The 66,232-nt window shown below is 35.1% G+C and overlaps 2 protein-coding genes across 2 annotated transcripts in view; both read right to left on the bottom strand.

Annotated features, from left to right (window-relative positions):
- The window catches only part of GLIPR1L2 (GLIPR1 like 2), a 39,507-nt gene extending 22,726 nt beyond the window's left edge, over window positions 1–16,781 (bottom strand). Inside the window, exons 1-3 of the mRNA XM_068561965.1 lie at window positions 16,548–16,781; window positions 8,536–8,781; window positions 6,616–6,719 (exon numbers count right to left, since the gene is read on the bottom strand). Of these exons, the coding sequence (XP_068418066.1) occupies window positions 6,616–6,719; window positions 8,536–8,781; window positions 16,548–16,781 (584 nt within the window). The remainder of the gene's footprint in view (window positions 1–6,615; window positions 6,720–8,535; window positions 8,782–16,547) is intronic.
- Window positions 16,782–29,320: 12,539 nt separating this feature from the next.
- GLIPR1L1 (GLIPR1 like 1) lies at window positions 29,321–63,037 on the bottom strand. The gene is made up of 6 exons (XM_068560919.1): window positions 62,861–63,037; window positions 44,164–44,409; window positions 41,194–41,294; window positions 34,682–34,770; window positions 29,507–29,533; window positions 29,321–29,418 (listed from the first exon to the last, which is right to left on the bottom strand). The coding sequence occupies exons 1-6, from the start codon at window positions 63,035–63,037 to the stop codon at window positions 29,327–29,329; spliced, it is 732 nt and encodes a 243-aa protein (XP_068417020.1). The 3' UTR covers window positions 29,321–29,326.
- Window positions 63,038–66,232: the final 3,195 nt, after the last annotated feature.

Raw genomic sequence — 66,232 nt, 5'->3', positions numbered from 1 at the left:
AAAGTTGTAATAGAAAAAATGGTGTGGCTATGATGAATAGATATTTAGTAATATCTATGCAAATTAAAAGTACACATTCTCTTTGGCCTAGGGTTTCCATGACTATATGTTTATATTATAGCTACTAACTCATGTGAGAATTACATGTCTAACTGGATAATTACTGCTTGAAATAAAATTAATAAAATAGCCTAAACGTCCATCAGAAGGAGAGCATTATTCAAATTAATTTTTGTACATCCACTAAAAAAAAAACAACTGTGAAATTCTTGAAAAGAATCTGGAAACTCTTCACGTACTCAAATGGAAAGACTTCCAGTTCATATCAAGTGAGAAAATTAAAGAACACCACAAGAAACGTAGTGCGCTCCTGTTTGAATTATGGAAATGCACACATTTGTGCACCCAGACACACATACACAAAGATACATATACTTTTCTATATGCACAGAATATACCTTTTAGGATAAAATTTTGGAGAGAGTAACTGAAAGACAAGGATGGGAACATTATTTTCTCCTTGGATAGATTTTTCCATCATGAACATGTATCAAGTACTAAACATGATTTATTAAATGACCTAAAATTAGAATACATAGAAAGCAATGAGAAAGACACTATGTCATACGAGATCCTAAGGTCTAGTAAAAATTGTAATCAAAGGAAAATATATAACTGTAAATATCTTCACTATTAAGTAGGATTAAAGATAAATGAATGTAGTATATTTTGATAAAAACAGCAACATATAACAGCCCCTCTCCCTAAAAAGTACTTGCAAGATTAAATATCTCAAAATAATGATATAGAAAACAAAGGAATGAGAAAGGATAAATAACCCCCTAAATCTTTTCTGTTGAAAGATCAATAAAATAGATTAAACCCTCATGAGCAAGAAAGGAAGAAAAATATTCACTATTTACTTCTTTTAAAAGTCCAGCTTTAGATTCAAGTCATTTTCTTCAATCTCAGATCTCTTACCTCCCCCACTGGCCTCTCTTCCCTTCTAATACACCTCTATGCAGCAAACTTAACTGCTTCTGAATCTGTATCCTGGCTAACTGCTTCTATGATTTCATACCTGCTTTTACGATAGCTCTTTTCTATTTAAAATACAGACGTTGTTTGTATTTGGTTAACGTTGTGTTTTTTTTTTAAATTTCTTTCCCAACAGTCTATAAGAGTTTTCAGGATGAATACCATGTAAAAAATGTGGAATTCTATTGCTTAGTTATTGTTTAAATGTACCTACTATAAACATATTTAAATAAATAAAAGATCCTGCAGGAACCTGCAGATGCAACATGTCTAAAAATAAACAAATCCTTTTTTTCTTCCACCCTACATCTTTTCCTAACTCAGTTAATAAAATTATTTATCACTTAAACTTAAATTCTAATGCTCATCTTTGATTGTACCCCCTTCAATATTGAAATTCAAGGCTAATTTAATTAATACTGTTTTATTTTACTTTGTTTTATTTTTCTTAGAAATGTATGTTTTTTATTTTATTTTATTATTATTATTTTTTGACTGTACCACGTGGCTTGTGGGATCTTAGTTCCTCGACCAGATTGAACCCATGCCCTCGGCAGTGAAGGCACGGGGTCCAACCACTGGACTGCGAGGGAATTCCCAGAAATGTATAAGTTTTTATCTTTGAAATTGAAAAATAATCACTAGAAAATGGCATATGTAAATATTGTTTCAGTTCACTTTTTCTGATACATTATAAGCTATCTTAATCTTTATATAGGTATCTATACAGATTCTTTTCTTTTGCTTATTATTTTCTTTTTTTTGATTATTATTTCTGTTCCATTTATTCTCTGTTTTTTAGGAACACTTATTTATAGATTTATCACCCTACATGGTTCCTTTCTTTTTCCATATATATTTTTACTTCTATTCTACATATTCATGTTCCGAAATTTTTCAAGATTGTGGTTGACTCATATTTTCCCTATTGCCAAATCTGTTTTATTCTTCCATTCTGTACTAGCTTGCTGTGGCTACCTTAACAATGCCACAAACTTGGTGGTTTAAAAAAATAGAAATTTATTTTCTCAGTTCTGGAGGCCTGAAGTCCAAAATCAAGGTGTTAGCAGGGCTATGCTCCCTCCAAAGGCTCAGAGAGGGAATTCCTTGACTCTTCCAGCTTCTGGTGGCTCCAGAAGTTCCTTGGTTTGTGAATATATCACTCCAACCTCTCCCTCCACAGTCACATTGCTTCCTTCTCTTCTGTGTGTCTAGTGCTGAAATCTCCTCCCTCTCTCTTATGAGGACACAAGTAATTACATTTAGGTCCCACCTGAATAATCTAAGATAAGCGCTTCCTCTGAAGATCCTTATCTTAAACATGTCTTTTGCCATATAAGGCAATATTTACTCTTGACATGTAACTTAATATTCACAGGTTCTGTGAATAGGAACTAGATACATCCTTTGGTGGGGGGGCCACCATTCAGTCCATTACACATTCTAATTTTCAATTTAGTTTTCTTTTTTTTTTTTGGCTGTGTTGGGTCTTTGTTGCTGTGCGCAGGCTTTCTCTAGTTGCTGCGGCGAGCGGGGGCTACTCTTTGTTGTGGTGCACGAGCTTCTCATTGCAGTGGCTTCTCTTGTTGCAGAGCATGGGCTCTAGGCACACAGGCTTCAGTAGTTGCAGCACGTGGGCCCTAGAGCACGCAGGCTTCAGTAATTGTGGCACATGGGCTTAGTTGCTCTGTGGCATGTGGGATCTTCCCAGACCAGGGCTCGAACCCATGTCCCCTGCATTGGCAGGTGGATTCTTAATCTCTGCACCACCAGGGAAGTCCACAATTTGGCTTTCTTATTTTCATTTCTACCAAGTATTTTATAAGACTGTGATGAATTGATTTTTCTACCAATGATTCTTAAGAAAGATACCTATGACTGCCTATTTTGAGTACATATCAAATAAAACTTGGATTGAGTTGACTAATATATGTGCCAACCTAGATCCTTCACAAGTGGACTTTCCAAAGTTTGTATCAAGGAAAAAATGGTTGATAGAAATTTCAAGACAAAGAAGCCTATGGGATAGGTGAGTGGAAAGAAGAGTAATCCTAACAACTAGTAGGTTCATCTTATCACTATAGTCACGGGAGACCCCTGCAGTCACTACTGCTATTAAGGTCACCAAATACCTTCATCTTATCAAACGGAAATGTCATCTTTCCTTCCTCATTTTTTTTTTTTTTTTTTTCATTCTTTCAGGAGCATCTCGTACAGTTAACCACTTTGGGCATCATGACTCACGTTCTTCACTTGATTTCAAAGTACCCTTACCAGCATTGTTTGGGTTTCCTTCTTATCTTGTTAGCCTCTTCACTCTCCTTTGTTATCTCTTTTGCCTGAAGTTGAAATACTGTAGTGCTCTAGGACTTAGTCCTTAAATTAAGTCTCCATACTCACTCTTTCATAAGGGGATCTTGTTCAGGACTGTGACTCATTTCTACGTCAGGGCCTTTATAGTAGCAGTTTCCTCTACTTCCAAACCTATCCCAGACCCTCATACAGCTAGTTCCTTCTCATGATTCATTTACATTTTCCACATTTATATTTCTACCTAATGTGTCCAAACATAAAACACATCTTCTGATGGTCTTCCTTATCTTAGTTAATGGTATCATCATTTATCCAGTTGTTCAGACTAAAAGCATGGGTATCACCATAGTTTATTCTATACCTCTTATCCCCAAAGTCAAATCCATCAACTGGTATTTTTAGCTCTACCTTCATAATATTTCCAGAAACTGACCTTTTTTCATAATTTCCATGGTATAGTAAGCAGAATTCTAAAATGGAGCACAAGCTCCCCTATCCCTGCTATACATGGCTTGCATAATTCTGAGGAAGGTGAATGTAATGGACTTTACTTCCATGATTAAATTATGTTATTTGGCACAGCTGACCTTCAAATAGGGAAATTATCCAGGAAAATATCCTGACCCAATCACTTGGGCACTCTAAAAGCGGAGAGTTTTCTCTGGCTGGTCACAGAAGAGAAGTCAGAGATTTGGATTGTGGGAAGGACCTGATGCGCCTTTGCGGGCGTGAAGATGGTGGGAGCCACACATCAAGGAATGTGGGCAGCCTCTAGAAGCCGAGAGCAACCACTGGCTTAGAACCAGCAAGAAAATGGGGACCCAAGTCCTATAACCACAGGGCATTGAATTCTGCTAACAACCTGAAGGAGCTTGAAAGCAGATTCTTCCCCAGAGCCTCCAGATAAGAACTCAGGCAACACCTTGATTTTGGCCTTTGAGACCCTGAGGAGAGAATCCAGCTATACTGTGCCTGGACTTAAAACCTACAGAACTGTTTAATAATAAGTGGTTGCTGTTTTAAGTCACTAAGTTTGTGGTTTATTATGCAGCAATAGAAAACCAATCCACATGCTAAAATCCTAATCCAAGATACCAGTCTACAGCCTGCACTACAGAAACAATCTCTTAATTGTGCTTGTTTCTCTTTGTACCTTTGTTTTCCTATACTCCATTATCAACACAACAGCAAGAGCAATCTTTTATTGCTAAGTTTTCTTTTCAAAACATAGATGAGGGACTTCCCTGGTGGCGCAGCGGTTAATAATCCTCCTACCAGTGCAGGGGACGTGGGTTCGATCCCTTGTCCGGGAAGATCCCTCATGCCGTGGAGCAACTAAGCCTGCGAGCCACAACTACTGAGCCCGCGCGCCACAACTACTGAAGCCCATGTGCCTAGAGCCCGTGTTCCGCAACAAGAGAAGCCACTGCAATGAGAAGCTTGTGTACCACAATGAAGAGTAGCCCCTGCTTGCCGCAACTAGAGAAAGCCTGCGTGCAGCAACAAAGACCCAATGCAGCCAAAAATAAATAAATAAATAAATTTATTTAAAAAACTTTTAAAAAAAAGAATAGGGAGAAAAAAAAACATAGATGAGATCATGCCACTTACTTGCTTAAAACTTTCCAATGACTTTGCCATTATGTAGAATAAACCCCCAAATCCTTAACCTGGCCTATGGTATTCTATTTGATTTAGTTGTCACCTAACTCTCTACCTCGTCTCCTACCTCTAACCACAGTTATTCATTTTTCAAACATGCTAAACTTATTCCAAGCTCAGAGATTTTTATATGTGCTCTCACTTCTACCTGAAATATTCTTTAGCCATCTCCTCATCTTTTGGCTTTCAGTTTAAATGCCACCTCCTTTTGCAGCTATCCTATCCATATTCTATACTAGTTATTCCCTATTTGCTTACTGTGCTTTGTTTCTATGGCATATTTTATTATTTAATTAAATATCATTTATTTCTATGTTCACTTATTTATTGTTTGTCTCTCTTCCAAGACTACAAACTAAGTATGGTCAGTCTTTATTGGTTTGTCAGTAGACAGATCAGAGCCTTGTATGTAATTGCTGAGCATGTAAACGAAGACTAGTACCCCAGAGGAACCTCTTCCTTCCCCACCACCCATGCCCAGTGGTCTGTTTGAATTTTCAATACCAATCAGTAGTTAACTTTCAAAAGTTTCTCCATGTAATAGATATCATCCCAGTACTTCCAGTCTGTAGGACTAAAAGAGGCCAAAAAGTTTTGCAATTACTCTACATTCCAAACTTGTTTTGCATGCCTATATTCAAAGTCAGCAAAGCTTCCATTTAAGAAGGGGTTTCTGAATCTAATTCGACTTAATCATAGTCTTGTTGTTTTCCCTATCTAGGGGAATACAATCATTAATTAGTAATCAATGTTTTTTTTTTCTTTCTCTTTTTGGTTTAGTCCCAGAAGCATTTTATTTTTTAAGAAATTCCTTCTCAATCCTAGCATGTAGTCAATTTTTCTTGGCATGTTGATTAGGATATTTTCTCACTTCAGTTAGACGTTTTAACAATATTACTTATAGTATCATATATCGACCTGTAAGAAAACTTGAGACTTTCCAACAAAGTTCTCCAGAGATGGAGGCTATTTTGGAAGGTAGTTTTTTCCCATCATTGGAAAGTTTTCAGGTACAGATAAGTAACCACATGGTAAGTAAGTGTTAAGAATTCAAGTTTCATATGCATAGCCTAACTAGAAGACTTGTGAAGTACTTTTCCACCTCTGAGTTATTACGATTCCTTATATGTATGAGACTAGCCCCAATTAATAATACACTCTCCAGAGGATAGTCAACTAAAAGTGTCCTTCATGTTATAAAACTGATGTACTCTTGAAACAATTCTTACAACATACATTTCAACACACTTAACCTTATTTTCTTTTGACTTTTTTAAAATAAATATGGAGATAAGCAATTTTGGAAAATAATTTAAATCCTATGTTAATTAGGCTAGGTACTGTGAAATAATACTAAAGTTAAAATTCTCTCAGGAAGTAATATTTGGCTAGTCTATACATAAAATCAGTATGCCTAAATATGACTTATTTTATTATGAAATTTAAAATATTTCAATATAAAGTCTTTAATTGCTATCTCATACTTAATTCTTTTATAGTTTGCAAAGACATTTAGAAGAATATGTTGAAAGTTAGGAAAACTTAACCTTGAAAAATCCCCAATTTATTTTTAAATTATTTAAAAAATTTAAAGGAACTTACCCTGGTGCATAGTTGCATATGAAAAGTGCTGCATGTTTAATACGTCCAATTCTTGAACATGGAGTAACAGCACAACCAACTTTGTAAGACTTGTCCCAAACAAGCTAAAATAAAAATTTCAAATAAAACATAAAATTTAATTCTGAACATTTATTCTGCCATAGTACAAACAATAGTATATTCAATACACATAGGACCTTTAACGAAGCAATTCAAGGAATATGAACAATTCTTCATTTGGATGCAGGTAGAGAATTATCATGGATTTAGGGAAGCATTTCCAAAACTGTATTTAGAGAAACACTTTAATAGGTTCTACCAATACTGTATTCTTAGGATAAGAGTCTAAGAAAAACTGATCCAGAATAATGTTTTAGAGCCAAAGGAAGATACCTGCTGAATCAATTTTCGACCTTTTGTTGAATCTGAGAGTTCTAGGTTATTGGCAAAGAGGAAGAGGGAAATGAGAAGACAAAAAGTTTTGGAAGAATGGAAGTTGTGAATAAAAAGGAAAAAAAGAGGGGACAGTAAGATTTTAGAAGGGAAGGAAAAGAAATACAGGAGTAGAAAGTAATTGAATGTTATTAGCATTTTTCTTTTCTCTTATTGAGGAAATTCCATTACAAAATAAAATGAAGTCTGGGCCTTTCATTACAAAAATGAGTAAAAGAGCTGGTTCCTATAAAATAATTTCTTGCAAAATAGGTCTTGGAGTGAAAATATGAGAATAATTAAAGATATTCCAGAAATTCCTGAATGGCTTTAATATTCCTAATACTTACAAGTGAACAACAACAAAAAATTGTTTTGTTAACCTCTGTGGGAGAGGGAGAAACCATTTGTTTTCCTTTTCTCTCTAGCTCAAGTCTTAGTGATTCCAAAAGAAATAGAGTGATGCCTTAAAAGAATAGAGAATAGAATGTCTGTAACAGTTGAAGTTAAACAGGTCAAATGCAGGAAATGAAAATGTCTAGGAAACTAGACTTAAAGTGGAAAAAATACAGAGGAGTAGGTCAGGGAGTAGACTTGGTTATTTTACTCAGAATATTGAAGTCATATTAAGGAGTCTAGCTTTGACATGAGTAAGACAGTAGAGAACCACTCTAACTTGTTAGAAGAAACAATTGATCAAAAAATTTTTGAAACACAAATCATTTGATGGAACAGGAAGACATGAGTTCAACATGAAAAAATTCCAAGATTTTAAGTTCTACATTAGAGTCTATTGACTGAAAAATAATCATCTTTTAAATGATCTTGGAAGTTAATTCAATAGTTTCTTGATTCCTGATACAAATATTTATTGAAGACCTAAATAATGTCATGTTGTTGTGTTGAGAATACATGGATAAGAAGACAAGGTCCCTGCCCTTAGTGTAGTATTAGATATATAGATGATTATAAAACAATGTAATATGTGAAATAATAAATGTTTGTACAGGAAATAAAAAGTGGTTCAGTATTCTTGGAGTACAAAGTGTAAGAGTGAATTGTTAGACATGAGGTAGGAAAATAATTATATGTATTTGCATTTAAAATATTTTAATCAGTTATATAGTAGTATGTGTACTGATCTGTGCAAAAAAAATAATCTTTTACTTATGTTTATAGTCAATAAACTAAAACTAATTTTTATTTGCTAGTTTCTTTCTTTTCCAGTGTGCATTATTTTAGAAAGGTACCTTTCATCTTTGGGTATGGAGATTAGACTTACTATATTTAAAAGAATGTTTTAATTGCATGGTTCAAATAATAGAAGAAATTATGAACATTCAGAAGATCTAGGACTGATCAGAATTTTGATTCTATTAGAGGTAATAATTTTACCATTTGAGTTTATTTATAAAATTGAAACACAATAAAAACTTAGTAGTAAAGCAATTAAGGAGTCTATTGAATTAATAATATAAAATTAGATACCTGTAGATAATTAGAACAGTTATCAGAGCAACTGTTCTTTTCAAAATTGTACTTTTTCCTCTGTGCGAACCAACTTCTGATAGCAATACTTGCAGTAAATTCATTTTCAGGGCCGACCCACATATTTTCACCAATACCATTAAACCTAGGATGGGCCATTTTTAGTTCTTCTAAATGAATATTACGTTCAAACACACATTTTTTGCCCCATGCTCTAGCAGTCCGTGACAAAGCTACATCCCAAGTCTGAAAAAAAAAATGCAAAAAGTAAAGAAGAAAAAACAACAACAATGAGTTTTTTGTGTGTGTGCTCTAAATTATTTTCCTTGAGTTCTCATAATTAGATGTAAGGAAAACAATTCTTATTTTGTGCTTATGAGTCTGGTTTGTGGAATTTATGTAGGAGAAAAAGTGTTTTGAGACAATTAAAAATGAAACAACTATTTCCTGAGACGAAGGCTTATGCATATATTTGTAATTAAAAAATCAGATTGTTAGATGATGCAAATGGTTATAATACTCTTACGTGTAGTCTATTCAGAAAATGTGTATTTTTAATTCATGCCTTTTATACGTAATAATACAATAATTTAAAATATTTAAGAACTATTCATTGAGCACTGATTATATGCAATTATTGTATTGTGAGGAATAAAATATGAAGTCAACATAAATTTTGTCCTCTAGTTGCTTACTGTTGTTAGGAGAATAACCTGGGATAATGTATACATACATATACATATATATACAAATACATATATATATATTTTTTTATATATATATAATTTTAACACATAGTGGTAGTTGGTAAATGTTATAAAAGAGGCACATGTAAAGTTTTATGGATGTTCCCAGAAATGTAAGAAAATATCACAAGATGCTGCTCCCCTCCGTGGAAATATCCAGAAATGTGTATTTCCGACATATTTAGAGCCTCATTAAATTCATTGTTTAGTTAAGGACAAAAACAAAGACAACACAAATAGAAAAATCAACAAAATATTTGTAAAACCAACCTGCTAAATATATATACGTTACAGTAAATCTGAAAATAAACATTTCTGAAAAACAATACTAAGATTTCCTTAGAGTTTTCTTGGTTAATTTCATAGATTATACAGAAGTACAATACAGAAAATATATTCTAGGAAACTTCAGCATATCCCCTCCCTCCCCACACTATTTCCCTCCCCAGAGGTAATCATTGTTAAAAAAATTATTTACGTATAAATTTCTCTAGCTCCATATACACACACATTCATATATAAGATACATTATGGTGTTTTAGATGAGTATTTTATGATTTTTGTCTTTGCACTGTTTTAATCATACCATACACAATATTATTGGCCCGCAACTTGCAGTTTTCACTTAGAGAGATTGTTCCATATCAGCACAACTAGATCTACCTAGTTTTTTGCAAACTTTTCATAGTATTCCATAGTATGGCTAGCAGCATGTAATAAAAGTTACCGTTCCACTATTAATGGCCCTTCAGATTCTTTGCCATTTGCAAACAATGCTCCATGGACCATCCTTCTACTGCCTAATTTTGCATATTGTTTACACACCACATGCTTACAATGCACCACGTCACTATTCTAAGTGGGGGTGTTTCCTTCCATTTTTATTGAGATATAATTGACACACAGCACTGTGTAAGTTTCAGGTGTACAGCATAATACATCATGAAATGATTAACACAATTAGTTTAGTGAACATCCATTATCTCATATAGCTATAAAAACAAATTTTTTTCCCTTGTGATGAGAACTCAAGATTTACTCTCTTAACAATTTCAGATACAACATACAGCAGTAGCGTTATATTAATCATTTGGACATCATCCCTAGTATTTATTTGTCTTATAACTGGAAGTTTGTACCTTTTTAACCACCTCCATCCAATCCCCCCTGCCCCCACCCCCATAACCACAAATCTGATCTCTTTTTCTATGAGTTTTTTTGTTTTTGTTGTTTTTTGAAGTATAATTGACCTACAACACTACTAAGTTAGTTCCTGATGAACAACATAGTGATTCAATATTTCCATATATTACAAAATGATCAGCACAACAAGTTTAGTTACCATTTGTCTCCATACAAAGATATTACATTATTATTGACTGTATTTCCCAAATTTCATTCCTCTGACTCACTTATTTTGTAACTGGAAGTTTGTACCTCTTAATTTCCCTCACCTATTTCACTCATCCCCCCCCACCCACTCCCCTCTGGCAATCACCTGTTTGTTCTCTTTATCTATGACTCTGTTTCTGTTTGATTATGTTTGTTGTTTTCTGGACTCCATATATAAGTGAAATCATATGGTATTTGTCTTTCTCTGTCTGACTTATTTCACTTAGCATAATACCTTCTAGGTCCATCCATGTTGCAAATAGCAAGATTGCATTCTTTTTTATGGCTGAGTAATATCCCATTGTATATATATATATACCACATCTTCTCTATCCATTCATTTATCGATGGGCACTTAGGTTGCTTCCATATCTTGGTTATTGTAAATAATGCCACAATGAACACAGGAGTGCAGATACCTTTTTGAATTAGTGGTTTTTTTCTTTCAGAAAAATACCCAGAAGTGGAATTGCTGTCACTGGAATGTCTACTCCCTTGTTTCTATGAGTTTGACTTTTTTTTTTCAGATTCCACATATAAGTGATACCATGCAATATTTATCTTTGTCTGGCTTGTTTCACTTAGCATAATGTCTTCAAGTTCCACCCAAGTTGTTGCAAATAGCAGGATTTCCTTCTTTTCTCATGGTTGAACAATATTCCATTGTATATATACACACCACTTCTTCTTTGTCCATTCATCCATCTATGGGCACTTAGGTTGCTTCCATATCTTGGCTATTGTGAATAATGCTGCAGTGAACACAGGAGTGCAGACATCTCTGTGATACCCTGTTGTCATTTCCTTTGTTTTTATACCTAAGAGTGGAATTGCTGGATCATATGGTAGTTCTTTTTTTAATTTTTTAAGGAATCCTCCACACTGATTTCCATAGTGGTTGTACAAATATACATTCCCACCAACAATGCACAAATCTTCCCTTTTCTCTACATCCTCACCAATGTCTGTTATCTCCTGTCTTTTTTGATGATAGACATTCTAATGGGTGTGAAGTGATATCTTATTGTGGTTTTAATTTGCATTTCCCAGATGATTAGTCATGTTGAGCACCTTTTTATGTACCTGTTGGCTAAAGCTATAAAATTCTTACGAGAAACAAAGGGGAAAAGCTTCATGACATTGGATTTGGCAATGATTTCTTAGATATGTCACCAAAAGCACAGGCAACAAGATTAAAAAAATAGATAATTAGACTTAATTACAATTAAAAACTTTTGTGTATCAAAGGACACTATTAACAGAATGAAAAGGCAACCTATGGAGGGGAGAAAACATCTTAAGATCATATATTTGACAAGGGATTTTATCCAGAATATATAAAGAATTCCTTCAACTCAGCCAACCAAAAGACCCTAACAACCTGACCAAAAAATGACCAAAGAACTTGTGCAAACATTTCTACAAAGAAGACATACAAATGGCCAATAAACACCTGAAAATATGCTCAACATAACTAATCATTAGGGAAATGAAAATCAAAACCATAATGACATACCACTTCACACCCATTAAAACAAGTGTTGGCAAGGATGTGGAGAAATTGAAACCCTGTGCATTGCTGGTAGGAATGCGAAATGTGCAGCCACTATGGGAAACAGAATGTCAGTTCTTCAAAAAATTAAACAGAATTTGTACACGTTTTTGCAATTCCATTTCTGGGTATATACCTAGTAAAGGTGAAAGCAGGGAATCGAACAGATATTTATTCACATACCTGTGTCCACAACAGCATTATTCACAATAGCCAAAATGTGGAAGAAACTCAACTGTCCATGGAGAGATAAATGGATAAACAAAATGTGGTATATACATAAAGTGGAAATATTATTCAGCCTTTAAAAGGATGGAAATTGTTTTTTTTTAATTTAAAAAAATTAATTTATTTTTTGGCTGCATTGGGTCTTTGTTGCTGTGCGGGCTTTCTCTAGTTGTGGAGAGCAGGGGCTACTCTTCGTGCAGTGCACGGGCTTCTCATCGCAGTGGCTTCTCTTGTTGAGGAGCACAGGCTCTAGGCGTACAGGCTCAGTAGTTGTGGCGCACGGGCTTAGTTGCTCTGCGGCATGTGGGATCTTCCCGGACCAGGGCTCGAACGCACATTCCCTGCGTTGGCAGGTGGATTCTTAACCACTGCGCCACCAAGGAAGTCCCAGAATGGAAATTCTGACACATGCTACAACATGGATGAACCTTGAAGACATCATGCTAAGTGAAACAATCCAGTCACAAAGAGAAACACTTATGATTCTTATATGATGTACCTGGAGTAGTCAAATTTATGAGACAGGAAGTAGAATGGTAGTAGCCAGCAGAAAGAAGGGAATGGGGAGTTAGTGTTTAATGGGTGCAGAGTTTCTATTGGGTAGGATGAAAATGTTCTGGAGATGAACGGTGGTGATGATTGCACAACAATGTGAATGTATTTAATGTCATAGAACTGTACACTTAAAGATGGTTAGAATGGTAAATTTTATGTTATGTATATTTTACAATAAAAAAAAAACCCAATAAATGTTTTGATTTTAAAAACAAGGTCGAACAAAAATACTAGGTGACGACAACAACAGCATGGACATGGGCAGAAGACAAACAATTTATGTGTTGTAATATCTTTTTAATATTTAGAAGGAGATTATAGATGTTGATTAACTTTGTACTTTGTAAAGTATATACATTAAAATGTTAAGCATAACCAATAAATAATAAAGATAAAATGTATGATTTCCAAACCTGTCAAGGAAAAGTTCTAAGTAGACCATACTATTATGATAGACTATACTATTTACAGTTATTATTTACATCCTAGTAAAATCCATGGGAAAAATATACACAAATTTTTAGAAAGAAGAGAAGGATAAAATTTAGAGTGGAGCTTTAAACTGTACCCAAAACATTATTCTTTCAAAAATTTTCGCATATTAAGATATATATTGAGGGGACACAATATTATGCTTTATATTATTCTCTATGCTTTATGTTTGAAATAAAAATTTTAGGGCTTCCCTGGTGGCGCAGTGGCTGCGAATCTGACTGCCAATGCAGGGGACACGGGTTCGAGCCCTGGTCTGGGAAGATCCCACATGCCGCAGAGCAACTAGACCCGTGAGCCACAACTACTGAGCCTGCGTGTCTGGAGCTTGTGCTCCGCAACAAGAGAGGCCGCGATAGTGAGAGGCCCGCGCACCGCGATGAAGAGTGGCCCCCGCTTGCCGCAACTAGAGAAAGCCCTTGCACAGAAACGAAGACCCAACACAGCCAAAAACAAATAAATAAAAAATAAAAATAAAGGAATTCCTTTAAAAAAAAATTTTAGACATTAGGAATACAAAATCTATAAAAAGTTGAATTAAAAATATTTTGTGTTTATTCATTATCAGGAGAAGCGCTAATCTTCAAACTTGGAAGAAATAGTATTAATCACAAAGGGTGGGAAATACATAGATATAACTCTCAAATATCCTCAAATTCTAATTAAATTCAAAAGATTAAGATTGGCTTGGATAAAACTATCTTCAGCATATACAATGCTAGTATTGATATATTTCTATAAGAAAATATATAAACAGAAGAGGAAACTTACTGAAAATTCAAAAGGTAAAGAAAATGAACAAGAAAGAACAAAATACGTCCAATCAAAATAACATTTTAAAATTAACATTAAAGCAAAGTTCCCTTTTATAATTTATTAGTTTAGCAAGTGATTGAAAATGCCCAACCCAGTCAGATGTGGTACGTCCAGTCACATGTATGTATGGTATGTCACATGTCCAGTCCAGTAAATTAGTTCACGTGTCTGGCGTACATTGTCATGTGCGTGCATCCTCTACAAGCGGTTGTGCTTTGTGTACTTACTTTGTGTAGCTTAATAATGAAGACCTGATGGGGGCTTCCCTGGTGGCGCAGTGGTTGAGAATCCGCCTGCCAATGCAGGGGACACGGGTTCGAGCCCTGGTCTGGGAAGATCCCACGTGCCACGGAGCGGCTGGGCCCGTGAGCCACAACTGCTGAGCCTGCGCGTCTGGAGCCTGTGCTCCACAACAAGAGAGGCCGCGATAGTGAGAGGCCCGCGCACCGCGATGAAGAGTGGCCCCCGCTCGCCACAACTAGAGAAAGCCCTTGCACAGAAACGGAAGACCCAACACAGCCATAATAAAATACATAAATAAATAAATAAATAAATAAATATTTAAAAAAAAAAAAAAGACCTGATGGAATTGGAGGCCCAGAGAACGGACAAAGAGAGACTAGAGGAAGAAGAAGTAACTAAAGAACAGAAGAGATTCACGACGCAGGAAATGGCAAGGGGATTTTCTTTATTTGAGGAGGCACTGTTAGTTTCTAAGGCACAGGACCTGAACGTAGTATGGTACACAAAGGTTGCAGCAGCCGTTCAGAATGCAATCCAGTGCTACCATGTCATCTATGACAAGAAAAAAAGAGCTACTACCCAGACATCACTGGATTGCTTTTTTAAGAGGGTAGATAGAATTGAATCCAGCAAGGAACCAGAACCTGTGCCATCAACTACAGGTGTTAGTGAAATTGCAGCTTGCCCTCCATCTCCTATTGCTGACAATCCTTCAGCTCTACCATCTCCCACCTCTTCTCCCTCCTCCAGTCAGTAACTCTTCTTGCCTGTTCACTAAATGCCAGCCCCTGTATGCCAGCTGTTGTACTGTACTACTGTGCTTTTTGAGGTACCATACAGTAAGATTTAAAATGTTTTATTTTTTGTTTTTTATGTATTATTTGTGTGAAAAGTATTATAAACCTATTACAGTACAGTACTATATAGCCGATTGTGTTAGTCGGGTACCTAGGCTAACTTTGTTGGACTTTGGAACAAATTGGACTTAAGAACGCACTCTGGGAACTGAACTCGTTCGTATGTAGGGGATTTACTGTACTTCTACACTGCTGATGTTTGCTTAATTTGGCACAGTCCTTCAGTATAGCCATTGCTATGTATCGTATAACTAAAAAAATCACACACTTTATTTATCACATTTCTGGAATTTTTCCTAAGGAACTAATCCAGAAGGAAGAAAAGACATATCTAGGGAGACAGTCCTTGCAATATTTACAACATAAACTGGAAGCTCCTAATTTCCCGATATTTACTCAATACATTTTGCATTCATTTTTAATGACAATCATGAAGACTCTATAGCACCAGGGGAACAGCGAATGAGACGGTACAAAGAAATACGGGGAAAAAAATGGGAAAGAAGCAAGAACTATATTGTAAGGGAATGCAAAATCAGGGCCGGGTCTAGGATGAGGTGAATGAAACACCCTCTAGGGAGCAAAATTTAGGCTGGATACCAAAAAACACAATAATCAAGATAAAAACTATTTTAAAAAGGCAAAATTAGTGTGAAAACATCCATGATAAAAATTCAAAATTTTAAATTAGAACAGAATCTGACCTTTCATTTGCATTATCCTGAGAGTTCCTCACTCGCCTCTCCCAAATTCAAGCTCAAAGTTCCTGTCTTTGTTTAAAGTGATTCTGTTTCATCAATTATACTTTTGCATTGGTTTTTAAATTTAAAAAATTGCATTAAACTATCATTTTCTCGAATTAAAGCTCCCTTAAATTTTGCACCTCTGGTGAGTACCTCTACTCACCCTAATCCAAGCCCCGTGCAAACCCTTGGTAATAACTATGCGTTAGAGTGACAGTGGTTTTTATTTCTTGAACATATAAACTTTACGTGTATTTTTAAACCCAAACTCTACGCGCGGTCGTCCGCGATCCTTAAGGCTCAGAGCAGTGACCCAGACTCTCCGCGGCCGAGGGGAAGGTACTGACAGGGGCTGTTGGAGGTTTGGGCAACCGCCTTAGGGCCTCACCATGAAGCGCAAGTTAGCCCCTCGGGGGCTGACGCTGCCCCGGAGCTCATTGTGGAGGTTCACGTACTCATTGATAAACGTTACGTCCTCTTCGTGTGGCAAAAAATGCGCGTTCAAACCGGAACCCAGCAGTAGTAGCCAGAACTCACAAAGCCACACCTTCCAAACAACCGTCTGCGCCCGAGGAAGCCTTTGGGCGCACAACTCCCGGGCGAAGCGCCTCGGGGTCTCCATGGTTCACTGGACCTGGCCAGGCCAGTGCGCACGCGCCGGCCCGCCCCAGCGACCTGCCAATCAACGGGGAGGGGCGGTGCAGGCACGTCTGGCCCCGCCTCCCCGCGAGTGGAGGGAAAAGCATGAAGGGACACCAGAACTGAGGGAAGGCTCGTGAAAGCTGTCTGCAGAACTAACCACAACAGAGGCTTGAGTTAAATGAGTGCAAGCTTTTCACTAAACTAATGTAGTTAAATATCCAGAGTCGATTTCTGACACCAGATGATGTGTCATCGTTTATTAATGTGTCAACTGCCCAGTAAATGCCAATTGCTGAATAAGTAACATGTCTGAGGAACCTTCTAATTCTTCTGTGACACTGATGAAAATTCAACCAAAAAAAAATCCTTACTTGTTAAGTTGGGAATTTAATGCAAGACCTTCCTTTTATTTTCCTCCTGGACAGAAAAATATCCTCTTTTAGGCCAACTTCCTCACTGAGATTTTCTCAATGTTTTAATGACCATTTGTGGGAAACCGCAGGATAAATGGGAAAAGTGGAAAGCTCAGCAGTAGGGGGTAGACTAGGGGTCATCAAATTCTCATAAAGTTAAAATATTTTCATTTTTTTCTTTCACCAGCATGTCTGGAATATCAATATTCATCTTCTCTGACAAATTGTCATGGTAACAGTAGGTAAGAACTCATTTTTTTGGGGTTTCATTTCTTTCAGACAAAAATGGCTAGTGTCCTAGCAGATTTTGGCCTGGTTTCTTTAGCTTCAAGTATTTGGCTCAAGAAAACTTGCTTTGAAGAATGTAAGTTGTAGGCACAAAATAAAAACACATATTCGTTTTGGGGTACATATTTTCATATCACATATTGTGCTGGATAGCATTAAGGAGATATTCAGAATCACTGACACAGGAACAGAATTTTGCCACAAAGAAAGCGCTGCAAGTGCTTGACCAAAAAATATCTAAAAATAAATGTGCTTTTAAAGATTATCTAAGGTGTACACAATTGAAAGCAGTAGACCTCACAAGATGGTTTCATTCATGCCTTAATTCTTTTAATAAATATGTATTACCAGGTAGTGTGTTAGGTGGATGAGAAAGGCCAGTGGACAAGACACAAACCCTGCTTCCAAGTAGCTTACAGTCTAGAGAACTAGCAAATCGGTGACTTTATACCATGGATAAATATAAAGCCAAAGTGCTATGGCATAATGTGTGGGGCAACTAACACCCTTTTTGAGGACCAGGTAAGCCTGTTTGGGGAGTGTGACATCAAGAAAGTGAAGCACACAAGTTAAAGAGTGCATTCTAAACAAAGGAAAAAGCATGTAGTATGCTAAGAGATCAAAAAAGGCTAAAAGTGTTTTAGTATGACCAGAGAGTATTGTGGGGGGTCAAGGTGGCAGTGCTGAAAGATGGAATTCCTTTATTATGTTGGTACTGTTGTTAGACTATGAAAACTGCTATATTAAAGCACAAGATAAATACAATAATGCAGACTTAGATTAGGAAGAAATTTTAGCCTTTTACTCGTCCCAGTGTATTAGACATATCTGACACATCACTGACAGGTGATCACCATATCCTCTGCTTAAGTAATTATGTTAACAGGGAAGTCACCATCTCTCAGGCAGCCCATTCCATTGCTGGACATCTTACTCATTAATAAGTATTTCTTTAGGACCTCTATGTGTCAGACCCATGCTAGGTGTTAGAGCTACAAATTCTCAGCAAATTAGATAGGTAGTCTATCCACATAAAGCTTTTAGTTAAAGGTGATACAAATCATCAGATAACTATAATACAGAGTAATAAGTGCTATTTTAAAATTTAAAAAATTCTTGCTGTGTGTCAGGAGCTATTTTGTTTGTTTTCTATTGTGGTAAAATATACATAACATAAAATTTACCATTTTAACCATTTTTAGTGGAAAATTCAGTGTCGGTTACATTCACTGTGTTGTTTCCAGAACTATCGGGTGAGATTTTAAATATTTGGAAAATATCAACTCATTTAAATCATAAAAACCTTAAGAAACAGATATTATGTTTAAAATTTTTATTGAAGTATAGTTGATTTACAATGTTGTGTTTAATTTCTGCTGTTCAGCAAAGTGACTCAGTTATATTTATATATAAATATTCTTCTTTTTCATGTTCTTTTCCATCATGGTTTATCACAGGATATTAAATATAGTTCTCTGTGCTATACAGTAGGACCTTGTTGTTTATCCATCCTATATATATTTGCCTCTGCTAATCCCAAACTCCCAATCCTTTTCTCCCACACTTCTCCATCCCCTTGGCAACCACAAGTCTGTTCTCTGTATCTGTGAGTCTGTTTTTGTTTCGTAGATATGTTCATTTGTGTCGTATTTTAGATTCCACGTATAAGTAATATCATATGGTATTTGTCTTTCTCTTTCTGACTTACTTTGCTTAGTATGATAATCTCTAGGTCCATCCATGTTGCTGCAAATGGCTTTATTTCATTCTTTCTAATGGCTGAGTAATATTCCATTGTATATATATACCACATCTTCTTTATCCATTCATCTGTTGATGGACAATTAGGTTGTTTCCATGTCCTGGCTCTTGTAAATAGTGCTGCTATAAACATAGGGTGCATGTATCTTTTCAAATTAGAGTTTTATCTGGATATATGCTCAGGAGTGGGACTGCTGGATCATATGGCAACTCTATTTTTAGTTTTTGGGGAATCTCCATACTGTTTTCCATAGTGGCTGCACCAATATACATTACCACCAACAGTGTAAGAAGGTTTCCTTTCTCCACACCCTCTCTAGCATTTATTATTTGTAGACAATTATTATTATAATGATGGCCATTCTGACCGGTGTGAGATGGTACCTCATTGTTAAGAAACAGATATTATTATTATCTCCATTTTACAGATGGAAAAGCTGAGAAAAAGCGAAGTAAAGTAATTTGTCTAAAGTCACCCAGCCAGGAAGTGTTAGAGCTGGTTTTCAAACTCAGGTGACTAATACAGGAGTACAGAGGAACAGGAAATGAAGACGTCGTTTGGTTTGTGTAGAAAGAGGCCAAGCTTGCTGAAGATGTTTTGCAAACATTCAACTTTTCAGATCTGTCAGTGAATTGGCTGACATCATGTACTTCATACAAAAAATATTTTAAATGTATTACATTTTAAAATATATTTTTTTCAAAAACTTTAAAGATGCATATAACATTTGAGGATTATTTAGTCACTGTTTGACATCTTATGTGTTAAATCACAGATTATACATCAGTACCAAAAGATGTGTTAGTTTCCTCATAAGTTTTTATAGCTTGTGACTTTTTAAACTTTGAAATTTGGGGCTATTCAGCTAAAAGAAGTTTTAACTTTCTTAATTTTTAAAGTGATGAAATAATTTACACATTAACTTTCTTGAAGGCATTGGAATTGTTGGAGGATATCAACAGAATCATCTATTGTTTTTTATAAGCATTGTGAAAATTAAATGTCACTATGTTCTTTCATTAAAGTTCTGCTGCCAATGTACTTTTTGAACACCAATTTACTTTTCTGTTGTGTCTAACAAAAATATTGCTTTCACTTAAAAAATAAGGGCAATTTTAGTAAATAGACTTTAAGCACCTTGCTTATCTCAGTTGATTTTAGACTTCCTTAAGTTTTCAGTTTCTGTACACTGTGCCTGAAATTTTAAGGAAATAATACTCTAATTCTATACCCTTTCTGATTTTGATAAAAGCTAGCAAGTTCAAAAATATGTTATTTTAATGTGTATGTGAGGAGAATGATCATGAAATAAGGCTAAAGATACTGATGGGTGTAATTTTGTTCTCTGTATAGATGTTATTGGGAAGATATATTGTTTTTTACTTTATTGACTCTTTTTCGTACTTTTTTTCACTTTTCTATCAGTCCTCATTTGATTGATCTTTCCTATAATTCAGAAATTCAAATTATGAAAATGGTGCATGAGAAGCATTACAAGAGAAAACCAAAATGATGCTGCAAATAAAATCCAGTATTCAAGAGTGGAAAGATGGACTTTATTAAAATGTAAATGAAGGAAAATTGAGAAAGATACTTGCTAGATAAATATCAAGGGATTAAAGTCACTGATGTGCTATTAAGGCACATTTAAGAATCATTTAAAATTTCTAAGAAAATGAACAAGCACCATTAGAAAAATGAATGAAGGAGATGAACAGGCAATTGACCACCAGAAAAACAAAACAACAACAAATAAAAAACCACCAAAAAACACAAAAGAGGCAAAACTGTGTAGTGGAAATATACCTACTGATTCTATTCTTGTCATATATTGATAAGATGGATTGTATGCATCCAGATTCCAGCATGAATTTGAGTCTCAGGAACTACTCTATCTGAAAGTCAAAGTCATAAAATTGAGTATAAATCTGGGAATATTTATATAAAATTTTGACTCCTCAATTTACATTACTCCTGTATTCTGGAGCTTAATATTTATTTAGCATGGTTGTATGTATACAACAACTCCTAGGAATTCTTCCACCAAAGGATAGCATTCCCCCAGACTATCTTAATAACTCTCAAAATACATACTTGTAAATCTGAATGTTGTTTATGAAAATGTTTAAATCTACTAGTAGCTCAAGAAATGAAAATTAATAGCATCTACCTCACAGAATTGTTGAGAGGATTATATAAGTTATTATATGTGAAGCACTAAGTGCTTGGCACATTGGAAATGTTACTTAGTGTTAGTTATTACTATTAGGAAATTAATACTGTTAATAAATACTCTCTCATTTTCACTTATTATATGGACAAGGACTAAATTACATTTTTAGCACTTAGCATTTTACCAGACACAGTATGCATTCTTAATACATACTTATAGAATTATTCTTACAATAATCAGTGTGGTCTCACTAGCTACAAGGAGCAAGCACAATGTATGCACCTCCAGGGGGGTTTCTGGTGGTTTTTGACTAGGGGGAATTGTCACGTGGTATGGAGCGTTCCTGAGGGAAAATGGGAGTTCCCCTGTTAGTGACGATTAGGGGATTTGCTTGTTTCTTTTGCCGCAGTATGTGAACTCAGGTGAATTGAATTACAGATTATATTACCTAGTTTTAACCAAGCCAACCATCCCAAAATGATATGTCTTGCAAAAATAGCTGAAAGGATATTGCAGATCAGTTATAGTTGTAAAGATGCAAGTGCAAGCACACACTATTGATTGTTTGACTCATCTTCCTGGCATAAACATCTCTTTAGCAGTTATTTTTAAATTCATTTTTATGTCATCCTTTTCAGGTTCAATTTTTGTGTATTTTAAAATATATATTACTACATATTTTTTAATTTAACATCTTTCTTGGAGTATAATTGCTTTACAATGTTGTGTTAGTTTCTGCTGTATAACAAAGTGAATCAGCAATATGCATACATATATCCCCATATACCCTCCCTCTTGCATCTCCCTCCCACCCTCCCTATCCCACCCCTCTAGGTGGTCACAAAGCACCGAGCTGATCTCCCTGTGCTATGCGGCTGCTTTCCACTAGCTATCTATTTTACATTTGGTAGTGTTTATATGTCAATGATACTCTCTCACTTTGTCCCAGCTTACCCTTCCCCCTCCCCCCGTGTCCTCAAGTCCATTCTCTACGTCTGCGTCTTTATTCCTGTCCTGCCCCTTGGTTCATCAGAACCATTTTTTTTTTAGAATCCATATATATATGTGTTAGCATATGGTATTTCTTTTTTTCTTTCTGACTTACTTCACTCTGTATGACAGACTCTGGGTCCATCCACCTCACTACAAATAACTCAATTTCATTCCTTTTTATGGCTGAGTAATATTCCATTGTATATATGTGCCACATCTTCTTTATCCGTTCATCTGTTGATGGACACGAAGGTTGCTTCCATAAGCTGGCTACTGTAAACAGGGCTGTAATGAACATTGTGGTACATGAACCTTTTTTTTTTTTTTTCATGACCCTTTTTGAATTATGGTTTTCTCAGTGTATATGCCCAGTAGTGGGATTGCTGAGTCATATGGTAGTTCTATTTTTCGTTTTTTAAAGAACCTCCATACTGTTCTCCATAGTGGCTGTATCAATTTACATTCCCACCAACAGTGCAAGAGGCTTCCCTTTTCTCCACACCCTCTCCAGCATTTATTGTTTGTAGATTTTTTTAATGAAAGCCATTCTGACCGGTGTGAGGTGATACCTCATTGTAGTTTTGATTTGCATTTCTCCAGTGATTACTGGTGTTGAGCATCCTTTCATGTGTTTGTTGGCAATCTGTATGTCTTCTTTGGAGAGATGTTTATTTAGGACTTATGCCCATTTTTGGATTGGGCTGTTTTTTTGACATTGACCTGCAGGAGCTCCTTGTATATTTTGGAGATTAATCCTTTGTCAGTTGCTTCATTTGCAAATATTTTCTCCCATTCTAAGAGTTGTCTTTTCATCTTGTTTATGGTTTCCTTTGCTGTGCAAAAGCTTTTAAATTTCATTAGGTCCCATTTGTTTATTTTTGTTTTTATTTCCATTTCTCTAGGAGGTGGGTCAAAAAGGATCTTGCTGTGATTTATGTCAGAGTGTTCCTCCTTGAGTTTGATAGTGTCTGGCCTTACATTTAGGTCTTTAATCCATTTTGAGTTTATTTTTGTGTATAGTGTTAGAGAGTGTTCCAATTTCATTCTTTTACATGTAGCTGTTCAGTTTTCCCAGCACCATTTATTGCAGAGGCTGTCTTTTCCCCACTGTATATTCTTACCTCCTTTATCAAAGATAAGGTGACCATATGTGTGTGGGCTTATCTCTGGGCTCTCTATCCTGTTCCATTGATCTACATTTCTGTTTTTGTGCCAGTACCATACTGTCTGGATTACTGTAGCTATGTAGTATAGTCTGAAGTCAGGGAGCCTGATTCCTCCAGCTGCGTTTTTCTTTCTCAAGATTGCTTTGGCTATTAGGGATCTTTTGTGTTTCCATACAAATTGTGAAATTTTTTGTTCTAGTTCTGTGAAAAATGCCACTGGTAGTTTGATAGGAATTGTATTGAATGTGTAGATTGCTTTGGGTAGTATAGTCATTTTCACAATGTTGATTCTTCCAAACCAAGAACATGGTATATCTCTCCATCTGTTTGTATCACCTTTAATTTCTTTCATCAGTGTCTTATAGTTTTCTGCATACAGGTGTTTTGTCTTCTTCGGTAGGTTTATTCCTAGGTATTTTATTCTTTTTGTTGCAATGATAAATGGGAGTGTTTCCTTAATTTCTCTTTCAGATTTTTCATCATTAGTTTATAGGAATGCAAGAGATTTCTGTGCATTAATTTTGTATCCTGCTACTTTACCAAATTCATTGATTAGCTCTAGTTCTTTTCTGGTAGCATCTTTAGGATTCTCTATGTATAGTACCATGTCATCTGCAAACACTGACAGTTTTACTTCTCCTTTTCCAATTTGGATTTCTTTTATTTCTTTTTCTTCTCTGATTGCTGTGGCTAAAACTTCCAAAACTATGTTGAATAATAGTGGCGAGTCTGGGCAACCTTGTCTTGTTCCTGATCTTAGAAGAAACAGTTTCAGTTTTTCACCATTGAGAATGATGTTGGCTGTGGGTTTGTCATATATGGCCTTTATTATGTTGATGTAAGTTCCCTCTATGCCTACTTTCTGGAGAGTTTTTATCATAAATGGGTGTTGAATTTTGTCAAAAGCTTTTTCTGCATCTATTGAGATGATCATATGGTTTTTCTACTTCAATTTGTTAATGTGGTGTATCACATTGATTGATTTGCATATATTGAAGAATCCTTGCATCCCTGGGATAAATCCCACTTGATCATGGTGTATGATCCTTTTAATATGCTGTTGGATTCTGTTTGCTAGTATTTTGTGGAGGATTTTTGCATCTATGTTCATCAGTGATATTGGCCTGTAGTTTTTTTTTTTTGTGACACCTTTGTCTGGTTTTGGTATCAGGGTGATGGTGGCCATGTAGAATGAGATTGGGAATGTTCCTCCCTTTGCTATATTTTGGAAGAGTTTGAGAAGGATGGGTGTTAGCTCTTCTTTAAATGTTGGATAGAATTCACCTGTGAAGCCATCTGGTCCTGGGCTTTTGTTTGTTGGAAGATTTTTAATCACAGTTTCAATTTCAGTGCTTGTGATTGGTCTGTTTATATTTTTTATTTCTTCCTGGTTCAGTCTTGGAAGGTTGTGCTTTTTTAAGAATTTGTCCATTTCTTCCAGGTTGTCCATTGTATTGGCATAAGGTTGCTTATAGTAATCTCTCATGATCTTTTGTATTTCTGCAGGGTCAGTTGTTGCTTCTCCTTTTTCATTTCTAATTCTGTTGATTTGAGTCTTCTCCCTCTTTTTCTTGATGAGTCTGGCTAATGGTTTATCAATTTTGTTTATCTTCTCAAAGAGCCAGCTTTTACTTTTATTGATCTTTGCTATTGTTTCCTTCATTTCTTTTTCATTTATTTCTGATCTGAACTTTATGATTTCTTTCCTTCTGCTAACTTTGAGGGATTTTTTGTTCTTCTTTCTCTAATTGCTTTAGGTGTAAGGTTAGGTTGTTTATTTGACACTTTTCTTGTTTCTTGTGGTAGGATTGCATTGCTATCAACTTCCCTCTTAGAACTGCTTTTGCTGCATCCCATAGGTTTTGGGTCACCATGTTTTCATTGTCATTTGTTTCTAGGTATTTTTTGATTTCCTCTTTGATTTCTTCAGTGATCTGTTGGTTATTTAATTTCCTTCAATGTAAATGGATTAAATGCTCCAACCAAAAGACATAGACTGGCTGAATGGATACAAAAACAAGACCCATATATATGCTGTCTACAAGACACCCACTTCAGACCTAGGGACACATACAGACCGAAAGTGAGGGGATGGAAAAAGCTATTCCATGAAAGTGGAAATCAAAAGAAAGCTGGAGTAGCAATTCTCATATCAGACAAAATAGACTTTAAAATAAAGACTGTAACAAGAGACAAAGAAGGACACTACATAATGATCAAGGGATCAATCCAAGAAGAAGATATAACAATTGTAATATTTATGCACCCAACATAGGAGCACCTCAATACATAAGGCAAATGCTAACAGCCATAAAAGGGGAAATCGACAGTAATACAATCATAATAGGGGACTTCAACACCCCACTTTCACCAGTGGACAGATAACCCAAAATGAAAATGAATAAGGAAACACAAGGTTTAAATGACACATTAAACAAGATGTACTTAATTGATATTTATAGGACATTCCATCCAAAAACAACAGAATATACTTTCTTCTCAAGTGCTCATGGAACATTCTCCAGGATAGATCATATCTTGGGTCACAAATCAAGCCTTGGAAAATTTAAGAAAATTGAAATCGTTGTCAAGTATCTTTTCCGACCACAATGCTATGAGACTAGATATCAATTACAGGAAAAAAACTGTAAAAAATACAAACACATGGAGGCTAAACAATATTACTCTATTATAAAACCACACATGATACATATAACTTAATGGTACATACATACTCCTGGTTCAAGCTTAGGGTCACCAACTTCTTGGTTTGTTAGGGAATGTCCTGGGTTTATCATGTTTTCCTATGTCCTAGTAACCTCCTCAGGCCCAGGCAAACCAGGAATGTTTGTCACTCTACAATATTTTTTTACTAATAGGGATGCATAATCAAAAAAACTTCAGAGACTACTGTTTAAATCATCTTTTCACCATCCTTCAAGGGGTAAGAATGGGATACACCAGGTCCAGTTAAGACTGATAAGTCTGATCACTTTACCTCCATATGATTAGGCAATTTCTAGAAACTTCAAACATAGCCTAGTAGGACAAAAGGATCCCCAGAAAAATGCACTTTTCAAATCCTGAGTTCACTGGCCTCAAGTAATTTGAAAAGGCCAAATCCAGACCTGTTTGTCTAGTAATTCCAAACTGAGTGAAATATGAGGGTTACTTATGGTCACTATCAAGAGCAAGATCTGCTCAGAGTAAAAGAATCAAAGTGATGCCAGGCCTCCTAAGATATCCTGTCAAGAGACTGTGGTTATGATCACAAGGAAAAGACATCTTCTTGGTCTAGAATTTTCTCTTCTTGCTAATGGGATGAAACCCCACTGATAAGGCAGAGGCACTCCACCTGCCCAGCCTCTGCTCACAGCTTCAGAGTAGATGGAAATCTCTGCATGTAGAGACCCCATTATCTGAGAACTGCCACTACTTGCGAGTTCCTGTAGCAGTGCTAATATAATACTCTCTGACAAATATTTCTTCAAAATCAGAGAATATAATTCTATAAAAATGCATTTTTTAATGAGGCCTGTAGAATTTCAATTCATCTCACCTAAGGAAACTTATATGGTCCTGGATGAATAAGGAATCTAAAGAAGTAACAGAGTAATTATGTTAAAAATCAGAAGATTTTAATTATTGAAAAAAGTTTAATTAAAAATCCATGAAGGGACTTCCCTAGTGGTGCAGTGGTTAAGAATCCACCTGTCATTGCAAGGGACACGGGTTCAATCCCTCGTCCGGGAAGATCCCACATGCCATGAAGCAACTAAGCCTGTGTGCCACAACTCCTGAGCTTGCGTTCTAGAGCCCATGAACCACAACTTCTGAGCCTGCGAGCCACAACTACTGAGCCCGTGTGCTGCAACTACTGAAGCCCGCGCCTAGAGCCCATGCTCTGCAACAAGAGAAGCCACCGCAATGAGAAGCCCGCGCACCACAACGAAGAGTAGCCCCTGCTTGCCGCAGCTAGAGAAAGCCCGCGTGCAGCAATGAAGACCCAATGCAGCAAAAAGAAAAAAAAAAAATCCATGAAGACAATACAACAATAAACAATAAACAATAAAACAGGTAGAAAAGTATACTATGTATATGTCAGTTTACCTTTAGCCTGTTTCAAACTGCAAGTTAAGGAGTAATTAATCATGAACTTAAGTTTTAACAATGCAATAGTTAAGCAAACAGCAATAGTTTATTTTACTAAAAAGATAGTGACTCCATGTACATGATGCTGAATAGCAGTGTGATGGTTAATTTTATGTGTCAGTGTGGCTAGACTATGATGGTTGATATTTGGTCAAACACTAGTGTAGATATTGCTGTAAAGGTATTTTTTAGATGTGATCAACACTTACAGTTAGTTGACTTTAAGTAAAGCAGATTACCCTCCACAGTGTGAGTGGGCTGCATCCAATCAGTTGAAGGCCTTATGAGCAGAGACAGATTTCCTGAAGAAGAATGAATTCTGCATTTATACTGCAACGTAGTTATTCTGCCTGATTTCCCAGATTTCAGATTCACGACTGCAGCAGCAACTCTTGAGTCTCCATCCTGCCACCTTGCTCTACAAATTTTGGACTTGCTAGCCACCACAATCGTGTGAGCCAATTCCTTAAAATTTCTCCTTTCTCTCTCTTCACCTGTGTCCCCCATCCCCTTCCCTGTTGGTTCTGTTTCTCTGGAAAACCTTGAGTAATACAAGCAGATTTGAAATATAAAATCACTTGGCTTCTCTTTTAAGAATAACATCAATCACTCCACTATGTGGAAATTCCTAGGTATTTGGCAGTATATACAAAGTAACTCTCAATCATGTTAAAAATACATTGAAAACACATTTACATTTTACCATCATAAAAATACATTTGCGTCATAGAAATATTATGATTTTAAATATTTATAGCTGAGGGAAGTTGGTGGTTGCTTTAGTTGAGAAGAAAAAGATTTAGATAATTTAGTCCATAGGAGTCAACCATTCAACATAAGCGATTTTAAAAACTTAATTTATTGAATAATCTTTTTTTTTTTGGTCTTCAGACAAAAGAAATGCCAGAATTCACCAGTTCTTTGGTTTGTAGAGATGTTGTTAACTATACTACAGATAATTCTGTACGGGGTTTTTAAATGTATACCTGCATCCTGTTATTTTATACAGGGTACATTCTAAAATAAAATCTCCTAAAAGAGATTAAAATCTCTTAATACTAAAGGAGTGTGATTTTAATTTTAGAACACACATTTACCTTTCAAAGGTTTAAAATTTAATTGATTTCCCTTTTGAGTTTAATCTGTTCTCATCCATTTCCCCAACTATTGACTATGACCATAATATAACATTACATGCTATTTGAAACTTAATAACATTTTGTTTCTGAATAATGTTGATGGAATTCTTAAAGGGAACTATTGGCATATAAGGAAAATATTTAATATCTGAAATGTTTAATTCTTTAAGTCTATAACTAAAATGACAATCTAGAATATTAGATAACAGGAATCTTTTGATACATGTAAAAATTTTTTAAATCTCCTTAAGTTTTTTGTTTTTAACTGCTACCCTTCTTCTATACTACAGTACATATTTTGAATTAAAAACAGACATTAAATTTAGATAACAGATAAGAGTTTAGAAGTTTTAATAACTAAACAGATAAGAGTTACATTTAACCATAAACTATTCCTTTGTTGTCATGTCTGAGAATTTCCCTTGTACATAAATGACAATTAAAATAGTCTCAGAAAAACAGAAATCAGGTACAATGGAGTACATGCTATCAGCTGAGGTGCTATCCCCGGTGGATTCCAATTTGGATATGCTGTCAATAAAAAACAATAGTTAAGAGCTCAATTTAGTTTCAAGAAGAGGAAGTAATTGAATTAATACTGAAATATTCTGATACGTACTTCGAGGTTTATCACGTTCTTTATTTTCTAAAATAGAAAAAAAATAATATTACAAATTAAAATCATTCATTTGCTTTTGTGGCTTTTTGAATAAGATAATCAACTTAGGAAACTTAGCTTGGCTTTTTAATTTAAGAAAACTAAAGCTTTCTCTGCAAATCCCACACTACTTAAAAATCTGTATGATGTCCCCTGACAATGATGCCATGTCAACAAATATTTCTAGAACATCTCTCATACTGAAGACACAAAGGCCTGAAATAGATAAAACTATATATAGTAGTTAACTTTATTTTTGGCACTCTGTCATACCCATTTAAAGTCCCTGAAAAAGATAATAATTCCTTCATATTGAGTTTGGGTACCAGGATTCTGCAGTTTATTGAGTTTATTTATTTCATTTATTTTTATTCATTTATTCATTTTTGTGTGTCTACTATGTATTGAGCATGATTCTAGTCTTTTGATATAATGGTGATTGGGAACAAAATAAAGTTCTTTTCCTTACAGAAGAGTAAGGGGAGAAAATCTATCATCAATTTTAAAATTGAATAAATGAATAAAAGTGATTAAAAAATATCATTTCAGAGAGTGATTAGTGTGATAAAAAGGTTCAAATGATAGAAAATAATGAGGAACTTAACTGTTAATAGCTAAAATTTATTGAGAACCTACTTTTCTGGGGCCCAAGTTACTCTGTATGGTTTATCATATTTAATCCTCTTAATCACCTCCTGAGTTAAGCCATCTGATTCCAAGGCCTATATATTTAACCATTGTGCTATATCTCCTGTCCTCAAAAAGGAAGTAAAAAAGATAAAAGTTGGCTTTCTATAGAAATTGATCAATAAAAGTCAAAAGTCATAGGACTTAAAGAAGTGGAACACAACAGATATAGCAGAGATAAAAATATAAGAGAATGTCATTAAAAATTGAATAAAACAAAAATTTGCTAATTCCCCCCCCAAAACCTGAGTATCACATGACATTTAAAGAAGTTAAATCAGTAATTAAACATTTACAAACACACACACACACCAGAACAAAATAGTTTTACAGAAAATTTCTCCCAAACATTCAAAAAATAAGTGAGAATCTTACACAAACTATAAGCAAAATATTAATAGAAGTAATGTTCCCAACTTTCAACTCCTTTTATGAGGCTAATACAACCTTGAAGTCAAAATCATATGAGGAGAAATGAAGAAGGAAAACTACAGGCCAATCATAATTCTGAAATTAAATGCAAAAATTACAAGTAAAATGTTAACAAGAATTTAGCCATCTATAAAAGAAACCTCATGACTAAGTTGGGTTTATCATGGGAATGAAAGAATAGTTTAAAATTAGATTACTGAGCTATCACTTAACTCCCAATATCTATATGAAAATATAAATCTCACTGGTTAAGTTGTATTCACTAAATATATATACAGCTTTTGTATGTCAATCATAGTTCAAAAAAAGTTTTAAAAAATAATAAGAGAAACAATAAACAAAATGGAAACAGGATATAAAATATAATAAAAGATAGATTATAAAAATTTTTAAAAAACATCATGTACCTACCTCTTTACAATAACTTGAAAATATTTGTGAAATGGGCCGATTTAAAAAACTGCATTAACTCAAAGAGGAATTTAAAGCACAAGTAATTTTTTAAAGGTTACAAAATATTATTTCCAAACAGTTTCCAAAAAAAAAAAAAGAAAAGAAAAACATCATTTGATGTAGTTTACAACATTAAGACATTAAAGGAAAAAAATTGGGGATCATTTCAAGAGATGCAGAAAAAAAATCTGGTAAAATTAAACATTTATTCAAGATAAAAGCTCACAGCAAAATGAGGAAAAGAGAAAACTTCCATAACCTGGCAATGAGGACTAATTAAAAACAATCTAAACCAAATATGCATAATGGCCAAACATTGTCTTTAAAGTCAGGAATAAGAGAATGGTGCTACTGTTACAGCTTATGTTCAACACTGCACTGGAGAGTTCACTATTAATATTAATAAAATAAATAGCTGATATAAAGATTAGAAGAAAGAACAAAACTTGCATTTATATTTCTATGATCAGCAAAAAAATCAATTAGGAAATATAATTTAAAAATACCATTTATAATATCAACTATAGATTACCAAGCAATCTAATTTAAGATGCAAGACCTTACTGAGAAAATTTCAAAATGTAAAAGATGTATAAAAAGACCCAAATAAACAATCTTTATTAATGGAAATAGTCAATGCTGTAAAAATGTTATTTCTTCCCAAATTTATCTATAAATTCAATGTAATTCCAATCAAAATTTCATGGTTTTCTGTGGCATTGATAAGCTTATCCTAACACTAATTTGCAAGAGCAAAGGGCCAAGAATGGCCAAATAGTTTCTGAACAATTTGGAAAAGGAACAAGTTATCTCCTACCAAGTATCAAAGCTTATTGTAGCGTTGGTAGCTTGTATGGTGCTATCTTGGAGACCCACTGTCAACAGCTGTCTAAGTCTCCAGGATGGAAATGTTTGTAATGGACAAAATCTCTCATCAAGCACAACTAGAAAATCCAAATAAAATACAACAAAAACAATGTTTAAGAGCATCAGAGATCTGCAAAAGCAGCAAAGACTGGAGGGTCCAGATTTCAGAGCAGGAGATCCATGAAGAGGTGGGCTGATGTTATGAACGTTGCTCTTTCCTTGGGGCCATTTGTTGATTTGGGGCCCAGGTCTAGGGCTGAAAAACTGGGCTTTGCCCAGGAAGAGGCCATTTTTTGGGAAACAGAGAAACCGGCAGAGCTTTGGTTGGCCTTACAGAACTAGGGAGATAAAACTCGAGTATTGAGTAGTTCAAGATCCAGGTAGAAGGTAAAGGTAGAGGAAATAAGCCCAAGAAATGCCCATTTTGTCCTCAAGCTATTTGTTTAATTCTGAAACTATGAGGGGTAGGAGGCTAAAAACCTAGGCTGAAAGCCTTTGGAAATCAAAGTAGATGTTTCAGTAATTTCTGTGTGTTAAAGCAATAAGGATTGGAGTTCAGAACCCACTAGGGAAGGGCAACAATAAACACACCAGTCTCCCAGTGGAAAGCCCCCGAAGTCTATACTCTTGGAACAGAGCAAACAGAGGTAGAACACGCCTTAGGTAAATTCTAACCCAGCCTTGACTAAGTTGTGTTTAGATTAAGGTGAACCACCCTGACTCTATCTGTTCAGCAGAGGAAAAGGTAGAACTCTATGTTTTTGTTTCACACCATGTTGTTAGGTGTTTAACTTATTAGGCACACCAAGTGTTTCTACAATCTACTACTGTGGAACAAACTTTAAAACAGTAACAACTTATTATTATTTCTCACAATTACCCAGGTTGGCTGGTTCTACTAGGCAAATTTCTCTGCTGTATCTAGTGTCATCAGGCTTCAAGGATGTGGGTGCATTTAGCTGGAGCTCAGTTGGGGTTTAAACAGAAAGATGACCTCTCCTCTTCCAGGGCCTTTTCAGTGTGACCACTCCAGCAGGAAAGCATGGATTTCTTGATATGCTGGACAGCTTTCAACAGAGCAAAAGCCGAATCTGCCAAGTCTCTTAAAGGCTAGGTCCAGAACTGGCACAACATCAAGTCTGTATTCAAGGGGAGGAGAAATAGTCTGGACTTCTTGATGGGAAGAGTGGCGTGCATGGAGAGGAAGGAGGAATCATTGATGGTCATCTTTAAGGACAATTCCCCATACCAAGATACAGAGCATGTTACCAAAACCAAGAGAAAAAACAATCTTGAAATTAAAAACAGGCTCACAGGTGATCTGGATGCTGGAGTTTTTAAAAAGAGGTTGGAGTATTTGAGCATGGTGATGATGGAGCTGACTGTGTCAAAGGGAGACTAACCAAAAATGTGGTAGGAGAGAGAGGCAAGAGGCAGATCACACCTGGGCTTGTTGGCCTCATTGAATAGAGTCAGATTTTCCTTTAGTTGCAATAAGAAGCAGTTGAGGAATTTTAAGAAAAGAAGTGATTTGATCTAATTTGTGTGTGTGTGTGTGTGTGTGTGTGTGTAGAACAGCTTTGATTAGAGTGGGAAGAGAAGTGGGGAGTCTGCACTAGTTCAGGCAAGAAATGGCAGTGATCTGGATACTGGGTAGGAAGGGGAAGTGAAAAAAAAAAAAGAGTGTATCACTGTTATCTTTATATCCCTTTGTCTAGAAAGAAAACAGTAGTTTGCAATAGAAGTTATACAGTAAATTTATTTTTTAAAACACTTTGAATGAAATCTCATATTAGAGAGACCAGGCTTGCAATTTATATTTTAATTGAAGTATGACATGAATATGGAAACATGCATACCTCACAACTGAAAAGACTGATGAGCTATTACAAAGTGAACACACCTAGATAACCATAGCATAGGTCCAGAAAGTCTTTCTGGTACCCTTTTCTAAACACTAACCCCTCTTTCCTCTCCAAAGGTAACCACTATCCTGACTCTAAACCTAGATTAGTTTTATCTGGTTTTGAACTTTATATAAATGGAATCATTTAATATACATTTTTGGAGTGTGTCTGTCTTCTTTCATGGCATCACACATCTTTCACAATTTTCAAATTATCTCCTCTCTTCATCTCCTTCACTCTGTCCTCAATTAAGAATTTATGCTTATCCTTAAAAAGTAACTTTGTACTGAGAACCCTTCTGCTATGAGAATCAAAAATTTATATTTATACTTAAAAAGTCTTTGTCCTGAGAACCAAAAGGCTGATGATGAAGAAACACATATTAGTTTTAAACCACAATTAATCTGGACATTGATTAATGTATTACTTCTGAGCAAGTCACTATTTTAATAATAACTAGTAAAAAGAGATGAAAGGGAAGCAAATACAAATAAGAAAAACATGTCAGCCAGTAGTTATTTTGAGTGTTGCAGCAAACTGCATCAGTTATGCTTTACTCCTTCCTGTCCTTTAGCCTGAGAGAGAAAATAATCAGTGAAGAAGGGAGGGATCCTCTGGATTTAAATATGATCATTTATGACAAATGATTTATTGTATATCATTATATAGCAGCAATCAAATCTTGTCTTCTCTATAAAATCGAGGAGCCAAATTTTAAAATGTAGTGAATTTTTGGAAACTTTGCTTTCCAAATAGAATGCCATGATTCTTTGGTTTCCTTTTTGCTTACGGCAGAGTTTCTTTATGCAAGTATCTCCTTCTTCACACAGAGAGCAGGGTGTTCCATTAGTGTAAGGGGGCATATTTGGATAATTTCCTCTGTGAAAAAGAGAAACAGTGATTAGCTAAATAACTATCAATTTCTCTATTTTGTGCATGCATTTATGCAAGTTGTTTTGGTCCCTAACCATGAATGTTGAAAAGGAAAAAAATAACAACTTAGGTCCCAATTTTATGCTTATTTCTTTTGTTTTTTTGGTTTGTTTTTCATTTTTTTTTTTTACAAAAGAAATTATTAAACTATTAAAGTAACTAGTAAAATTATTCTTTACAGGATGTCCCCAATCGCTGTGGCAGTTGTATTCTTGAATGTTCTCTAGAACACAAATTAGATGCGAACCCAATATAATTATGCATGTGACAGCCAAAGTTTTTGTTGTAAACACTATGATTATCTCTTGATTTTTTAAACGGAAATTTAAATCGCAAATGGAAACATATGTTTTATAGTTTAATTTAAAATACAGTACCATAGTCATTATCTAGTTCTATTTGATGATGTAGCAGAAAGATTTGGCAGCTATTATGCCTGACTTTCAATAATATAAGCTGATACATGTTAACAAACCTCTTTTTTTCTTTTCCCATCTCTGTGTCTGTGGAAGACTTTAAAAAGTGTTACTTACCTAGAGTACACAAAGAAAAACATTAATAATATGAGTTGTATTCCATTAAAGAATATGCCACAATTTATTCATTCATCTGTTGATGGACATTTGGGTTGTTCCAGTTTTGGGGTATTATTAGTAAAGTTACTATGCACATTTTGAACATTCATATATAAGTCTTTATATGGACATACATTTTCTTGTATACATACCTAGGAGTGGAATGAATAGATCATACGGTAGGTGCATATTTAACTTTTTAAGAAACAGCCACAATATTTTTTACAAAGTAGTTGTAGCATTTTATATTCCCACCAGCAGTGTGTGAGAATGGCCAGTCTTTAGCCATTATAATGGTTGTGTGGTGGTATTCATTGTGGTATTAACTGTATTTCCCTAATGATTAATGATTTTGAACATTTTTTCGTGGGCTTAATTGTCATTTGCATATCTTGTTAATCTTTTGTCCATTTTTCTAACTGAGTTTTAAGTTTTTGTAAGTATTGATATTTAAGGGTTCTTCCTATATTCTTGGTGTAAGGTCTTTGTTTTGCAAAAGAATTTCTTCCATTCTGTGGCTTGTCTTTTCATTCTCTTACCAGTTTCTTTGAATAGCAGTCGTTTTTAATTTTAATGAAATCCAACTTATCAACTTGTTCTTTTATGGATCATGCTTTTGGTTTGGTAGCTAAAAAATCTTTGGCTATCTGAAGGTCACAAAGGTTTCATCTATGTTTTCTTCAAAAAGTTTTAAAGTTTTAGGCTTACATGTAGATCTATGATTGTATGTTTTGCACATTTAGATCATAGATTGTATGTTTTGTAGATCCAAGTTTACTTTTGTTTTTTATATGTGGGTGACAGATTGTTCCAGCACCATTTGTTGAAAAATCTTTTTTCCACTGTGTTGCCTTTGTGCATTTGTGAAAAATCAGTTGAACATAAGTGGTCAACTGTGTGGGGTAATTTCTGGACTCTGTATTCTATTCTACTGATCTATTTGTCTAACTTTACATCAATATCACAATGTCATGATTATTTTATTTTAATAATTTTTGAAAACAATAGTGTTAGCTACTTCAAATTTGTTCTAGTTGTTTTGACTATTCTAAGTCATTTGCATTTCCTTATGAATTTTATGATCTGTTTGTCAATTTCTACTACAAAAGCTTGCTGGGAATTTTTATTGGGATTGTATTGAATCCATGGATCAGTTCAGTGAAAAATTATATCTTAACAATGTTGAGTCTTTTAATCCATTAATAAGGTATATTGCTCTAATTATTTGTGTCTTTGTTAATTTCTCTTGTGACTATTATGTAGTTTTCAGTGTATTGGTCTTCCATGTTTTCTGCCAGATTTATCCCTAGATAATTTATATTTTTTGATGCCATTATAAATGGTATTTTTTTTAAAAAATTATTTATTTATTTATGGCTGTGTTGGGTCTTCGTTTCTGTGCGAGGGCTTTCTCTAGTTGCGGCAAGTGGGGGCCACTCTTCATCGCGGTGCGCGGGCCTCTCACTATCGCGGCCTCTCTTGTTGTGGAGCACAGGCTCCAGACGCGCAGGCTCAGTAATTGTGGCTCACGGGCCTAGTTGCTCCACGGCATGTGGGATCTTCCCAGACCAGGGCTCGAACCCGTGTCCCCTGCATTGGCAGGCAGATTCTCAACCACTGTGCCACCAGGGAAGCCCGGTATTTTTATTTTAATTCAATTTATGATTGTTCATTGCTGGTATATGGACATGTAATTAAGTTTTGAATGTTGATCTTATATCCTGAAAAATTACTAAACTTACTTTTTAGTTGTAGAAGAGTTTTCATAGATTCCACTGGATTTCTATATAGACCTACTGACCAGCAGTCAGTAAAGTATGAACCATAGGTCGTATCTGGCCTGTGCTCTGATTTTGTGCAGTCTGTGAGCAAAGAATTTTTTTTTAAATATATTTTTAAGGGGTTATTTAAAACAATACAAAACAAAGATGAATACGTAGCAGAATGTATGTGTCATGCAAAGCCTAATTTACTGACTGTCTAGTACTTTACAGAAAAATTTTTTAGTACTGGTATAATGTTACATGTAGGCTTTTCATAGATATGCTTTATTAGGTTTAAGAAGTTCCCTTGTATTTTTAGTTTTCTGAGAACTTTTATCAAGAATGAATGCTTGACTTTTTCTCAATCTATTGAGATGATGGTATAATCTTTATTTATAGGTTGATTAATATGATGAGTTACATTGATTTTAGAATATTAAAACAGCCCTAAATTACTGGAACAAAATCCATTTGGACAAGATATATTATGCTTTTACTCTATTGGGTTCAGTTGCTAAATTTTGTTTAGAATCTTTGTACCTATGTTATAAGAGATACTGCAGAAGATCTGAATAGGCATTTCTCCAAAGAAGACATGCAGATGGCAACAGGCACATGAAAAGATGCTCAATATCACTAATTATTAGAGAAATGCAAATCAAAACTGCAATGAGGTATCACTTCACACCAGTCAGAATGGCCATCAGCAAAATGTCTACAAACAATAAATGCTGGAGAGGGTGTGGAAAAAAGGGAAGCTTCCTACACTGTTGGTGGGAATGCAAATTGGTACAACCACTATAGAGAACAGTATGGAGGTTCCTTAAAGAACTAAAAATAGAGCTACCATACGATCCTGCAATCCCACTCCTGTTCATATATCCGGAGAAAACCATAATTCAAAAAGACACATGCAGGGACTTCCCTGGTGGCGCAGTGGTTAAGACTCCGTGCTCCGAATGCAGGAGGCCCGGGTTCGATCCCTGATCAGGGAACTAGATCCCACATGCATGCCACAACTAAGAGTTCACATGCCACAACTAAGGAGCCTACTAAGGAGACACAACTAAGGAGCCCGCCTGCTGCAACTAAGACCCGGTGCAACCAAATAAATAAATAAATAAAATATTAAAAAAAAGATACATGCACCCCAGTGTTCATTGTAGCACTGTTTACAATAGCCAAGACATGGACGCAACCTAAATGTTCATCAACAGATGAATGGATAAAGAAGGTGTGATATATATAGATACAATGGAATACTACTCAGCCATAAAAAAGAATGAAATAATGCCATTTGCAGCAACATGGATGGACATAGAGATTATCATACTAAGTGAAGTAAGTCAGACAGAGAAAGACAAATATCGTATGATGTCACTTATATGTGGAATCTAAAAAGATGATACAGATGAACTTATTTACAAAACAGAAACAGATTCACAGATGTAGAAAACAAACTTATGGTTACCAAAGGGGAAATGTGAGGAGAAGGATAAATTAGGAATTTGGGAGTAACATATACACAGTACTATATGTAAAATAGATAAAACAACAAGGACCTACTGTATAGCACAGGGAACTATACTCATTATTTTGTAATAACCTATATGGGAAAATAATCTGAAAAAGAATATATATATATTCATATATATATATATATATATATATATCTCTGAATCACTGTGCTGTACACCTGAAACTAACACAACATTGTAAATCAACTATACTTCTATAAAAATAATTAAATTACTTCTGCACAGATTAAAAAAAGAGATATTGCTCTGTAGTTTTCATTTTATTTCTCCGTTGTAATTTGTGTTTCTTGAGGAATTTTTCCATTTCCTCCTAGTTGCCTCTTGATTATTTAATTCCATTATTATTTTGAAATAACCTTCTTTATCCTTGGTAATATTCTTTGCTATAAAATCTACATTATCTGATATTAACATAGACCCTGCCACTTTCTTTTGATGAATGTTAGCATAGTAAACCTTTTCCCATTCTTTTACTTTTAATCTATTTGTGTCTTTTAATTAAAATATTCTTCTTGTAGGAAGCATATAATTTGTTCTTTTTTTTTTTTAAAGATTTTTTTTTGATGTGGACCAGTTTTCTAAAAGTCTTTATTGAATTTGTTACAATATTGCTTCTGTTTTTTTATGTTTTGGTTTTTTGGCCATGAGGCATATGGGATCTTAGCTCCCTGACCAGGGATTGAACCCACACCCCCTGCATTGGAAGGCAAAGTCTTAACCTCTGGACAGCCAGGGAAGTCCCTTGGTTCTTGATTTTTTATCCAATCTTCCAATCTCTGCCTCTTTATTTGGGTATTTACATTTGATGGGATTATTGACATAGAGTTAAGGCTATCAAATCTTATTCTATTTGTCCCATTAGCCCTTTGTTCCCTTTTTCTTTTTCTGTCTTCCTTTGGATTAATTGAATATTTTTTTAAGATTTAATTTTACCTGCTTTGTTGGCTTATTTGCTATTACTGTTGCTTTTGTTATTTTAGTAGTAACTTTAGGGTTTATAGTATGCATCTTTTACTTATCCCATTCAAGTTAAATTATTCCACTTAACACTGAGTAGAAGAACCTTAAGGTAATACACTTACATTTTCCCCTCTCAGCCTTTATGCTATTATTATCATAGGTTTTAACTTTACATCTATTATAACCCTCACAATACATTTCTATTATCTTTGATTAAACAATTATCTTTTATTTTTGAAAAATATTTTCACAGGAAATAGAATTCTTGGTCAACAGTTTGGTTTTTTTTTCTCTTTCAGTATTTAAAGATATGGTTGTCTTCTCTCTTGCATTGTTTCAAGTGAGAAATCTGCTGTCATCCTTATCTTTGTTCTTCTGTATGTATGTAACATGTCTTTGTTTTCTGGTTACCTTTAAGATTTTCTCTTTATTACTGGTTTTGAAATGTTTGATTATAAGGTGAGTTGGTGTAGTTTACTTCATGTTTCTTGTGATTGGGGCTTGTTAGGTTTCTTGGTTCTGCGAGTTTATAATTTTCCTTAAGCATACAAAGTTTTGGGCCATATTTCTTCAAATATTTTTCTATCCCTGCCTCATTCAGGAAATCAATTCCCTCTAAAGTTATCTCACAGTTCTTTTTATCTCTTTTTGGATTCTCTTTTTATCTCTTTTGGATTCTTTTTTTCCTCTGTGTATTCTACTTTGGATGGTAATAAATAAGTGTTCTACAATTTCTCTGCTATTTATAAAAATTGTACTCTGCCCCAAGCTTTTAGACTATATATTTGTCATTCTTGGTTTTACTTCTGACTGAGAGGAAATGAAAGAAAATACAGAAAGAGATATACACATTTGTACCTCTCCATAGCAATTTCGACATATGTCAAGTCCCTTTTGCCAAATCTGTATATTTATTCTTTGCCAATGTTTTCATCTTTTCTACATTTTATTTTTACATGTTTGTTTGTTAAAGAGTTGGATTATTAACTGATTTAATCTTCCTTGTACAGATATATTGGGATTTGAGTTCCAGAATTTCATTTTTGGAGACTCCCATTAGACTTTTGTTATATTTCATCTAGATATGCAATTACCAGCAAGGCAGTCAAAAATTTATAGTATTCTTTTCTTAGAAGAATGTGCTTTTCACCATCATTCTCAATCATTTACCCATTCAAATTATATTATATTATATTATATTATATTATATTCACATCTGCCAACCTATTTTGTATTCTAGTATTTAAATATTATTGTGACAATGTATTTTATATTATCTTTTTTTTGTTTTTTTTTACTTAACAAATGATCTCCATCATTTTCCCTCTCAAGATTAAATAATTCATGACAGGCATAATTTTTCACACATTCTCTTACTAACTTTTATTTCATTTATTTCTTCTGCTTAGCATTATAGAGGGAGACTCCACTTATAAAAAATATACTTGTCTCTTTAGTATAAGATCCTATTTTTAGAAGCAATACTTAACATATATTTCAATTTAAAATATTTTTAATAGCAAAATAACTTACGTAGGTCCATAGTCACATACAAATATTGCAGTGTCAGGTCTCCCAAGTTTAGGACAAATTGTAATTGCACAACCAACTTTATATGAATTGGCCCAAACTACCTATAAAGAAAGGAATTTTAAAATAAAATATGCAAAACAACTCTACACAAACAGTGCATTATGGGAACAGGTATAATCTTTGTCATGCTACAAAAAATGAATATACATAAATATTTATTGATTATTTTTTTCTTAATTTCTAATATTTAGTTTAAAACAATTATTTTGTTAAGGCTGCATTCATGAGGGCTACCTAACTAGTCTTTCCTCACTGATAATTCTCATAAATCAAGAGGAGGCTATAATATATAGCCAAAATCATAATTTCTTCTAGATGATTTATGAAATATATTTTTATTTTCTCCATGGGTATATCATACAAAGAGCATTAAAACCAGATTATAAATGAAAACAATAATTAACTTTTATTTCTTTTTCTCAGAAAAATTCTACTAAATTTATGACCACATTTTAAATTTTGTGGTCTTAACCATATTCTTACCTTTGTCAAATCACAAGAGACAGGTAGGGATAGAGATTAAGAACATACTGAGCTTATTGCAAAAAAAAAAAATGCCTGCCATAGGGATGGTGAATCTTAATTTTTGTCTATTTGCAAAGAATAGCAAAGTTATTTGAAAGGAAGAAGACTCCTATGGAAAATTAGCCATGGGGAGAGAGATAAAGAAGTGAAGTACATAACTATTCCTTTGTGACATGACAGAAGGAAAAATTTTCTCTACTTCCCAGATGAACAAAGGGAAAAATACTGATCTAATCCATTTGGAAAACAAAATAATCTAAGGAAGGTTGATTTTGACAACATAAATGAATTTTCTGAACTCATTTATTTTACAATTCAATTAACAAAATATACTAACATATTTTATAAACCAATGTATTAGTCACTATTTTCGAGGGCCGGGGTGTAGCCAGAATCAACAGTTTTGAAAATATATTTTAATGCCCTTTGATTGCCTGAGAGGCAGCAAAGTGCAATAAAAAGCACAGTGAACTGAGAACTAATAGATGAGTTTTGCTTTTAACCATGTGTGTGTCTTCGGAGAGTGACAGATCAATTCTGAGCTCATTTCCCACCTAATATAATGAGATTAAGCTGGATCCTTGAAAGATCATTTTCCTTTTGAATGTTTTAGAAAGTTGATAAACTATATGACTGCAAGTACATATATTTTAACTTAATCATGTTTAAAAATTTGGTTCATGAACAACTGATTACACTGTGAAATTTTATTTGCTTAATATATTTAAATTGATCCTTTTTTGGCTTTGGGAATGGTAAAAATAAATACTATGTATAGGTTTGAATGTACTGCTTTCATTAAAGTGACTAGATTTAACATTAATACGAACATTGGTTGCAACTTCAACATGACTATCTGCAAATGGTAAATGCAAGAAATTTTAGCTCATTTTGTTTAGAAAATTAAGCAAGATATAGTTGTTGAACCAATAGGAAGAATGCACCAATTCCTAATGATTTAAGCATATGTGTAAATTAGCCCATGAGGTGTGATTCCCTTCTCTCAGTTTTCCTAGCAGAAGCCAAACCATGTTCTTTGCAAACGACATCTATCTTGAGAAGGATTTCTACACTTATAGTATTCTGTTATTGGACAAAGAATGATTAGAAGGGGAGCATAGAAACTGCTAATTTCTGATTAAAATGACTTGCTTTAAGACACTATATGTTCATTCGACTTATGCAGATGAGTCAGTTTGGAGAATAAAGTTAGCTCTTTCTGTTGCTTAAATGGACCTTTCTAAGAGCTCAGTGCCATGTCGAGGATTAGGTTAGCTAAAAAGTGACTTCCTCTTCTTACCAAAAACTCCCACCCAAAGCAACCAAAAGATTGGAAAAATTATAAGAAATAATGTTTTTCAAGGTACTGGACACCAGGCAACAATGGATAATGTTCCCGAGAGTTGGAGGGAAAAGATGCGAGCTGTACAACTGTCTCAGTTTATTGTACTGAGTGAGTTTCCAGGCTGTGTCTGGGGGTGGAGATGGTGGAGAAGTCAGGAGAAGCTTGATGGAGTCACATAGTTGAGAGACAGAGCTGAGGGTCTGGGGAGACCAAGGAAGCAGGAGTAGGGGAGAGGTGAAAATCTTCTAAGTGACACAACTGTGGAGGTCTCTAGGGGGTACTCGTCAACAGTTCAGCAGAGCACTAATCAGAGCATGCATGTGTGAAAACTACCCCAGGCTTGGAAAAGAATCACCTATAAAAACTAGAGGAAAGAATACAGAGGCTTACACAGGGCCAGGAATAGGGATAGTGGGCCTGTTCCCAACTGGCCAGGCTGGAAAATTTAATCATTTCTGGGGCATCCGGTAGAAGAATCTTGCCTCATTGGTGAGAGAGAATTAGCCCTAGACTAAATACTGCTTTAATTCCATCTAACATATTTTAAAAGCAGGAACCAAAAGGGACAAACAAATTCCAGATAACTACATCCCAGAAGACAGTTAAGAATATTTATAGGTATATTAAGAAATCCAGCGTCCAACAGGGCAAGATTTACAAAGTTGGGAATATAATAAAATTTACCCGACGTGAAAAGAAGAATAGTTTCATTATTATGAAATTGCTTGAGACCTGTAATGAAGGAAAAAATTTAAAGGCAGTCAGAGAAAAAAGACACATTACATACAGGGGAATAAATAAAAGGATTACAGTAGATTTCTTGTTGGAAATAGGGCAAGTGAGATGACAGTGGAGTAAGATTTTAAAGTTAAAGAAAAAAAAAACCTCACTACATAGAATTCTATTCCCAGTGAAAATCTTCCAAATGAGGGTGAGTTTTTCAGATACACAAAAGAAACGCTAAAGAAAATGCTAAAAAATTGTCTTGTGATTGAATTATGCATACATAAGAACTAATCAATAAAATCTGAAATACTTACCTGTGTATAATGACCACAAGTTTTGGAACATGATAGACGATTAAAATCATAAAATTCAGTTTCATTATACCAAAAGTCAACAGCAGATTTTGGTGTAAATATAATTAATGCACCTAACCAGATATTTTCTCCAACAAATTGAAATGTTGGATGGCATTGATATGATTTTGATAAACAGGGGTTGTGTCCGAATTTGCACTTGTTCGCCCATGCTTTAGCAGTCTTCGCTAAACCTTCATCCCAACTCTGAAAGATAAAAATAATTTACATTGAATTGTGCATATTTGTTCAGATTAAAGTTATTCTAATGATTGTAATAAATTAATTTTATTTAAATTTATTATTTAATGAAATATAGTTTTTCTTTGGTATTTATTATGTTCACAGTGAGTCATTTCTCTTTAGTTCTGTTTCAGAAGCACTTATTTAGTACCCACTCTATGACAGTTCATTTTTGTATTTCCAGTACCTAGCAGATGGCCTGGTACGGTAGAGACACTCAACAAATATATTTGAATGTGATTTAAATAAGTCAGAGTTCACAGTCTAGTAATTCAGAAGGTTACGCAAATGTATCATAAGTAAATCATGAGAACCCATTTATAATTAAAAGTAGAAAAAGCCTCTTAGCACACTAAGAATAGAATTTCCTTAATTTGATCAAGAGTATCTACAAAAGAAAATCAAAACCCTACAATAAGCATTAATGTATAGTGGTAAAATATTGAAAGCTTTCCCCTAAGATTGAGAATGAAACAAGGTGTCTAATTATTTCTGCTTAAAATTGTTCTGGAGGTTAGGTAGTATAATAAAATAGGGAGCTATAAATATATGACAAAAGATATAAAACGTATAATGATTGGAATCTCTCATTATTCACAGATGACATGACTGGGTTAGAAAATTCAAATGAATACACAAACGAAACTATTAGAAATAAGTAAAATTATCAAAGTTGTCAGATACCAGGAATAGATACAAAATTGTATTTCCATTTACACTCCAGAAACCAATAGCTTCAAAAATATCAAATATATATAATTAAATCTAATAAATGATATAAAAACTATCTCTATACTGAAAACTATAAAACATCACTAAGAGAAATTTTAAAAGACTTAAATAAATGGAGAGATATTAAATGTTCATGTGCTGAAAGATTCCATATTGTAAAAAATATTGGTCTTGATTTGAATACATTCCTAATGAAAATCTAAGTAGGTTTTTTAGGGGGGTGCAAATTGATTATAAGATTTATATGGAAATTCAAAGAAGAAACAATAGCTAAGGCAACCTTTAAAAAGTAAAACAAAGCTAGAGGACTTACTCCACCAGACATCAAGGCATCATAAAGCTACATTAAGACATTGCAATATTGGCAGGAGGGTAGACAAATAGCCCAATTGAACAAAACAGAGTCTAGAAATAATTTTTGACAAAAGTATAGGTATAGTTTAGTCTTAGTATAGGTATTATTGGCAAGATGATTTTTAAAAAATATTTTTATTTTAAATTAATTGTAGATTCACAAGAGGTTAAAAAAAATAGTACACAGATGTCCTGTGTAAATGTCACACAGTTTCTGGATTGGTAATGTTTATGTAAATATAGCACAATGCCAAAATCAAGAAATTGACATTGGTACAATCAACAGACCTTAAGATTTCAATAGTTTTACATGCATTCATTTGTGTGTGTGTGTGTGTGTGTGTGTGTGTGTTTTCATGCAATTTTATCACATATGTAAATTGAAGTAACCATCCCACAATCAAGATATATAACTCTTTCATCACCACAATTATCCCTCATGCTAACCCTTTAAAGTCATGCTCACTCACTCCCCCACCCTATTCCTAATCCCTGGCAATCACTAATACGTTCTCCATTTCTATAATTTTGTCACCTAAAAAATATTATATAGACAGAATCCTACAGTATGTAACCATTTTGAGGTTGGCTTTTTTCACTCAGCATAATTCCCTTGAGATCCATCCACACTGTTTGTTGTATGTATTTTCTCCTAGCCTGTAGCTGTCTTTTCATCTCTTAGCAGGGTATTTTAAAGAGCAGAAGGATTTAATTTTATGAGGTTCAATTTATGACTTTTTCTTTTATAGTTTGTGATTTTGGTGTCATATGTAATCAAAGTAATCAAACATATTAGGAAGCCCCATCTAGCTGTAGATTCTGAGGAGTTTTTCCACTTTTCTTCTAAAAGTCTTACAGTTTTATGTTTTGCATTTAATTAATGTGATTCATTTAGTGTTAATTTTTGTATTATAAGGTGTAAAGTTTAGATGTTTGTTTTTAATCCACTCAGCCAATCTCTGTTATTTTAATTTATGTATTTAACTATTTACATTTAATACCCTTATTGATATATATTCAAGCATGTCTACTATTTTATTGTTTATTTTTTATTTGCTCCCTCTCTTTTTCATTCCTGTTTTATTTTTCCTGACTTCCTGTGAATTACCTGAACATTATTTAGAATTCTACTTTGATTTATCCATAGTGCTTTTCAGTATATATCTTTTGTAAAAATTAATTAATTAATTTTTAAAATGTTTATTTATTAATTTATTTATTTTCTTATTAGTCATCCATTTTATACACATCAGTGTACACATGTCAATCCCAATCTCCCAATTCAACACACCACCACACCCACCCCCTGCCACTTCCCCCCTTGGTGTCCATATGTTTGTTCTCTACTTCTGTGTCTTGATTTCTGCTCTGCAAACCAGTTCATCTGTACCATTTTCTAGGTTCCCCATATATGCATTAATATACGATATTTGTTTTTTCTCTTTCTGACTTACTTCACTCTGTATGACACTCTCTAGGTCCATCCATGTCTCTACAAATGACCCAATTTCGTTCCTTTTTATGGCTGAGTAATATTCCATTGTATATATGCACCACATCTTCTTTATCCATTCATCTGTTGATGGGCATTTAGGTTGCTTCCAGGACCTGGCTATTGTGAATAGTGCTGCAATGAACATAGGGGTGCATGTGTCTTTTTGAATTATGGTTTTCTCTGGGTATATGCCCAGTAGTGGGATTGCTGGGTCATATGGTAATTCTATTTTTAGTTTTTTAAGGAACCTCCATACTGTTCTCCATAGTGGCTGTATCAATTTACATTCCCACCAACAGTGCAAGAGGGTTCCCTTTTCTCCACACCCTCTCCAGCATTTGTTGTTTGTAGATTTTCTGATGATGCCCATTTGAACTGGTGTGAGGTGATACCTCATTGTAGTTTTGATTTGCATTTCTCTAATAATTAGTGATGTTGAGCAGCTTTTCACGTGCTTCTTGGCCATCTGTATGTCTTCTTTGTAGAAATGTCTATTTAGGTCTTCTGCCCATTTCTGGATTGGGTTGTTTGTTTCTTCAAATATTGAGATGCATGAGATGTTTATATATTTTGGAGATTAATTCTTTGTCCGATGATTCATTTGCAAATATTTTCTCCCATTTGGAGGGTTGTCTTTTCGTCTTGTTTATGGTTTCCTTTGCTGTGCAAAAGCTTTTAAGTTTCATTAGGTCCCATTTGTTTATTTTTGTTTTTATTTCCATTACTCTAGGAGGTGGATCAAAAAAGATCTTGTTGTGATTTATGTCAAAGAGTGTTCTTCCTATGTTTTCCTCTAAGAGTTTTATAGCACCTGGTGTTACATTTAGGTCTCTAATCCATTTTGAGTTTATTTTTGTGTATGGTGTTAGGGAGTCTTCTAACTTCATTCTTTTACATGTAGCTGTCCAGTTTTCCCAGCACCACTTATTGAAGAGACTGTCTTTTCTCCATTGTATATCCTTGCCTCCTTTGTCATAGATTAGTTGACCATATGTGCGTGGGTTTATCTCTGGGCTTTCTATCCTCCTGTTCCATTGATCTATATTTCTGTTTTTGTGCCAGTACCATATTGTCTTGATTACTGTAGCTTTGTAGTATAGTCTGAAGTCAGGGAGTCTGATTCCTCCAGCTACGTTTTTTTCCCTCAAGACTGCTTTGGCTATTCGGGGTCTTTTGTGTCTCCATACAAATCTTAAGATTTTTTGTTCTAGTTCTGTAAAATATGCCATTGGTAATTTGATAGGGATTGCACTGAATCTGTAGATTGATTTGGGTAGTAAAGTCATTTTCATAATATTGATTCTTCCAAGCCAAGAACATGGTATATCTCTCCATCCGTTGGTATCATCTTTTTTTTTTTTTCACACACACACACTGTATTTTATTTTTACAAGAGATAAGTAGACTGACACCAAACATTGTACATGGATGACCACAACAAAAGCAACAATGATTGCAATTACCAAACATGAAACACACTCATACTATGTCATAATATTGACATTCAGTCCAGTAATCCTCCACTGTAACAGCTCCTTTACTTTGCAGTGAAAATTGATTTGTATATTCTTTGCCTCTGAGTCCTTGTTGGATTTTTTTTTTTTAATTCAGACAGAAAGTCACAAAAATTATACTCATCCTCATCAGTTCACTCAGTCCCATGTAATTAATTTTTTTTTTCATCTTGATCTTTTGTTAGCACTTTTATGAGTTCATCAGTTTTTCATTAGAGTTCTGAAAATTCAGTTCTGCTTATTCATTCAGTTCAGCAGTACAGTCAGTTACCAGAAACCTGTACTTGTCAGAGTCTTTTCCATGAATTTCTTAAAGATGAAACCCTTTTATAGGAACATATTTGCAAAAGCATCAGAGTACACACAGAACTGTCTGTAAATGACAAAAGACTTAAAAGTGACCACAGTTAAAAATTTGATGAAAGTTCATAATAATGCAGTTGACAAGAAAATTAGTTATTTCTGAGATATACATTTTAAGGTAATAACTAGGATTATGACTTATAACATTATACCAGAACATATAAGATTTTTAGAAATTTCATGTAATGTCTGAAACATTTATATTAACATATTTCCATACAAATAACCCAATGAAAGTTTAGTATTAGTTGTTTTGTTTGTTTTTTTATACTGCAGGTTCTTATTAGGCATCAATTTTATACACATCAGTGTATACATGTCAATCCCAATCGCCCAATTCAGCACAACACCATCCCCACGCCACCGCAGTTTTCCCCCCTTGGTGTCCATATGTCCGTTCTCTACATCTGTGTCTCAACCTCTGCCCTGCAAACTGGCTCATCTGTACCATTTTTCTAGGTTCCACATACATACGTTAATATACAATAATTGTTTTTCTCTTTCTGACTTACTTCACTCTGTATGACAGTCTCTAGATCCATCCACGTCTCAACAAATGACTCAATTTCGTTCCTTTTTATGGCTGAGTAATATTCCATTGTATATATGTACCATCTTCTTTACCCATTTGTCTATCGATGGGCATTTAGGTTGCTTCCATGACCTGGCTATTGTAAATAGTGCTGCAGTGAACATTGGGGTGCATGTGTCATTTTGAATTATGGTTTTCTCTGGGTATATGCCAAGTAGTGGGATTGCTGGGTCATATGGTAATTCTATTTTTAGTTTTTTAAGGAACCTCCATACTGTTCTCCATAGTGGCTGTATCAATTTACATTCCCACCAACAGTGCAAGAGGGTTCCCTTTTCTCCACACCCTCTCCAGCATTTGTTGTTTGTAGATTTTCTGATGATGCCCAATCTAACTGGTGTGAGGTGATACCTCATTGTAGTTTTGATTTGCATTTCTCTAATAACTAGCGATGTTGAGCAGCTTTTCATGTGCTTCTTGGCAATCTGTATGTCTTCTTTGGAGAGATGTCTATTTAGGTCTTCTGCCCATTTTTGGATTGGGTTGTTTGTTTCTTTAATATTGAGCTGCATGAGCTGTTTATATATTTTGGAAATTAACACTTTGTCCATTGATTCGTTTGCAAATATTTTCTCCCATTCTGAGGGTTGTCTTTTCGTCTTGTTTATGGTTTCCTTTGCTGTGCAAAAGCTTTTAAGTTTCATTAGGTCCCATTGTTTATTTTTGTTTTTATTTCCATTACTCTAGGAGGTGGGTCAAAAAGGATCTTGCTGTGATTTATGTCATAGAGCATTCGGCCTATGTTTTCCTCTAAGAGTTTTATAGTGTCCCGTCTTACATTTAGGTCTTGAATCCATTTTGAGTTTATTTTTGTGTATGGTGTTAGGGAGTGTTCTAATTTCATTCTTTTACATGTAGCTGTCCAGTTTTCCCAGCACCACTTATTGAAGAGACTGTCTTTTCTCCATTCTATATCTTTGCCTCCTTTGTCATAGATTAGTTGACCATAGGTGTGTGGGTTTATCTCTGGGCTTTCTATCTTGTTCCATTGATCTATGTTTCCGTTTTTGTGCCAGTGCCATATTGTCTTGATTACTGTAGCTTTGTAGTAGAGTCTGAAGTCAGGGAGTCTGATTCCTCCAGCTCCATTTTTTTCCCTCAAGACTGCTTTGGCTATTCGGGGTCTTTTGTGTCTCCATACAAATTTTAAGATGATTTGTTCTAGTTCTGTTAAAAACTGCCATTGGTAATTTGATAGGGATTGCATTGAATCTGTAGATTGCTTTGGGTAGTATAGTCATTTTCACAGTATTGATTCTTCCAATCCAAGAACATGATATATCTCTCCATCTGTTGGTATCATCTTTAATTTCTTTCATCCGTGTCTTATAGTTTTCTGCATACAGATCTTTTGTCTCCCTAGGTAGGTTTATTCCTAGGTATTTTATTCTGTTTGTTGCAATGATAAATGAGAGTGTTTTCTTAATTTCTCTCAGATTTTTCATCATTATTTTATAGGAATGCAAGAGATTTCTGTGCATTCATTTTGTATCATGCAACTTTACCAAATTCATTCATTAGCTCTAGTAGTTTTCTGGTGGCACCTTTAGGATTCTCTATGAATACTATCATTTCATCTGCAAACAGTGACAGTTTTACTTCTTCTTTCCCAATTTGTATTCTTTTATTTCTTTTTCTTCTCTGATTGCAGTGGCTAGGACTTCCAAATCTATGTTGAATAATAGTGGTGAGAGTGGACATCCTTGTCTTGTTCCCGATCTTAGAGGAAATGCTTTCAGTTTTTCACCATTGAGAATGATGTTTGCTGTGGGTTTGTTGTATATGGCCTTTATTATGTTGAAGTAGGTTCCCTCTATGCCCACTTTCTGGAGAGTTTTTATCATAAATCGGTGTTGAATTTTGTCAAAAGCTTTTTCTGCATCTACTGAGATGATCATATGGTTTTTATTCTTCAATTTGTTAATATGGTGTATCACATTGATTGATTTGCGTATATTGAAGAATCCTTGCAACCCTGGGATAAATCCCATTTGATCATGGTGTATGATCCTTTTAATGTGTTGTTGGATTCTGTTTGCTAGTATTTTGTTGAGGATTTTTGCATCTATATTCATCAGTGATATTGGTCTCTAATTTTCTTTTTTTGTAGTGTCTTTGTCTGGTTTTGGTATCAGGGTGATGGTGGCCTCATAGAATGAGTTTGGGAGTGTTCCTTCTGCAATTTTTTGAAAGAGTTTGAGAAGGATGGGTGTTAGCTCTTCTCTAAATGTTTGATAGAATTCACCTGTGAAGCCATCTGGTCCTGGACTTTTGTTTGTTGGAAGATTTTTAATCACAGTTTCAATTTCATTACTTGTGATTGGTCTGTTCATATTTTCTGTTTCTTCCTGGTTCAGTCTTGGAAGGTTATACCTTTCTAAGAATTTGTCCATTTCTTCCAGGTTGTCCATTGTATTGGCATAGAGTTGCTTGTAGTAGTCTCTTAGGATGCTTTGTATTTCTGCAGTGTCTGTTGTAACTTCTCGTTTTTCATTTCTAATTTTATTGATTTGAGTCCTCTCCCTCTTTTTCTTGATGAGTCTGGCTAATGGTTTGTCAATTTTGTTTATCTTCTCAAAGAACCAGCTTTTAGTTTTATTGATCTTTGCTATTGTTTTCTTAGTTTCTATTTTATTTATTTCTGCTCTGATCTTTATGATTTCTTACCTTCTGCTAACTTTGGGTTTTGTTTGTTCTTCTTTCTCTAGTTCCTTTAGGTGTAAGGTTAGATTGTTTACTTGAGATTTTTCTTGTTTCTTGAGGTAGGCTTGTATTGCTATAAACTTCCCTCTTAGAACTGCTTTTGCTGCATCCCGTAGGTTTTGGATCGTCGTGTTTTCATGGTCATTTTTCTCTAGGTATTTTTTGTTTTCCTCTTTGATTTCTTTAGTGTTCTTTTGGTTATTTAGTAACATATTGTTTAGCCTCCATCTGTTTGTGTTTTTTACATTTTTTCTCTGTAATTGATTTCTAATCTCATAGCGTTGTTGTCAGAAAAGATGCTTGATATGATTTCAATTTTCTTAAATTTACTGAGGCTTGATTTGTGACCCAAGATGTGATCTGTCCTGGAGAATGTTCCATGCGCACTTGAGAAGAAAGTGTAATCTGCTGTTTTGGGATGGAATGTCCTACAAATATCAATTAAATCTATCTGGTCTATTGTGTCATTTAAAGCTTGTGTTTCCTTTTTAATTTTCTGTTTGGATGATCTGCCCATTGGTGTAAGTGAGGTGTTAAAGTCCCCCACTAGTATTGTGTTACTGTCGATTTCCTCTTTTATAGCTGTTAGCAGTTGCCTTATGTATTGAGGTGCTCCTATGTTGGGCGCATATATATTTATAATTGTTATATCTTCTTCTTGGATTGATCCCTTGATCATTATGTAGTGTCCTTCCTTGTCTCTTGTAACATTCTTTATTTTAAAGTCTATTGTATCTGATATGAGTATTACTATTCCAGCTTTCTTTTGATTTCCATTTGCATGGAATATCTTTTTCCATCCCCTCACTTTCAGTCTGTATGTGTTCCTAGGTCTGAAGTGGGTCTCTTGTAGACAGCATATATATGGGTCTTGTTTTTGTATCCATTCAGCAAGCCTGTCTTTTGGTTGGAGCATTTAATCCATTCACGTTTAAGGTAATTATTGATATGTATGTTCCTGTGACCATTTTCTTAATTGTTTTGGGTTTGTTTTTGTAGGTCCTTTTCTTCTCTTGTATTTTCCACTTAGAGAAGTTCCTTTAGCATTTGTTGTAGAGCTGGTTTGGTGGTGCTGAATTCTCTTAGCTTTTGTTTGTCTATAAAGCTTTTGATTTCTCCATCGAATCTGAATGAGATCCTTGCCGGGTAGAGTAATCTTGGTTGTACGTTCTTCCCTTTCATCACTTTAAGTATATCGTGCCACTCCCTTCTAGCTTGCAGAGTTTCTGCTGAGAAATCAGCTGTTAATCTTACAGGAGTTCCCTTGTATGTTACCTGTTATTTTTCCCTTGCTGCTTTCAATAGTTTTTCTTTGTCTTTAATTTTTGCCACTTTGATTACTATGTGTCTTGACGTGTTTCTCCTTGGGTTTATCCTGTATGGGACTCTCTGTGCTTCCTGGACTTGGGTGGCTATTTCCTTTCCTGTGTTAGGGAAGTTTTCGACTATAATCTCTTCTTATATTTTCTGTAGTCCTTTCTCTCTTTCTCCTTCTGGGACCCCTATAATGCGAATGTTGTTACGTTTAATGTTGTCCCAGAGGTCTCTTAGGCTGTCTTCATTTCTTTTCATTCTTTTTTCTTCATTCTGTTCCACAGCACTGAATTCCACCATTCTGTCTTCCAGGTCACTTATCCGTTCTTCTGCCTCAGATATTCTGCTACTGATTCCTTCTAGTGTATTTCTCATTTTAGTTATTGTATTGTTCATCTCTGTTTGTTTTTTCTTTAGTTCTTCTAGATCTTTGTTAAACATTTCTTGCATCTTCTCGATGTTTGCCTCCATTCTTTTTCCGAGGTCCTGGATCATCTTCACTATCATTATTCTGAGTTCTTTTTCTGGAAGATTGCCTATCTCCATTTCGTTTAGTTGTTTTTCTGGGGTTTTACCTTGTTCCTTCATCTGGTACATAGCCCTCTGCCATTTCATCTTGTCTATCTTTCTGTGAATGTGGTTTTTGTTCCATAGGCTGCAGGATTATAGTTCTTCTTGCTTTTGCTGTCTGCCCTCTGGTGGATGAGGCTATCTAAGTATATATCTTTATATAGATGTTTTAGTGGTTGCTATAGGTAATACATAATATATAAATGTAACTTATGACAAACTATTGGTGTCACCATTTTACCAGTTTGAATGAAGTGTAGAAATATTACTTCCATTTAGGCCACTTTACCACTCACTCCACCAATAATACAATTGTCTTAAATATTTCTTCTATATCAAGAACCATATATGTTCCATAACCAATATAATATAACCAATATCACCATAACCAATGTTATAATTTTTGCTTTAACTCTCAAACATAATTTAGAAAAGATAAGGGAATAGTTTGTTATGTTTACTCATAGTTTTACTCTTTGCCTTGAGTTTTCTTCATTCCTAATGTTCCAGGAATCCTTGATTTATCATTATCTTACTATTTTAAGATCTTTCTTTAGGTATTCTTTTATAGTGTGTCTGATTATGACAAATCATCTTAGTTTTTCTGAATCTGAGAATGTGTTAATTTCAATCTTCATTCCTAAAGTATATTTTCTCTATGTAGTATTCTTGACTCTTATTTGAAATTGAAATTAAAGTTGAAAATGTGCCACTTTCTCTGGCATCCTTGGATTTGGTTGAGAAATTTGAAGACACTGAAATTGTTGTTCTCCTATCTGTAATGTATTGTTTCTCCCCAGCTACTTTTAAGCTTTTTTTGTCTTAGGGTCTCTGAAGTTTGATTATGATGTATCTTGGCATGAATTTCTTTGGGCTTATCATATTTGGTCTTTACTCAGAATTGTTTATATCTTTATCCAAATTTTGGAAGTTCTCAGCCACTATTTCTTAGAATGTTTTTTCTGGTCCTCCCCATCTTTCTCAATTCCTTCTGGGACTCCAATGACATGAATATTAGATATAATATTTTGTTATTGTCTCATAGATCTCTGATGTTCTGTTCATTTATTTTTTCAGTCCATTTTCTCTCTGTTGTTCAGATTTGGTAATTCCTACTGTTCTATTTTCAAGTTCACTGGTCTTTTCCTTTCCCATTTTCATTGCCCATCCAGTGAATTTTTAATTTTGGTTTGTCTATTTTTAGTTCTAAAATTTCCATTTGAATGTGTAACTTTCATTTCCTAGCTAAGACTTTATTTTTTTTCATTCCTCTTAAGCATTTTTATAATAGCTCCTTGAAGCATTTTTATGATTATTTTTTTGATATCTTTTTTAAATTAAAGTATAGTTGATTTACAATGTTTCAGGTGCACAGCAAAGTTATATATATGTATGTATGTATATATTCTTTTTATGATGTCTACTTTTAAATCCTTGTCACATAATCCTAACATCTGTGCCATTTGGGTGTTGGCATCTGTTGTCTTTTCTCATTCACATCGAGATTTTCCTAGTTCTTGGTATATGACTGATTTTTTAAATTGTATCCTTGACATTTTGAGTTTTATATTATGAGATTCTAGATCTTAGTCAATCTTCCAGTTTTAGCAGGTCTTCACTGACACTGCTCCAGTCGGGGGCAGTCCTACTTATCACTGGTTGGTGGGCAAAAGTCCAGGATCCCTACTCACTTTTATTAACCCTGCTGTGGGGAGGGTTATCTTGTTACCACTGGAAGGAGATGGACATCCAGGCTCCCCCTTTGCTTCTGCTGACATCATCTCACGGGGAGAGAAAGGGGTACCTTGTTATGATCAGGCGGGAATGAAAGTCTAAGCTCCCCACTTGACCTCTGCTGACACCTCAGGAGAGGAAGGGGTATCTATTGCCTCAGATGAGGCTGGAAGTCCTGTTTCCCCATATGGCCTCCATTGACACTGTTGGGGGGGGGGTTGTTGTGAGGTGCACTTCATTACTGCTGGGTGGTAGTGAAAGTGTATGCTCCATGCTTGGCCTCCTCTGACCCCACACTGGCTGGGAGGGAGAGGGGCACCTCATTACTGCTTGGTGGGAGCTGGAAGTCTCCTCACTCTCCTCTGACACATCACTGGTGGAGAGGTGGTGGGAGGGGTGCTTCATAAGTGTCAGGCAAGGACGATAGTCTAAGTCCTCCACTTGGCCTTTGTTGAAAAGAATAAGAGGCTTGTTTTTTCCCCATGTTGTTTGTCCAGAAGAGGATGGTTACTGTAGAAAATAAAACAAACAAAAAACATTTCTGCCTTACTAGGCTGTCCCTTTCCTTATTCTCTGGCAAGAGAGGGCACGCTTTTCTTGAGGCTTTTGTTTCCATCATCCATTGACATTTCTGGATTTCAGGCTTCTTTAGTACCCAGTCCAGGATTTACAAGAGTCAAAAAGGAAATCCAGGGAACTCACCTTGTGTCATTCCTTGAGTCTTGGCGTCTCTAGCGGATCTGTCTGCTTTCTTTTCTCCAACTTTAAGTCTTCTGATATTTGTTTTATATAGAATATCCAAGGTTTTTAGCTATACTTAATGGGGAGAATAGGGCAAATGGATCTACTCCATCTTGTTGGGAAGGTAATTTTTTAAAGTTTTTTGCTCATTGTATTTCCCATTCCTAACTCCACAACTCTAAAAGAAGGCACTCCCAATAGGTAGATAGATACCCTGTAATTCCTTGACTCAAGAATTTTGGCATGGCAGAAACCTTGAGCAGCTAAAAATAAAGGCTGCTACCAGTATCAGAATCGTAGGCTTGAGCATACAAAAAGATCTCAGAGGGAATGGTAGGACATTGGACTCGGAAGGTAGGGTATCTAATATGGTTCTTCCAGCCTTCATCATGATTTCTGTGGCATAGGACTACCGTGGAAGCAGTAGCATGTCCAAACCTGGAAAGACAATGTCACTGGCATCCCAGTGGTCACTGGTTGGGAAGGATAATAATGATTATTGACTTGATTCCTAAAGATGCTTCCTTTATCTTTTGGAACAAAGACTTCAGATTTTGTGTGTGTGTGTAACAGCGGGGGATTATAAGTCCAAAAATGTTAAAGATCGCATTTTTAACTCCCTTGTCAATGTGAGGACTAAAAATTACACTGAAGTTGATTTAATGAAAATAAATAAATGCCATTATGTTTCCATTTTAGGACTGTAGATTTAAATTCATGGTATTAACCTCATTGGTTAATTTCCTATATTCTTCTTTTGACATTTTAATCACTAATTTTCTTTCAAACTGCAAAAATTGTCGTATCAAAAATTTTGTTTTCAGTATTCAAGAGAGACTTCAGTAGTTTTCAGAGGATGGTACATAATTTACTCTTCTGAAAAATGAATAGACTGAGTGATGAGTTCTGATATACCAACCTCCACCAAAATTATATGAACTTGAAACAGGTAAAATACCACAAAGACAAGGCCTCCATTTTTTTCTCGCAGATACAATTCAGAACCAAACCAAGAAATCAACAACAGCAAAGAAATGTTTTCAAGCCAGTTCCTTTCACCTAATATATTCCTAGCTATAGTTTTTATGCAATTCATTTCTTTTCCAAGATATCTCAGCATATCTATAGCCTCTAGAAAACTTTACCTCCCATTAAGCCTATGAGAATCCTAGTCTTTTGCCTGGATCATTGGGAGATTTCTCTGCTTTAAAAGGGAAAAATGATTAGCTTTAATCTGGTGTATATTTTAAAAGAAAAAATATTAATTAAAGTATAGTTCTACCATGAAATAGCTTGTACCAAGTCATCCTCTATCCAAAGTGTGGTACAAAAGAAAACTATTCTGTCATTCTAATTAAGATCTAGAATTATTACTATCCAAATGGTAAAGACTATGGTCTTGAAAAAGTAAGAATTAATATCTGATGGCTAAGGAATTATATTTATTCAAAACATGTATTTCAAACCAGTTCAAACATACACAACATGTACAAATTATAATTCCCTAGATGTATGTATAACTAAAAACATATATTTGCATTTTAAAATTCCCAAGGAGTCTATAATTATAGCTCATTTGTTTTGATTGAACAATGTAATTAAAAATTTTTCTAGAAAAAAATTTAACAACTCAGATCTGGCAATGCTTTCACTTAAAACTTAATTGCTATTAAGTCTCTGGCCCTAAGGGAAAATTTTTATTGAGCAGTATTCTGCCTTAACTTGTAAATGGAAGAATTTGACTTATAGACATGAATCTCTTTAAAAAGCCTAATCACTTGTCTTACGCCTAGTAACTAATAATTCAAGTACATTCTAGAAGCTCTTGTAATCACAAACACTCATACTATGAATCACATCTGTATAACAAGTTCCTCTACACGAGGAAGAAGAAGAAAGCCTACCAAGAAATTCTTCAAAATAGAAACTAAACACAAAGATATTTATAATATTTTCATCTGATGGAGAGTTCCCACACTACTTTTTAAGGATATGCTCAGATAATCATGATGCTTCTGCTTATGCTGTGGCAAGAAACATTATATTGTGCATAGGGTTGAGAGCAGGAGGATGTTGGGATGTATCGTATGCTACTGAAGAATTTATTCTATACACAGAGAGGATAAAAAAATGTTCAGCAATAAAAATATATAGCATAGTAGTCACTATTCAAAATTCCTGAAAGGAATATACTAAATAATGCAAATGACAAAAATAATACTTTAAAATGGATTTATTGAGGTATAACTGATATAGAAAAAAACTGTACATATTAAATGTGTACAATTTGATGAGTTTGGACATATGCAAACACTCATGATACCATCACCACGATCAAGGTAACAGACATAATCAACACTTCCCAGTATTTACTTGTATCCCTTTGTGTGTTTCTTTTTTTAAAAATAAATTTATTTTATTTTTGGCTGCTTTGGGTCTTCGTTGCTGCATGCGGGCTTTCTCTAGTTGCAGTGAGCGGGGGCTACTCTTCGTTGCGGTGCACGGGCTTCTCATTGCGGTGGCTTCTCTTTTTGCGGAGCACGGCTCTAGGCGCGTGGGCTTCAGTAGTTGTGGCTCACAGGCTCTGGAGCCCAGGCTCAGTAGTTGTGGCACACGGGCTCAGTTGTTGTGGCTCGCGGGCTCTAGAGCGCAGGCTCAGTAGTTGTGGCTTAGTTGCTCCGTGGCATGTGGCATCTTCCCGGACCAGGGCTCGAACCCACGTCCCCTGCATTGGCAGGCAGACTCTGAACCACTGTGCAACCAGGGAAGTCCCTCCCTTTGTGTTTTGTTTGTTTTTATGGTAAAAACACCTGAAAAATGAGATCTACCTTCTTCACAAATTTTGAAGTGCACCATACCTTATTGTTAACAATAGGTACCATGCTATTTGGCAGATCTCTAGAACTTATTCATCTAATGTAACTGAAACTTTGTACCCTTTGAATAACAATTCCCCAATTTTTCCACCTCCAAGCCCCTGGCAACCACTACTGTATTCTCTGCTTCTATGAGTTTGACTATTTTAGATACCTCCAATAACTGGAATCATACAGTTTTTGTCCTTCTGTGACTGGTTTATTTCACTTAGCATAATGTCCTTCAGATTCTTCTATGTTGCCACAAATGGCAGGATTTCCTTCTTTTTTAAGGCTGAATAATATTCCATTGTATGTATATACAACATTTTCTTTATCCAGTCATCTTTTGATGGACCCTTGGTTTGTTCCTATATCTTGGCTAATGCAAATAGTACTGCAATGAACGTGGAAGTGCAGATATCTCTTCAAGATCCTGAGTTTTCAATTTTTTTTGGATAGATACCCAGAAGTGGGATTTCTGGATCATATCATAGTTCTATTTTTTAATTTCTTGAGGAACCTCCATACTTTTTTCCATAGCTGCAGCACAATTTTACATTCCCACTAACAGTGTACCATGGTTCCAATTTCTCCACAACCTCACCAAAACTTATCTTAAAATTTATTTGTGTTATAATTAGTTACCACCAGCATAACAAACATTTGCAGTTAAGAAGAATAACAATCTGAATAGGTCATTAATTTAATAAAAAATGGGGATGAAAAGAAAGCAAAAGGATGCTAAACCTCTTACATTAGAATAGCAAGAGGATCAGTAGATACCCTCTTATTCTTCACATTGGTAAAGCAATTATCCAATGAATGACCTTGGGAGCTCTTGTTATACTGCCTGTCACTGAGCTAGCTGAGTTTGGGGGCAGTCCAAACTCAGAGTGCCCCAGCCAGGGAGGCTGAATCCTAACTCATTTTCTCTACAACCTGTGTTAAGTATGAAATTAAACTTTGTTTCATTAAGCCACTGAGATTTCAGGGTTTATTTCATACCAGAGCTCAGCCTAGCCTCTTGTAAAACTTATTGCTGGAAGTGCAGTGCAGCCATAATAAAAATCCAAGCTCATACCACTTGAGACCTAGGTAGGAAGGATCCCTGCTCTGGGTCCAGACTTTATAGGACATCACATATTACACACACACACACACACACGCACACACACACACAAACACACACACACAAACACACACACACACACACTTTATTTTAAAATGAGAGATTCTCCTCATTATAACCTTAGCATGGGTTCAATGAGACCTGCAACACTGAATGTCTGAATCTTTTGCCACATGTTTTTAAAGCAAAAGCCTCTGTATCTGAATGGTAAAAAGGCTTGTGAATATTGTTGCTGATGACACTGGAGACAGACACTGCTTCAGAGTCCAAGAAAGATTTGAACCATGGAAGCTCTTAGGTTAAGAGAAAAGCTCAACTTGTCAAATCTTTCATTTCAGCATGAAAGCAGTAGATTCATGCATAATATAATATTGTTTAGAAGTACTACTGAAGATCTGTTTCCTCACTTCTCTCTTCATATTCCCATTTCAGGGATAAGGAGACATTTTGCAATGGTAACAAGTTTCTATTACTGTTAAGTAGGGATAAATGTAGGTTTTTATGTCACCTAAGTGAAGCATGACATCAGTTCTTCACATTGGCCAGTAGATGGATATGAGCACTAGAATACTAAATCATCTTATACTTATAAAAATATTTAAGAAGACAATTAAATTTTCCAAAAAATGAAAAAAATATTTAAAATACTAAAATTGATGACCATTCATTATAACTTTAACCCTAACCATGTTGTTATAGTTATAACTACAAAATTGTAGCTATAATTTTAATGGACAGTTTTGATTATTTTAGAAGAAATGGAAATTTAGTTAATAACATCAGTGAAAATGAGCAAAATTATCCTGACCGAATCCAGATCTGAGCAGATTAGATGAAGTCCCTGAAACCACATATTCTTTACTAAATAAAAATTTAACTACTGAGCCAACAATGAGACTATATGTGGGCTTCCATTTTTGTACTTCTTCTAGCCCACAAATGTTAGTGGCTAGCTTGCCTTAGCTATGTGGTAGAGACCACCAGTTAGTTGGCGAGCAGTGAGGAAACTTATATCAGAGGAATGATGGCAATCCATGTGATTCAGAGCCAAAATATCTGAAAAAATGTGATCTGTTACTCAGGAGGCAGATCATGAGTCCATTGAACTTGAAGCTCTAAGCAGAGGTTGGAAAACAGATAATTAATAGTATTTGTAGGTTGTAGTGTGGGTTCAAGAAGACATTATAAAAGTATTTAAAACACCGGCCAGTTTGGAAGCAGAAAGAGAGAATCAAGAAATGTGGGGCTTTGGAGAAATGGAAAAGGAGCTGCTTCCATATAAAAGGCTTTGAGAGACCAATATTGTAAAACTTTCATGTGATTAAAAGCCTCAGGGCAAAGAGAAGATGAAGTATGTGATTCCAAGGAAATCCTCTTAATTGATTAAAAATTGCCTCAGCAAATGGAACAGTTTAAGACTGTACCCATTTCCCCAAAATTCATGTTTCAAGGTAACTGGCATTAAGATGGAAAAGAAAAGCACCAGGGTGAGAAAACAAAGAAATAAAGATGTGAAAATTTCTCCAAACTATACTTTAAGCATGGGTATTGGTACTTGGAACTGACTGGAGGTATATAGCTGAAAGACCTTCAGAGTTTTGGAGAGAGGTGTATTCCCAAAGATACTGTAAACCTGTTATGAAAAAGCAATGAATGCAAGATATTTTAATGACTCTTAGACCTTAAACTTCTGTGGGCAGAAAGCAGTCTGAGAAGACTGTGTAGCCCTCAAAGATGGCATATTTCCCAAGGCCCACTTCAGACTGGTCCCAGGAGAATGAGGGATAAGGAAGAACATTTTTAAGGGAGAAGATAGGGATCACAAAAAACAATGGACAAGGGAACACCTATCACCTCTAATCAAATAACTTTTCTGACTCCCAGTATAGCAGGTCTTCATAATATCTACCCTAAAGATTTCAGAATTGCTCTGAACCAATGATTGCTGTGTAGCTCCCATTCTTCCACTTTCTGATTAGAAGTGTTTGTTATAGTTGTCTATGTGTTACCATTGCATATTGCTTACGTGCGGGACAGACAGTCACTAGGCCAAGAGTATCCACAACGATTGCCACCCCCCTAGCCCCAGCAAACCTGCGTAAAAGGGAGCTAAGTCTAGGCAAGGAACAGCTCCAAGTTTTCCTTTCTCATCCACTCTTATCACTACCTTGGAGGACATAGCCCAGCCAAGGTGTGATTTTTAGCTGCATGCAAAAGGTCCAGATTGAATTCATACAAATGAGTCCATGAAACTTATCTCCCAGATACCTTAGGATGAACCAGAGAAGTAAAATCCTAGCCCGGGTTTTTCCTCACCATGTGTTTCATGTTGGCTGCGGTGGGCTGGACTCTGCCACGCGCTTCGTTGTGAGCTTTCACAGACTCGTCTATAAACGTCTGATTTGTGATGGAGGGGACTTTGGGAGGCGATTTACTGGCTACCAGACAAAGACCTAAGGTCCATAAGCAACTCAATTTCTTCCCTAGAATCATGGTGGGACGCAGAGAACGCCGTGACTGCACGGACCGGTAACGGCTCAGTCTGGCTTTCCCGGCTCCTGGGGACCACGCTCTTCCGCTGGCTCCAGTTTCCTGCGTGGCCTCGAGGCCAGCGCGGGGATGCGCGGAATACTCGGCTCCAAGCAGGGAGGCTGGGCAGGCTGCAGGATTGGCCCGCCACAAAGCCCTGGGCTGAGGGATAAAGCCCTGAGTCTCTTTGTGGTGCAGTTTTAACCATCCAAGGTGCTTTCTGTGGATCCAATCTGGAACCACTGCAGAGGGCACCTGGATTGTAATCCAAATTGCAACATGCAGGCAACACATGTGTATAAAAGGACAACACGTGTAGGATGCTGACAATGGACCGAGCCTGGGCAAAGCCCTATAGAGTAGTTTCATAGACTCAGCTTCCGTGTATAGCTTTTAAAAAATTCATTGTTTTAAATAAACCGCAGCATCATGTTGTGCGTTTCCTCAGAGACTGGGAATAAAGCAAGAATAGGCATATTGTATACTCGATGACATAGAGATCCTTAATTATTACCTTGTCAAACATTTAATTATTTAATAATTTGCTTCTGTGGTCTCAGCTGAAGAGACAGACTGCCTAGAAAGATAAACATAGACATGTGGAAAAGTGGGCAAAATCTTTCCTTCTTGATACTTAAATTTGGAACAGACCTACTGTTTGGTGACTAGTAAACTTCAGTTAAAGGACTGCTTTAGTTGGGATGCTAAAGACTAGGACAGAGTACATTTGATTGCTTATTTTACCGACATTGCAATATGAATCAACTTCATTTGGCTTAATGTTTTAAATCCATTATATGTAATATTGTTATTCAATAAAAACCAGCATTTTTCCCCTGTGACATTAAATGACATTTTTTCAGTATTTCTGTGTTTCAAATAAATGTCTTTGATTATTTGAGGTTGTTTACAATGCCATTTAATTCAAATGAACATATATATTTACATTTACTGATATTCTAGCCAATTCTAGTAGTCAGTTAACCTTGCCTCTAAAAGAAAAAAAAATTGATACAACTAGTCATTTTTTTAATAGAAAGCAGAAAATTAAATTATAAAATGGGGAAAAATAAAAGGATCCTATTGGAAATTCTATGGAGCAATAGAGAAAATACTTCTGGTCTACTATATGCCAATGGAGAATTGCAATATATGTGACTTTAGCATTATTTACATAGTCCAAACTGAGCTTCTGATATCCACACCCAATCCTGATCCTCCCATAATCTTCCCTAATTCAGTTAATGGCAGCTCCATTTTGCTGACTGCTCAGGCCCCAAACTTTGGAGGCATTTGGTCCCTTAGTAAATTCTGTTGGCTTTGTCTTTATGTTTTCAGACTTTGACCACTGATCACCATTTGAAATGGCACCTCCTTGATTTCATGGATAATTACAATGACTTCCTAGTGGATATTCCTACTCCCACTCTTAATCCCCTGTAGTCTTTTCCCAAGATAGCAGTCAGAGTGATTTTATATAGTCTTTAGTATACTTAAATATTTTGAGTGTCTACTATGTACCAGGCATTCTTCTTGGTGCTTGAGATTACAACCATAAACAATAAAACAAAGCAATCTGCCTTCCTGGAATTCTAGTGAAGGGAGACAGACAATAAATGATAAGCATAATAAATAATTTCTACAGTATGATAAAATGGTGATTATGTCTATGGAAAAAATAAATTAGGCTAAGGAGTTTGGGAACACTGGGGTGAGGGTGGGGGTGATAGTGGCAGGTTGTGATTTCAAACGGGGTGATCAGTGTGGATGTCTTTGAGAAGGTGCCTTTTGAGAAAATGCTTGAAGGGCATGCAAGATGGAAGCATGTGGATACTGGAGGAAGAGTGTTCAAGGAAGAACTTTAAATAAAGGTGGAACTTGTAAAGCAACTATACTCCAATAAAAATTAATTTTAAAAAAACCCCAAAAACAAAGCAAAAAAAAAATAAAGGTGGAACTATAATATAGGCAATAATCATGTGGAATATGGGAGAGCTTAGTGATTATAATTGAACTATTCTAAGGTACTTGTATTACTGGGAGAAGAGGAGAGATAATGAGCAACTTTTGACTTCGTTAAGTAATGCACACGTTAAATATTTAAGAATGACTATTAAAAGAAAGAAGAATACCAAACCAGTAGAGGGAAAACGACAGATGAAGAACAATCATTCCAAGAGAAGTCAAGAAATCAGAAAGAATTTGTACTTTTTTCCTTTCTTCATGTATGTATTTAAGGTTATTCATGTTCTTTCAATTGCAACTTAGCTGCAACTCATAAGGTTTGAGAGTGTATTGCTTTTATTGCTATTTAATTATAAATATTTCATAATTTCCATTATGACTTATTCCTTGATTCCTTAAATTCCTTAGATTTCTCCAGATGGGTTTTTAAGCCATTGTTTTGGTTATTGATTATATTTCATTACATTTGTGGTCAGAGAATATGAACTATGTGATATAAAACCTTTGCTGTTGGAACACAGATGAAGAAATAGATAAAATAAAGAGAAAAAAGAGTCAAGAAGTATCCACATATACATCCCAGAACTTGTGTATAATAGAGATGGCATTTCTGATGAGTTAGGTGATACAGACTTTTAAAAAATATTCTTATATAATTACTTATCCCTATGGAAAAATGTAAGGTTTAATCTCTTTCTTACACAAAAATAAATTCCATATTAAGACTTAAATGTGAAAAAAAATCTCTACAGGAAAATAAGAGAGTATTTCTGAGTATTTCTAGGACCTCATACCGTTGCCTCTATGTATACTTATCTTCATATTCAAATATTTAAATACTATTCTCAACACGGCATCCACAGTGATTCTGTTAAATGTGAGTCAGATCGTGTCACTCCACTGCTCAAAACCTTCCAACTGATGGCTTCCTATGGCATCCAAAGCAAAATCCCAAGTCCTCACATTAAACTTCAAGGCCCTAAACAATGCAGCCCCTCTCTGATCTCATCTCCTACTTCTCTCCCCTTCCTTTTCTCTCTTTCAGACACTTTGGCTCCTTTGTCATTCCTGGAAAAAGCTAAGATGCTCCTGTTCCAGGGCATTTGCTCTTGTTTCATTTGCCTAAATTCTTTTCCCCAGAAAGTTACATGGCTCTATTAAATATTTGCTCAATTTACATCTTTTCAAAATACT

This window comes from Eschrichtius robustus, chromosome 13 (assembly GCF_028021215.1).
Source record: "Eschrichtius robustus isolate mEscRob2 chromosome 13, mEscRob2.pri, whole genome shotgun sequence".
Lineage (NCBI taxonomy): Eukaryota > Metazoa > Chordata > Mammalia > Artiodactyla > Eschrichtiidae > Eschrichtius > Eschrichtius robustus.
Note: the sequence above shows the minus strand (reverse complement) of the source record. Positions and strands in the feature narration are given on the sequence as shown.

Excerpts from the sequence above, each read along its gene's own strand:
- GLIPR1L1 (XM_068560919.1), bottom strand. The coding sequence starts at position 63,037 with ATGATTCTAGGGAAGAAATTGAGTTGCTTATGGACCTTAGGTCTTTGT. Across the intron at positions 34,771-41,193 it reads GTATGTGACTATGGACCTAC|AGGAAATTATCCAAATATGC; the intron begins GTAAGTTATTTT and ends TCTTTTTCACAG. Across the intron at positions 29,534-34,681 it reads TTGCATAAAGAAACTCTGCC|AAAATAAAGAACGTGATAAA; the intron begins GTAAGCAAAAAG and ends TTTCTATTTTAG.